Source organism: Chlorocebus sabaeus, chromosome 18 (assembly GCF_047675955.1).
Source record: "Chlorocebus sabaeus isolate Y175 chromosome 18, mChlSab1.0.hap1, whole genome shotgun sequence".
NCBI classification, from domain to species: domain Eukaryota; kingdom Metazoa; phylum Chordata; class Mammalia; order Primates; family Cercopithecidae; genus Chlorocebus; species Chlorocebus sabaeus.
In genome coordinates, this window is record NC_132921.1 from 16,627,907 (window position 1) to 16,699,995 (window position 72,089).

At 38.2% G+C, this 72,089-nt stretch overlaps 1 protein-coding gene across 2 annotated transcripts; it reads right to left on the minus strand.

Annotated features, from left to right (window-relative positions):
• Positions 1–16,632: 16,632 nt before the first annotated feature.
• Positions 16,633–44,646, minus strand: SERPINB7 (serpin family B member 7). Of its 2 annotated transcripts, none has more exons than XM_008013848.3 (8): positions 44,347–44,646; positions 37,521–37,706; positions 29,289–29,339; positions 28,446–28,562; positions 25,652–25,769; positions 23,287–23,429; positions 20,971–21,117; positions 16,633–17,757 (listed from the first exon to the last, which is right to left on the minus strand). In XM_008013848.3, exons 2-8 carry the CDS (start codon positions 37,686–37,688, stop codon positions 17,359–17,361), a joined length of 1,143 nt encoding a protein of 380 aa, XP_008012039.1. In that variant the 5' UTR covers positions 37,689–37,706; positions 44,347–44,646; the 3' UTR covers positions 16,633–17,358. The 2 variants fall into 2 exon arrangements, with proteins under 2 accessions (XP_008012039.1, XP_008012040.1); XM_008013849.3 differs by lacking the exon at positions 44,347–44,646 and adding an exon at positions 42,237–42,303.
• Positions 44,647–72,089: the final 27,443 nt, after the last annotated feature.

Here is a 72,089-nt window from a genome sequence, read left to right on the forward strand (position 1 = left end):
GTTTTGAGAAAACCGAACGCATAAGAGGAAGCAGAAGAGAGGAAGTTAAAAGGGCCTGAATTTTGGGAAGCATTTTGGGCTGCTGACTCATAGCAGGATGGCGCTTGGGAGCTAAGAATGTACAGGAAGGGATGGAGCTGGGGACTCCCAATTTTCCATGCGCCAGATTGGCCTCATTGAGTGTGTCTCCTCCTTCCAGCCTTGGCTATCCCTTCTTCAACTGCTCCACAGAAGAAAGCTGGGGACACTCTTACCTTTTACACCCTTTTTCGAAGGAGGCAATTTCCTAGGAAACTTTAGGTGAGAGTGGACCTTCTCTTGTGTTTACAGAGCCCAGCATCCATAAAATCTCCATACCATGACAACGTTTGAAACTGTAACCTGATTGTCTTCTAGACATGACTGAAAGTGTGTTGCGATGCACCTTCTCCGTGTGAGATACACTGTTGCCTCTGGCTCCAAAGAGCCCCACAGCCAGGAGAGACAGGATAGTCAAGGGACAAAAGAAGAGATTCTCAGTTGTGTGGCCATAACATTTCTTTAAAGACATCAAAGCAGAATTGTGCATTTGCTGCCCTGAAAGAGCCTCTTTCTCTACCTGCATCTGGAATACAAAGGCAAACATCAACAACAACAACAAAAATATAAATCAAAACACTACTATGTAACAGTTTATTTCAAATTAGGGCAAGACTTACTTTTATTTTGTCAACATAAGTGCTCAGAGAGGGACTTTGGGGAAGCAAAAATAATGCAGATTTTATAACCAAATGCATTTCCAACTCTGCCATATTCTAATTTTATGGCCAGTTACCTAAGATCTTTTGGCCTTTATTTCCTTTTCTGGAAAAGTGCTTAAATAACAGCTTCCTTATAGGATTAGTGCAATGATTAAATCATGTGATATTTACGGGGTTCCAGGACAGTGCCTGCAAATGGTGGTCAAGTATGGCCATTTTGTTACTATTGCTGTTGTTATTGTTAGCTTAGTTTATTTCCCTTTGTCAGAGTAGTAACAAAAAAGACAATGTTATAATTTTGATTCCAATAGACACATGACCTCACTGCATCTTGCAGAAGTACACAAAAGGTGCTGAAAGAGAAGGGAAGTATGCACCAGCCAAAGCCAATTCGCATCCCCATTTCCCATTGGAGAAACATCTGAAAGTGCACATCCTTTCACAGTGGGTTGGCAGTGCCATCAACATAAATAAAAGAGTATACTATTTTATCTATATTTTTAAGGTGGGGAAAAATATAACTAAGCATATTATCATCCTATAGAATGAATATTCTACTTTCTTCTTTGGAGTCATCTTCAAATATTTACTGAGAGACAGTTTCCTGGTCTAAGGTTTTTGGAACTGGCGGAGCGCACCTGGGCTTAATGCCTTTCTGAAGTGGTTGCTCACAGCCAAACTAGGGTTTTGGAACTCTGAGTCTCTTCAAAGAGCTAACACAAAGCCATGTGAGAGAATTCCAGGAAGAACATTCCTTCATTCCTGCCTTCCTCCATTCACTGAATCCTTGCTTGCACTGGGCACTGTCTGGAGGAATAAGGCTAGATAACAACTCGGGAAGTTCAACATTGCTGCTGCTGCCTGGCACCTGCACTGAAGTCAGTTGCAGATGGAATCAGGCAATGGGAGCCCACGTACTGTGTTCCGCATCTCCCTTCCTTGCCTGCAGCTGTTGTGTTAAAGAACCATGGTGGGGTCTATGGCCCGTTGGGATTAGTGCTGGGACTAAGATGAGGGGAGACCCTAGGGAGTCCCTGCTATACTGTGTGGACCCTGCCCTTGCAGGGCCCTGAGATGCTGAGAGTGAACTTCTCTTTAAGAATGAGTCACACTTTGTATAACATTTAAGGAGGCACTAACACTCAAGGTCATAGAGTACAGGGCTGGTACCTGAGAGTCAGTGTCTCCTTAAGGTTTGGACCTTAGCAGCCTCCTTTGCCTCACCCTATTCCTGGCCCTGCTTGAGATACCTGGTCAGGTCTTTGGATACAGCAGGGAGCAAGTCTTTTGGTGGCTGTATTTCTGTCTTACGTCACATCACAGCTCCAGTGAGCTCCTAAAGTATCAGTATTAAAGTGTTTCTGCCCTCTGCTGTTGATGCAAATGGAGCACCTCAGTCAAGCAAAGTCAAAAAGTCTGAGGAAAACAGGAAAATGCCTTGTTCATCCTGCAGGTTTTAAAATGGGGAAGACACTCATTATGAAAGATTCCTTTTAAAAAAACGTGAAAAGGAAAACTTGTGGTTGCTGGGTTTGGGTGAGAATATTAATGGGAAAGTCATAATCCTTTCTTCTGAAAGATTTAATTTACGTTGTGTCTTGCCAGCATCCGGAGGCCCTGCAGCAACTCTCTCAGCACAGGGATGTGGTTCCAGTAAAACTGCCTTAAGAATTACTACACAGACAAGAGTCAGCTTAAATACTTTGACTGGCTGGGTGGTTGACATTTCACAGAGACCAGAAATTTTACCACTTGTTTGGAAAGCTAACACTCTGGTCACATCAACACAGAACTAAAAGCCTCTAAGACACCATGTGTCTCTGCTGCCTGGTTGTCCCAGGACTAGAAGGTCACGCAACTGGGAAGAAATGAGAGAGGAGGAAAAGTGGGGGTCAGATAGGGTTCGAGTCACAAAAAAATAGAAATAAAGGTAAAGGCATGGCCATGTTTCTAAGAGCTTGCAAGATACTGACTTATTGGTTTTTCCTCTTCACTCAACTGAGAAGACTGTCCCTTGCTAACTCATATGGATCATTCTAATTAGACCCACAGAATCCCAGAAGCATGTTTGCTCTGCTGTAGAGATAATCAGTTGAAATGCCCAGTCTTGGGTCCTTATAATGGAAAGCTTAAATCAGACAAATTTGAGTTCTACTACAAAATTTGTCTTTTGCTATGTATGCAGCAACTTACTTAACTTTTCTGCACCTGTATACATAAACTAGGGCTAATAGAAGATACCTTATACTTTTACAGTGTTTGTTAAATGTGGCAATGAATAGACAGCCTCCAAAGAGAAAAGTCACTCAATAATGTTATCTTCCTTCGCCCTTCTAAGAAATATAGACTTAACCCAAAGAGGAGTCATGGATTTGAAAAGAAAAGGATCTGCCCCCAAATCCTACAAATGGAGAAACTGAAGGGAGCTTAGGAGGGCTACCTGACTTGCTCAAGTCCACACATCTAGAAAACACCAAATTCAGAATTAAGAGCCAATTTTCCTCTAATTTTCCAGCACCTTTCCCTCTAATTTGACAGATAGAGACAAAATGGCCAGCTAAACACAGCCAGTAAGCATTGCCCCCACGAAGAGAGAACAAAATATTCAGTAAACCGACATACTTTTTGAAGAGATCTCTGGAGTAGCAACACCAACAGTTGATAGAGAAAAGATGCAGACACCAAGCCTGAAGAGGAGGAAGCTAGGAACCCTGCATGGGGTTGCTCAATGCTAGGGCTAATTTCTAGGCCTAAGCAGTTTCTAGGGAAGGGGTGAGTGTAGGGATGGAGGGGCATCCCACTCTTGCCACAGACCTCTGGGATCTTAGCTACAAGAGATCTCATGCCCCTTATAAACATTTGAGCTGGCAGGAGGAGCTCCCTGGAGAGTAGGCAGAGACCCAGCTCCAACCTGGGCAGAATCCAGGGAGTTTTGCACATGTTGCAGCTGCAGCAGCAAGATGTCAGAGGTGCCAATCCCCAAGGGGACCCCATCTCCCTCTGAGTAGCTCTAGCCCCAGCTGACTGCAGGGCCAAGAGAGAGTAGGGCCGGTTTCCCAGCAGGACTGGGGTACTTCTGTTCTGCAGGCTCTCGTGCCTGACAGGCCCTCCCAGGGATGCTGCCTGGCCACTCCCACAGAAGCAGGTGCACGACACAGCCTCCACTACTTAGTAAGAGTGTTTTACCAGTGGCTCCACCTGAGTACTTCCCTGTGGCCAGGGAGCACTTCACATCTGTTGCCTGACTCCAAGGGTCCAGAAGACAGAGCTTCAGGCCAGTCCTGGCACTCCAGGGCTGCAGTGATCTATGGCTAACACTCAGTTGGAGAAGGACACCCACCCCCACTCTCATAATACTGAGAGGGGTGAGACTCATGGGTTTGCAGGCTGGCATGGGAACAGGATGTGCCTCCCTATATAAGACCAGACCAGGAAGAGTGTGGCCTGTCTCCCAGCCATGGCATCTGCCTGAGGGAGCCCCACAGCCCTGTTAACCCAATAAAAAAAACACAGACACAGTACTAGTGTTTGGAGGGGGCTCTCCTGAGGCCCAGGAGTGAACCTAGTGAGGGGGTCATCTCTCTGCATCCCCACCACAGAGCATGGCTACTAACACGTGGAAACACAAAATGGCCATGCAACTGAGTAAGGGCCCGTCTGCTAGCCATCAATCTTAAGCAACATCCACTGGATCACAACCCAAATCACATCAAAAATTATTCTTCCAATAGACATTCCCATGACACTCAGGGCAAGAATCCAACCACAAATAAAGATCTTGTACAGAGACTTAGCCCTCTGAAAGCATCCAGAAATGAAGCCAATTGACTATACTCAACTTATGCCATAGTTAAAGAAACACCAGCCCTTTCAGATGAAAAAGAATCAGCCGAAGATCTCTACAACTCAAAAATGCAAAGTATACCCTTATCTACAAATGATTCCACTAGCTTCCCAGCAGTGGTTCTTAAGCAGATTAAAATGTCTGAAATGACAGACATTGAATTCAGAATATGGCTGGCAAGGCAGTTCATTGAGCTTCAGGAAACAGTTGAAACCCAAACCAAGGAATCCAGAGAACCCAGTAAAACAATCCAAGAGCTGAAAGACAAAAGAGACATTTTAAGAAAGAACCAAACTGAACTTCTAGAACTGGGCAATTCACTACAAGAATTTCATAATATAATTAGAAGTGTTAACAGCAGAGTAGAATAGACCAAGCCAAGAAAAGAACCTCGGAGCTCAAGCACCAGTTCTTTGAATCAATGCAGCCTGACAAAAATAAAGAAAAGTAGTTTTAAAAATGAATCAAACCTCCAAGAAATATGGGATTTTGTAAAGAGATAGAGTTTAAGACTCATTGGCATTCCTGAAAGAGGGACGAGGGTAAGCAACTTGGAAAACATATTTGAACATATAGTCCACAAAAATTTCCCCAATCTTGTTAGGTTGACATACAAATTCAAGAAACACAGAGAACCTTGGTGAGATACTACACAAAACCACAAGACCACCGTCTCTGAGGCACATAGTCATCAGATTCACCAAGGAAAACATGAAAGAAAAAAAATCTTAAAGGCAGTTAGAGAAAAGGGGCAGGTCATGTACAAAAAGAACCCCATCAGGCTAGCAGCAGAACTCTTAGCAGAAACCTTAACAAGTCAGAAAAGATTGGTGGCCTATTTTCAACATGCCTAAAGAAAAGAAATTCCAACCAATAATTTCATATCCCACCAAACTAAACTTCCTAAGTGAAGGAGAAACAGAATCCTTTTCAGACAAGCAAATGCTGAGGGAATTCATTACAACTAGACTAGCCTTACAAGAGGTCCTAAGAGAGTGCTGAACATGGAAATGAAAAAATGACACCTGCTACCATAAAACTACACTTAAACACACAGCCCAGAGACACTATAAAGCTACACAATCAAGCCTACAAAACAACCTGATATAAACACAATAACAAAATAAAACTCTCACAAATCAATATTAACCCAGAATATAAATGGTCTAAATGCTGCACTTAAAAGGCATAGAATGGTAACTGGATAAAAAGGCAATACCAAACTCTCTGTTGTCTTCAAGAAACCCATCTTACATGTAAGGACACCCAATGGCTCAGAGTAAGGGGATGGAGAAAGATCTACCAAACAAACAAAAAACAAAAAAAGGAACAGGAGTTACTGCTCTTATATCAGATAAAACAGATTTTAAATCAACAACATTCAGGAAGGACAAAGAAGGGCATTATATAATGATAAAGGGTTGAAGTCAAAAAGAAGACTTAGCTATCCTAAATATATATTCACCCAACATCGAAGCACCCAGATCCATAACAAGCCCTTCATGACCTATGAAAAGATTTAGACAGTCACACAATAATGCTGGGAGACTTCAACACCCCAGTGACTCTGTTAGACCAATCATTGACACAGAAAACTAACAACGAAATTCTGTATTTGAACTCGACACCCAAGCAATTGGACCTAATAGACATGCACAGAATGCTCCACCAATCAACCACAGACTACACATTCTTCTCATCTGCACATAGAACATATTCTAAGATCAATTACATGCTGGGTCATAAAGCAAGTCTCAATAAATTCAAAAAATTGAAATTATAACAAGAACAATTTCAGACCATAGTGCATTAAAAAAGAAATCAATATCAAGAAGATCTTTCAAACATACACACATACACAAAAATTAAACAACTTGCTTCTGAATAACTCTTTTAAGGCAGAAATAAAAAAATTGCTTGAAAATAATGAAAATAGAGGCATGACTTACCAACATCCTTGGAATGCAGCTAAAGCAGTGTTAATAGGAAATTTTATAGCACTAAAATGCCTACATCAAGAAGTTAGAAAGATCTCAAACTAGCAAACTAAAATTTCACCTAGAGGACAAAGAGAAGAAAAAAAAAAAACCTAAAGCTAGCCAAAGAAAAAAAGTATCTAAAACTATAGAGGAACTGAATGAAATTGAGATGCAAGAATTCATACAGAAGATGAATAAAACCAAGAGTTGGTTTTTTGAAAGAATAAATAAGATTGCTAGACAACTAGCCAGATTAACACAATGAAGACCGAAGTAAGTACAACCAGAAATGACAAAGATGACATTACAATGGATCCTACAGAAATACAAAAGATCCTCAGGGGCTATTGTAGATGAGTCTATGCACACAAATTAGAAAATCTAGAGGAAACCAATAAATTCCTGGAAACACACAAGCTTTCAAGATTGAATCAGGAAGAAAGTGAAAACTTGAACAGGCCAATAACAAGTTCTGAAATTGAATCAGTAATAAAAACTACCCACTAAAAATAGCCCTGGACCAGATAGATTCACAACCAAATTCTACTAGATGTACAAAGAATAACTGGTACCAACTTTACTGAAACTATTTCCAAAAATTGAGGAGGAGGGGCTCCTCCATAACTCATCCTATGAAGATAGCATCACCCTGATAGCAAAACCTGGCAGAGACACAATGAAAAAAGAAAACTTCAGTTTAAAATCTCTGATGAACATAGACACAAAAATCCTCAACGAAACATTAGCAACCCAAATCCAGCAACACATCAAGAAGTTAATACACCACAATCAAGTAGGGATTCCTGGGATGCAAGGCTGGTTCAGCATACACAGATCAATAAATATGATCCATCACATAAACAGAATTACAGAAAAAACAGATAAATCTATTAAAAGTGGGCAAAAGACATGAACAAACAGTTCACAAAAGAAGACAAATGGCCAACAAACACAGGAAAAAAATGTTAATTATCACAAATCATCAGAGAAATGCAAATCAAAATCACAATGAGATACCATCTCACACCAGTCAGAATGGCTATTATTAAAAATAACAGGTGCTGATGAGGCTGCAGAGAAAAGGAAACACTTATACACTGTTGGTGGGAATGTAAATTAGTTCAGCTACTTTAGAAAGCATGTTGGAGATTTCTCAAAGGGCTTAAAACAGAGCTACCATTACACAGCCATCCCATTATTGGATATATACTCAAAGGAAAATAAATTGTTCTACAAAAAAGACATATGCACTCAAATGTCCATCACAGTGCTATTCACAAAAGCAAAGACATGGAACCAACCAAGATGACCAGCAACAGAGGACTGGATAAAGAAAACATGGTACATATACACCATGGAATCCTACACAGCCACAGGCAAAAAAACAAAACAAACAAAAAAAAACATGTCCTTTGCAGCAACATGGACTCAGCTGGAGGCCATTATCCTAAGTAACTTAACCCAGAAACAGAAAAATAAATGCCATATGTTCTCACTTATAAGTGGGCACTAAACGTTGAGTACACATGGACATAGATGGGAACAACAGACATTGGGGACTTCTGGGGGTAGTGGGGATGGGAACAACAGACATTGGGGACTTCTGGGGGTAGTGGGGAGAAAGGGAGAATGAGTTGAGAAACAACCTATTGAGTACTATGCTCACTACCTGAGTGATGGGATCCATACCCCAAACCTCAGCATCATGTAGTATTTCCATGTATGTGTACAAACCTGTACACATACCCTCTGAATCTAAAATAAAACTTGAAGAGATAAAAAAGAGAATCTAAATTTTGGTACTGCATGGCACAATTTCTTCTTTGGGTATTTGTAGGCATTTACAAAACTGCTTATTCAGTCTTAATTCTATCACCCTTTAAATCCTCACCTTAACCTGGAAATGAAGATTGGCAACAGGAACAGCTCTCTACAGTATTGGAAACCATGACATCAACAAGCTCATTCAGTAGCTTGAAAGTGAACTGCACAGCATTCTTATACATTTGTGTCTCCCTCTCCACATCTGTAGCCCCCCACACCAGGTGCCTCACATTGCCCTTTTCTTTTGGTTACAATTTTATTCTGTATAAAATCATCACCAGTTACAAAAATCACCTCAAAGAAAGTACAATTTAGTGTCTACATTTTTACTTCATCTTCACGTTGGCCCAAGTTCTGCTTGGTGAGCCCAGAGTTGAGTCTGAAATACACAGCTACACCAGCACTTAGCTGGCTCCTCCCTTGTCTTCTTAGAATTTGGTTCCACAAGTCTTTTTTCCTTGCATTGTGAAGCAATTTAAAGTATTTATACAACAGGGTAGAGCACGAGCTAGCTGGCGCATACATTGTGAGACACACAGTTTCCCTGGGTCAAAACAGTGGCCCAAAAACGTAGAATATAAATGAAACATCTAATGTCATACATTTTATACAACAAATCAAGTGTTATTTTATAATTATAAAATATATTCGGTGTGAAAAATTAAATGTGATACACACATGCAGACACATACGTATTACATTATGTATAACCTTTGCCTATGACAATAAATTACTGGTGTTTAAAAGCCAGAGAGGAAACACTTTGTCTTGGGAACTGGTAACAAATTTCTTTCCCTGAAATCTTTGTTGCGTAAGGGTTTCAAACATATCTCACAACTAATGTAGGCAGGATTCCCACTTAAAGCAAACTACAAATCAGCTGTAGCCCCAACTCAGAAGCCAATACTGTATCTTAGAATATTAGAACTAAAGGCCTTAGAAAGCATCTCCTCAGGGATTTGGGATTCCAACTAAGAAATTCCAACTGTGATCCAGAATACATATTCAAGTGTTTCACAAAAAAACCTCCGCTAACTACTACTACTAGTGCATTCTGATATTTCCTTTTCAACTGTATTCCTTTATATTTTTAAAACACTGGTGGCAATTCACTAAATTGTTTTTACAACCTACAGATACGTTCCATCCCAACATTACAGAACGCTGATATGGCCCAATTACCTCATGTTTTTTGCTTATTATTATTATTTATTTAAAGATGGTATCTTGCTCTGTCACCCAGGCTGGAGTACAGTGGCATGATCATAGCTCACTGCAGCCTTGAGCTCCCGAAAGCAATCCTCCCTCCTCAGCCTCCTGTGTAGCTGGGACTACAGACATATGCCACCATACTCAGAGTACTTTTAAAATTTTTTTTGTCAAGATGAGGTCTCTCTATGTTTCCCAGACTAGTCTCCAACTCCTGGCCTCAAGCAGTCCTCCTGCTTGGCCTCCCAAAGTGCTGAGATTATAAGCATGAGACACCATGACCAGCCTCATTTTTCAAAAGAAGAATTAAGCACTAGGTAAGTCCTTTAATACAGTGCATAGATAGAAAGGATGGCCTGGTGCGGTGGCTCACACCTGTAATCCCAGCACTTTGAGAGCAGCTGAATCACCTGAGGTCAGGAGTTCAAGACTAGCCTGGCCAGCATGGTGAAACCCCATCTCTAATAAAAATACAAAAATTAGCCAGGTGTGGTGGCACAGGCCTGTAATCCCAGCTGAGGCAGGAGAATCACTTAAACCAGAGAGGCGGAGGTTGCAGTGAGCTGACATAGTGCCACTGCACTCCAGCCTGGATGACAGAGCAAGACTCTGTCTTAATAAAAAACACAAAAAAGAAAAGAAAAGATTAGTCTTCTCAAATTGTTCAGTGCATAGCAGTAACTTCTATAAGGGATAATTTTGTGTGTTTGTGTCCAGTTAACCAACAGAAGATCCTGTCTGTATATTGATATTAGGCATCTTGATTGAGTTGTTTCATTTCATCTGTATTCCTTAAGTATTGTCTTTCATTTGACCCATGCAAATTAAACAACTATATCCTAAATGTATTTTTCTCTAAAACTAAAGAGACATATTTTTGACTTTCTCGTAAAAAAATCCCCAACAAATTATTAGCTAACACTAATTGGGTGTAATTAAAATCAAAGCCAGACACTCAGATTAACTCCTTTTAATCAAATTGTGCATGTATAAACATATATGGAAAGAAAAGCTTCTACTTTTTAAAAAGGGAGTCCAAACTATGGACATCTACAGAGGAAGAAGTGGTTAATTAATGGAATAAAAAGATTCATGGAAGTAAAAAGTAAAGAGAAAAGGCAAGATTTAGATCCTTTGTATTTTCACAAAACGAGCCTGATTTGTATAAATAATGTAAACATAGACATCAAATATAGTTACAAAGGAAACTAACCCAATAGTTTCCTTTATAAAACTTTATGTAACTTGATAGTAAATATTACAAACTTATTGTACACACAAGAGTAAAAGCTTAAGTTATGGTTTTCAGAAAACAGAACTGACAAATACCTTCCCTCTCAGACAATCAAGCGGTGTTTGAATGTACCCTAAGGCCTGGGAAAAAAACGGCACAGAAGCCAGTGGAAAAATGCCTGATGGTTCTGCTTGTTTCTGAAATTTTCAAAAGGGGAAGGGAAAAATATGAAACAACCTAATCATTTATGACGTTAGTGAGAGACATCCAGGATGCATGGTCTATATTCTCAAGAAGACCTAGCTCTTTCAGAGAGCCAACTCACCTCACTCAAAGGAGCCATTTAAAACAGAGACAGGAGACGGGGATCACTCATTGAGGAGCTAAGGACTTGTGTGGAAACACTTGAGTGAGAGAAGGGGACAGTGTTCATCTTGCTCTGGAGACAGCTGAACTGTAAAATGAGTAGTATTAAAACCTTCTCTAGGCTCAAAGAAACACACCTTGAATCAGGTCATCCAGCAGTTTGAAGAACTTGACTTCTCTCATCTACAGTCTTAAGGAGGATTTGGATTCAAGGAGGAAGAGGGAAAAAAAAGGATTCACAGTGAAAGAATAAATGCTATCAACTTCTCAGAGACCCTGATGCATCTGGAGACACTGTTCACTGATAGACCCAAGGAACAGACACTTTTTAAAAAGTTAATATTCACTAAATGTCTAGTCACAGAACCAGAGGTTATTTGCAAAGAGGTGGCTGGGTGTGGTCGATGACATCTATGCTATTATCTTTAATGAAACATTTACAGGTTTCCCTTGCCTATAAATTCTATTATCTATAAAGACTCTAATTAATAGTAAGGAGTGAGGTGGTGCATCTCTTCCTATTGTACAGGATGTTTAAAGGCACAGATCACTGGACATGGTCACCCTAGAGCCCTAGTCACATAGAAACTGCATCTATCTAGTGGTCCATAACTCTTACACTTGGCTTTCTTTGTGCTACAATGGATGGCTCTCATCCGGTATGCCCTAATTTAGGTATAAGTGACAAGGATTTGTGACCTAGGGAATCTGTGAATGGGATTCAGGAACTCTTTGAACTTCTTAAAATTATATACATAAATTCTTTCTGTGTGCATTTTTGGGTATCCCTAAATCTGATTTTCAAAAGGAGTGCTTAGTTCAAAAGTAAATAAGCGTTACAATAACAGCTCCAGTGGCCTTGCGGGATGCCCCTGCCATCCAGCTTCTCCCCTTCTTCTGTCATCCCCTCCCCTCTGCTCTGGCTGGTGATGTTACGGTTGTTTAAAGATTGTGAAGTTGAAACTTGAGAAGTCCTCCTCTTTTACTGCCACATTCATTCAGTCATTCACAAAGTCCTGACCCGTCAGGCTGCCTCCCAAATCTGTCACCTTCATTCACTATGTGCATTCCCAAGACCCATCTTCTGGGTTAAGCCACCATCACTTCTCACCTGGACCATTGTCCAGTTCTTCTTGTCAAGTCTCGTAACACTCTAGCCCCATACCCAGAAATCAGCAAACACATGCCTTCAGAAATTCAAACCAGAGAGGTTCACTCCTCTCCTTAGAGCCCTTCAAGGCCTTTGCAGTCATCTTAGAACCACAGCAAACTCTTCATCCTACTGTCCAAGGCCCTCTGTGGCCTGCTTGCTGCCCCTCCCCAGTCCACCTTTCACTGCACTTATGTCCTCTACATCCTTGCAGAGTCCGAGGAGCCTGTGGTCTCTCACTGTGGACCCTGAATCATGCTGTTGCATCCACTGAAACCCTCTCTCCTTCTCCTCCCGTTCCTCCTACTCCTACTCATTGTTCCACATCTGAGCCACCGCATCCCTTCCTCCAGGAAGTCTTCCCAAACTTCAGGACTGGTGTAGAAACCACTGCTTCACACGTCCATAGCTCATCTGCCCTTACTCATCACATTTATCTCCCTGCTATACCTGTGGAAATTGTGACCGCTCCTTCTAGCCTGAGACTAAGACTCTTAGTCACGCTGAAGAGTATGGTTTGAAGAGGCACAACCACGGGGTGTGAGAATGGTATAATGTAAAATAGATTGCTTTTAAAATGTCTAGAAAGAATTTCTGTTCCATCCACATTTCCCTTTCCATTCTGATCACTTTTTCTTTCTTCTCAAAGAACTAATAATATAGAGTTAGGTTATTTTCTTTGTTTAAATTATACATCATTCATTAGAGTCAAACTATTAGTCACTTTAGTTTCACTAAAGTATTCTTATATTTCAAGGACAATAGTATTCTTGCTTTAGTTCACAATGCTATAGGCAAGGAACAAAGAGTATCAAGGAATGTCCAACTATGCAATTAAGTTTTGTTAGCCAGGCTGTTACCTGTTTTATTAGGTAAGACTTCTGTGGCTTTCTCTTTTGAAGGTGCTGCTGATATCTAAGAGGAGGTTTATGTTTATAAATACTATTCTAGTCATGGGTTTTCACACATTCTAGGATTGTCTGCAGGAATAGAAATAAAACATTAGTGTCAAGAAATTTCCAAATGATTAAAGATACATATACTGCCTTTCCCTGGATAACTAGCATCGATCAGTCAGTGAAGTTGTCTACAATGTGCCAGAGATTACAAAGGCGGCAGAAGCTGTCTCTTCTCTCAGTGAGTTTATACTTAAGAGTTTATTATTTGGAGAGTTTGCAATATTATTCTTGTTATATAACCTCTCAGGAAGATTATTATAAGTAATATCAAGCCAAAGGAAATCACCTAAATGTCTAAACGACCCAAACATAAGAACACATAACCATTATGGACTTGTCCAAGTTTGTAAGAGGTGTGGTGTTCCAGGAAAAGCTGAGGTCATCAGCGATGCTTGATCAGTCAGTAGGAATGCCAGGGAAGAAGTGAGCCATGTGACATCTGGGGCATGAGATGAGAGGACTCGGAGCACAGCTGAGGCACAAGTGAGCATGTTATGATGGAAACAGCACACATGATCCTGGGAAATTGCCTTGCCTCTCTGAACATTATTTTTCTTATGAAATAGGAATAACAATAATAATCATAGTCACTCCGACCTTACACAAGTGTACTGACAATTGAGATGAAGCCTGGGAAAGTGTTTTATAAGTGATAAAGCAGGAATGGCAATGAAGAAAATGATGGTGAAGATGATAACAGTAATGCTTCGCCTGAGCATTGAGAGAGGAAAGAAACACACTTCTTCCTACCCCTCTAATAACCGAAGATCCAGTAGTACTTCTTCTCCCACTTCGGAAATATGGATTATGCCTTCATACGGGCTTTGGCATGTGACTAGCAGGACACAGAAAGTTCTCAGGAGCCTCTGGTGGTGGAGGTGGGAATTAGGGCTGGATACAGTCTGCACTTGTACTCTGATTTTGTTTCTTTCTTAGGACTCTAAGGGAGTTTTTTCATTTAAAATGAGAAAGGGATACCTACCACATGCCATTTTCTGTCCTTAAAGAGTTTATTATCTAGTGAGATACCACCCCACACACATGCACACACATACACATATAAACATGCACACACACAAACAGGACATGGCAAGAAATCTGAACCCAGCTCTCATGCAAGGATGCACAATGTGTTCTTTGAGTCCAGCTGAGTGGAAAGCTATACAGAGAACGTGAACATGGCCAGTTTCTTGAACAACTAAACGAGTCTTATCAAACAAAGATAGAGAGAGCATCCCAGTCAGATGGGACACGCTAAGCAATGTGAGAGTAGTGGATTTGGTTTCCAAATAGTACAAGGTACCTTCAGGTTAGAGTCTTTGGCAGGGAGTGGCAAAAACAAATAGGAAAAGGAAGATGGTGTAACATTGTGGGAAGGCTTTGAATATCGTACTAGGAAGTTTAGACTCTATCCTGAGAGGGTGAAGGGCTGTCAGTGTTTTATAAGAATATGAACTTAATCTGATCTGTGTTTTAGGTAGAAAACTGGCATTTATAGATGAAAACATAGAATATCCTCACAACTTTAAGTTGAAAAGTCAGAGAAAACTAAGAGTCACAAGAGACAGGTAGATCAAATACAAGACCAATCTAGAGAAGAAATGCAGCCTCAACAAGGTCAGTGTTGATGAAAAAGAAGAAAAAGGGATATATTCAAGAGTAGTTTTCATGGTAACACCAATAAACAGTTCCATTGTGAAAAAGAAGGAAGATACAAGCATCATCTTGATGTTTCATTCTTGAGTTTTAGACAATGAACCAAAATGAGCACCAAAGACTGTCTAACAAACTCAAGGAAATGAATATTTCCTCTTAGATATGCTTAGTTTCACTCTAGGATATTCAGGTGGATTTACCAGGAGGCAATTGTGAATCAGGATGAAGTTAAGCATATAGGTAGTTGTCATCAGCAATTATTGAAGCCATGTGACTGTATGGAATTACATGTAGAAGGAATTTTGAAAAAGAGGAGAAGTACCCTGCAAATATTTGTGGTTAATAAACAGATTAAAGAATTATGACGCTGAAAGATGAAAAGTCATATTTGTATAGAAAGGAATCCATTACAAGGTCAGTGACATGGCCTTATACTAAAGTGGTCTTTCCATCTCAAATCATGTTTCTGAAACTAATGAGTATATTTATTCTAAAAATATACTGAGTGCCTACCATATATCAAGTATTGCTCTGGGACTGTGAGGATAATAAACAAGTCAGACATGAATCCTGTCCCAGGAAGCACGAATTTCAATGGTAAGAGAGGAGCTGAACAGATGTTACATTTGCTACCATTGAACCTGATGTTTGACAACATTCAACAGAAAAGGTCGATGATTCCACAGGCACCACAGTTTCAGAAGCTGTTTCAAGCTTATGAAAGTTCCACTTTCATGATCTAAAGCCTAGATCGTGACTACACAATATAGCCATTCTCTGAATAAGTTAGGACCCTTAAACATGAGGTGGACATATGGGCAGGACCAACCAACCAAAATTGCAAGGCAAGTTTGTATTTAGTTTGGTGTGAACGCTATGCTATGGTGTGAATGTTTGTGGTCTCCCCAAGTCCCTGTGTTGATACCCAACCCCCAACACAATATGGCCACCATCTGAATACATGTTCCCATCACCTGTTTCCTAAGGTCATGCTTTGAACGGTAGTAGACAGGAACGGTAATCAGAAAAATCAATTCCTCTCTCAAAACATGCCACTTAAATTCACTCTCCATAAACGTCCCTGAAAGATGTAATAGTTTGGGTGCTGCAGGTTAGTGGTTAAATTATTTTGGTCAAGAGATTTTCTACATATTTCAAGTCATGTCAAATTTACTCATTTATATCATATTTTTAGATTCCACAGTATTTGTTGAAAATTAGGTATCTGCCAGGTCTGGTATTAAGCACTGCAGAGCCATGCAATAGGTTATCATTGATTTATACGGTTCCTATTCAGGTAAAAGTCTTTTTTGATGAAAATATAATTCAGTGGACTCTCATTGTTTACAAATTCATAAGCAAGTTCAGCATGATCCACTGACTCTCTATTTATTTTTCTTCTGTTTATAAAATTACAGATGGTTTATTATAAAAATTCATATATACAAATCATTTTCCCTCATGAATCTAAATCCTACTATTTAAAATTAGTTCATCAATCTATGTATCTGTATAAGCAATTTTATGTGTAATAAATGAGCCACATTGAATCAAATCAAACATATTATAAAAGAATTCTTGCTTGCTTGCTTGCTTGCTTTGCCTAGAAAACAAAGAAAGGCCTCGTTGTCCTACAATTGGTCAGAGGAAAACAATCACACTGTACAGGTATGTTGTATTTCTTTATTCTGATAAATAGAGAAAAAACTTATAAACTACACAGCATATGAAATATGATTCTGTAAATCACAACTGCCAACAGTTAAAAGATCTTTAATATTTGAAAAAACTATGTACATTTTAAGTCTTATCAAAGAAAGGCCAAAATTTGTCAATTGAAAGCATTAATGAAATATTTTGGTTGTCCTCATTCCCAATTCTATATTTTTTACCATCTAGATTATACATTGATTTAAAATCAAACGTATGAAGGTAAACTCTAATATCTTCATAGGTCAACAACAAAAATTTATCCTTCACACTTATTTCTAGAAAGCAGCTGGGATTATTTCCTAGATTGTTTACAATGAAGCTAGAATATCTGCAATAACTGTAGAGTTTCAAAAAGGATCCCTAGGGCTACTTCTACATTCTCCTTCCCAGTTGAGCACTCTCCATAATTTCCAGATGGGTCATGGGGAAGAAACGAGTGTGGGAAGAAAGACAATGAAATTAGAAATGGGCGAGGCACATGGTGGTGGAATGCTAAGAGCAGGGATCAGGACAATCAACCAGGTGTCTAGGAAGGGACAAGTCACCAGTGTCATCTGCTGACCAATGGTAGGAAGAAATAAACTCAAAGGAAACACCACATTTTTCCAATTAAACTCAAATCTATTGACTTGTGGTGGTTCTTTGATGTTGTGGGGACTGCTGTAATAGAAACCAATTGGATTTTCAAGGGCAAGAAACTTTGCCACTGAATAAGATGATGTCATCTTTCCTGATGACAAATAGGAATGGGTGGTCGGCTCTAAACAGCGTGGACTCAGGGAGTTGCTTTTCTACAATATTACTTCCTGTGGCAGCAGTAGCCTCGGTGCCCTCCTCATTGACCTCTATGTAAGATTTGTGCATCAGTCTTGATATATACAGACGACCCCCTGAAGCAATCCCAGAGAGATCTGCTTTGGATTCATCAAAGATATCTTTCAGCCCTAGGGGTCTCAAATATTGTTTCATTTCATAATTCTTCTCTATCTTGAACTGAGGAAAAAATACCTCAACATACTTAGAGGTCATTCGCCTTGGATTGGTCCATTCCATTAGATTCTGAAAGGTCAGTTTGTTTTCAATCTGTAAAAATAATTCAAAGATAATTTAGAATCATATGGTTAAGTGATAGATGAAACAATAGCTACAAAGATACATAGTTTTCTATAATTTATCCCTTCCTGGATATTTGTGTTCAAGTACATGAATGGGTCCTTGAAAGTCTTGAAACAGAATATGATTAAAATGAATAGTTCAAGTACTTTTTAACAAATCCAATGTTTAATTTGCTCTACTAGGAGAAGGCATGATTTATTTACATCTTAGGGCAATTCCACTCTCTGTTCACCCATGAGCAGATACAACTAAAGTGGAGCAAAAGATAGGTGAAGGAACCTGGGAATTTGAGACCATCAGAGGGAGAAAGGAGCCCAGTGGTCATTTAAATTAGTGTTTCCTAGCCATCTCCTCATCGTGAAAGATAGATAAAGTAATGTTTGCAGAGCTTAATGGAGTAAACCAAAGGGACCCCATGTGGCCTGAGGGAAGGAGCCCAGAGCTCCAGCCTCGAAGGTTTGGGTGATCAATATCTCCCAGTACAGTTACCCATACTGTATCAGATCAATTTCTTGTTCTCAACAGATGAGGCAACTGAAGTGCAGGAGGCTGTAGTTCGATATGCCTGAAGGCAAAGCAAGGAACCTTAGTTACGCAGCTAGAAAAGTCCTTATCTCTCTCTCTCCAGCAGCATCGCTGCCTACAAACAATTCACAAAGCCAATTCACCAGCTCTTGAATACTGAGAATTGATCACAAATTCTCAATTTAGAATAAGAAGATTTTTCATACACATTGTTTAGAAATCTTACATAAGGACATTTCTTCTCAAATTCAGGCTCAACTTCAATCTTAAACAACTTTTTACTGATATTAAATTTAACTTGTATTCTTATCAAGGACCTAAATTTATACAATCAAATTTAATCTAATTTGAATTTTTTGTGTTAATTATCCAGTTTTGTGGTTAATCTGTAATATAATTTTACCCGGATGGAATTTTTTTTTCATTTAGTGCACTGAGATCCAACTTCCTCATCATTATCTTCTGGTTATGAAGGATTATGCAGGTATTTAAGATTGTATAGTATGTAGGTTTATAATAGTCAGATTTGAACATTATTAGGTAAATCTATTACAGAAAAGGAAAATTCAGACAGTAAGTGCAAGAACAAAACTATATTGTTAGCTTACTTTGGGCTACTTTTTCTGTTGCAGATTATTTCAAGTTAAACTAATTGCTGTAGGCTAAAATCTGATTATTATGAAGATTATCAAGTGAATGATAAATTTAATATGAGGACCAATATTTTATATGGTCATACTTTAGATTTAATAGTACCAATTTTATGACATTTCTCTTGCTTCTCATGTCAAAACAATTTAGATGAAAATGTGATGAAAGAAAGTTATTGCTAAAATTTAGTAATCTTTGTCTATGTAGAAAGTGTCATTCCAAAGCTTTAAAGTTATGTTTTTAAATCATAGTAATGTCCCTTGGATAGTAGGCATGTCTATTTCTTTATATTCATTCCACTGTCCTGTTAGTCCACAGCAAATATTCATTATTGTCCAAGTCAAAACAAAACAAATACTTTTAAGTGTAGTTGTAACTTTTCAGTGTAGCTGACATACATATATGTGTGTGCACATACATACACACAAATATGCATACCTACACATATGTGTCTATCAGAAAAATTGACTAAATTCTATCAACCTCCCTTCCCTATCTCCCATGCTTGCTGTAAATATCAAACAAGATAATGTAAATGAAGCTCAGAGCACATGGCCTGGGATGTAGTAGGTGCTAAATAAATGGCACCTATTATTCTTTTTTAATGAGAGAATAGAGAAGAGAGATGAGTCCAGGCCTCTGAGATTGCAGATCAAACTCAAAGAGCCAAGTTCAGGAGGAGGAAAAGCAGAAAAAGGACTGAAAAAAGATCAGACTTTGAGATACAGTGGTGGTGTCTGGCTTGCACGGCCCCCACCGTCTTCCCATTGCACTGTGTTGGTCCATTTCTCCTGCTACATCAGTCACAGGGCAGTCCCTAAACTCTGCTTTTCACTTGAGACACAGCAGCATGGAGTGATGAAACTGCCTTTGCAAAATTACAGCAGTAGGAAATCTGACATAGTTGACTCCATCTTGCTGCTAACCTCCAAGCTGTTGTTGGTCATTCTTTGGCATAGGCTAAGCTAACTTTGGAAGAAATTTAGTTTATAGTTTAAATGTAAAGCAAGAATCATAATAGCCCTTCCCAAAACTAAACCACCTTTGTAAAACTAATGAAAGACCACACGGTTATAATTATGAGAGAGGCCTGAATTCCGCCACGATGTAGGCATAGTAAACATTAACCAATCATTGTTATGGAGGCCATAAAATTTATAACTCCACCAATGACTCTTGTAGATAATATCACTATTGTAGAACCTAAGACTGGCCTTTTGAAATGTCTTTTCAGACTTTTACATTTCTGACACTAACTCCACTCGGACTCATGACTCATGACTCAACCGGTCCTGTGGCCCCCACAGAGTCCAGAGGTGGACTCAGTGCAGGAGAACAGTTTTACACACGCTTGTGATTACATCCCCACCCAATCAACAGCACTTATTCCCTAGACCCCTGCCTGCCAAACTATCCTTGAAAACTCCTAACCTCCAAACCTTCAGGGAGATTGATTTGAGTAGTAGTGATCTCATCTCCCAGGTGGCATGGTCGGCTTCGCATCAATTAAACTCTCTTTACTACAATGCTGTGCCCTCAGTGACTTGATTTTTCCTGTGTAATAGGCAGGGAGACCCTCTTGTGCAATTACAGTGAGATCATACATTTTAATTCTCAAAGGCTCAGGTCTCTATCACATCCTACCTGCCTAAAGATGCTCAGTCTAGCAAAATTTCAATAACACATAAAAGACTGTATTCATGACCGAACACCAAAAATACCTAAACTCATGTCTTTTTAATTCCATAGCTGACATTTGAGAGGGTTCCAACTTGATCAGTATTCAACTAAAATTATGCTAAACTGAGTTAAGTCAATCTCAGCAACTATAATGGTGTCTGGCTCGTACTAGGTACTCCTTAAATATTTGTCAAATCAATTAACAAGCAGGTAAGTCTGTAATATCTCAATACCCTGAAATATTGCAGTTTATCAATGAAAACTGAATCAGCAGTATCCCAAAAGTCTTATTTCCCAGTAGTGAAAATGACAGTCGTAACTTACTTCAGAGAGGTCATTCTCAGGCAGCAGAACGTACATGTTTATGCCACCATTGTATCTGAGCTCAAGAACCTTCATTGATGGGTCCTCAATAACAGACAAATTGAACTTCCGCTCCTGGTGCATCATGGCCACTGACTTCCCAGAGCACTGAAAGTCAAGTCACAAAAAATTATTTATAATCCCACTTCATTTTACTTATTAACCAAATACATATAAGAATATTGTACTTGGTCAATAAATGATTGCTCAGTTGATCCTGCAGATTTTTTCCTGGCAAGTTACTAACGGTGGTTGCATTGGTGCAAATCTTAGTGGTAAAGCCACGACTTCAAGTTTGATTCCTTGAGTTTAAAATAACTGTGTGACCTTGGGTGAGTTACTGTGCCTCTCTGTGCCTCCATTTCCTCATTTATTGAATGGGAGTGACTATAATCCCTGCTATACAGGATTGTTGCGAGGATTACGTGAATTAATATGTCTAGCACTTGGAACATTGCCTTGCACTCAGTCTTTTAACTGAAAAGTCTCTGTAATAAGTAATGAAAATGTACTAAATAACATTAAAGTGAAAAATGAATGCTACAGGTTTTTTTTTCTCTTCTCAGAAGTAAAATACAGACTAGTACTAACAAAATTACACAATTTAAGACCAGGTACAGTGGCTCATGCCTGTAATCCCAGCACTTTGGGAGGTCCAGGCAAACTACTTGAGCCTGGGAGCTCAAGACCAGCCTGAGCAACATGGCGAGACCGCATCTCCACTAAAAATCAAAAATAAAAAAAAAATAGCTGGGTGTGGTGGAACATGCCTGTAGTCCCAGCTACTTGGGAAGCTGAGGTGGGAGGATCACCTGAGCCCAAGAAGTCAAGGCTAGAGTGAGCAGTGATTCCACCACTGCACTCCAGCCTGGGCAACAGAGTGAGACCCTGTCTCAAAAAACAAACAACAACAACAACAACAACAACAAAAAACACAATTTAAGCATGAGGTCTTGGAAAAATAAAAATTCCTGCAAGGTATTTGATAATGTCCTTCAAATTCACCAGGGCAAAAAAAAAAAAAAAAAAAAAAAAAAAAAAAAAAGGTAGCTCTTATCTTGAGAATATCATTTATAGATTTAGAGACACCATTGAGGTACAATAAACTTTCTCCTAGTGATGTTATAATCTGCAAACTTGTCAACATTTCTGTAATATCCCCTTTTAGGAAAAAACATCCTACATGAGGAGGACAGATAATTCTCTGTCCTTGAACCAAAGGCCCTTCTCTCTCTGGAAAGGTTGCCTTTTTTGACTTAGAGTCCAATCCTCAGAAAGAACATACATGAAATCTATCTGCTTAGTGAGACAGGTCCGCAGAATTGAGCCTGATACACATGGGGACTGGGATGTGACAGACAGGATGTCTCACGGGGGCAGGGGAAGAATCACATATCTGGGTTATGCTGAAGAGATTATGTTACCAATTTTTAATATGATAGAACTAACATTGACATCAGAGATCCAGATTCCATAGCGTGTTACATTACAAGCTGTCTGTTACAGCTACATTACATAGGGTGTGTGGACCAGCAGGGAGAGTGTTTAAAACAATGTTATTCTATAGTAATGCTTTTTAAAATAAAAAAAAAAAAAATAGGAGAAAAGAATAACACAGGAAACAGGAATGCAGCTTCTGTGAAGCAAGGCAGGAACCCTAACACAATATTCCTGGCTGCAAGAGCTTTGTTGTTTCTGCTGTACAAAGATTACTGTGTACAAACTGGTTTTAAAACCCAAGAATATATGTTTTATAAAGGTTGGTAATAAGATGTTTTAGATCAAAAACAGAACTAAGTGAAGAAATACATATGGCTTATTCTTGGAAATGCATACCTTTACTAAACATAGCTTTTCCCCTTGTAAAAGAAAACACATTTCCTACTGTGACTCGGGAAAATCATTGATAGTAAATGATTTTAAGTGCAGACCCCATGGTTAAAATAATGAAAAATGAAAAATACACTTTTGTCATATGTTTTCTTATAGGTCTCCAATTATAATATCTTAAGACACATTCATGCCACTTCTTTCAATTTTGAATGTATTTTAAAGAATACCAATTTACAAGACACCTTTGGCGATGTTTCATAGCCTGCATGACGGGGAAAATAGAAAGTTTGCTTTGTCAAGCAACTGACCATACAATATTGGTAATGCAAAAGAAGAAATGAGTTAAAAACGGTGAATCCAGAGTTTACTATGTAACTATCACAGTCCTGCAAAGGAATACTATTGAGGAAAAATTCTAAATTAAACAGGAGATTGACAACATACCTTGGGAGATTTGAAACGGCAATTTGTGGTTTCACTCCTGGTGAAGGCTGATTGCCACTTGCCTTTGAAGTACACAGCGTTCACCAGCACCATTACAGCAGATGAGCTGATGCCACCGTCACCAATCACGTTCTTGATTTTGCCTTTTGGAAAAAAAAAAAAATTGAGGGGAGAAAGGTTTATTTTAATATGATTTTTAAAATGATTTAAAAGACCATTAATTGGTATGAAGTTTTTTTCTTATCACATAATAACACCAATAAGAATATTAAGAATAACCTATGAGCAATTAATGTGTCCAGCACTTTCTAAGCCCTTTAGATGCAATCTTTGGTTTAATCCTCACATAATCCCTGTGAGGTAGGCACTATTATTGTTTCCATTTCCTGTTGATGAAGTTAACGCACAAAGAGATTAAGACACACAACAAGAAAATGATAGCAATAGGATTCCAACCCAGGAAGACAACCCCAGAGTCCCTGCTCATAGGTACCAAAATGCCTTTACTGCATTGACTAGGTCACCTTTTGCTACTACAGTACTTCAATCCATTGAAAGGGTAATGCCCTCCTTCATTCCACAGTAACGAGATTTTTGCTGGACGCTATGCACTATTCTGCATATTTGAATTACAAATGTGAAAGACATAGCCTGTGCCATCATTGAGCTCCCAGTCCAGCACAGAAGCGTCAACATCCGAAGAGCAGTTGTAACCCACCAGTAACATCGAGGTCTGATCTCAGTGCACTGTGAGAGCACAGATTAAAGGCACCCAACTTTTTCTGTGGTTATCTGCTTTAGCTGAAGGACAGTGGGGAGCAGGGAGAGCTTCCATAAAGCAGAGACTATTTATTCAAAGGCACAGAAGCCTGGAAGGGCAAGGTGTATCTGTCAGGGAGAATAAGTTAGCAAGATTGGAAGCAAGGGCCTGATAATGAAGAGGCTTGAATGTCTGGTAAGAATTTTGTATTATTTTGAAGGTGATGGAAAATAATTGCTCAGGATTCATTGAAAGACAAGAAAGGTCATGGTCATGATGAATCTGATTTGCCTTTCAAAAGGATGGTTCTGGTATTGTGTAGAGGATGTGGGCTTCAAGACCTGGGTAGGGTTGTTTAGAATACTGGCAACATTTTAAAGGGTTTCCTCAAATAAATGTTGAGTACATACGCTTATGAAAAACTAGAGTAATTATGCATAGATTTGCACGAGAAAGGAGGACAGAGAAATAACTACTCTAAATAGAAAAAGTTGTTAGCAATCTGATACCCTTATATTAAATACTAAATAGAATCCCACCTAGCTTTTAGAAAAGGAATAATTACATAGTTTCTCTTGATTTATAAGTGTTATATTTGAAACATGTAATGGCTAAACATCAAAGTAACCCACTATGAATATAATGAGGAATGAATGAATAAAAAGAAAGTTTATACACTGCATTCTTAGTCCCAGGACTAAGTGTATGCTGCTGAAAGTTTGCATTTAAAGTGCAAGATATATTTAGCTCATGTTTCTGAGGCACAGCTAGGCTCAGTAAATGCAGGTACAATGTTTAGAGTACAAATCAAGGCCAGCCCTTAGGTAATGAAACAACTAGTAGCTTTGGAATTGGTTGATGAACAAAGCAAGGATTAATAAATTTCTTTATTTGCTTTGCACTAAACCAGAACATTAGCTGGAATTCAGTTTTTAGTTGTGACAGAGACTTACCAATAAAGAGCTGTACTTTTTCTGGAAGGTACTACCTTTGTTACATAAATTATTTTGGTAATTAAAGAACATTTTAAAATAAGAGATATACTATACATCCTTGGAAAAAGCAATGTTATGAAAATATATTTCTTTGACGGTAGAATGTTATAACTTGAATAAGATTCGGTCCATAAAGGAATAATAAAGTACGAAAATCCACCCTATCTTTCAAAAATAGGTTGATTATTAAATGAAATGCTATGCTCTGGTCATTGAAAATAGTAATGTGGTCATTGAAAGTAATGTCAATAAAATAATAACTTAGTTTTTGTTCACTAACTAGGGTGAGATATTGAGGTCAATTTATCAAATTAACTCAGCTTGTTATTAATTTATGAAATGGTCACAATAATATGTTTGTCCTGAAGGTTTTACCAATGAAATGAGAAAATGTAAAAGACTGAACTTCTGAAAAGTGCAAAGCATTCAAATTATTCAAATTATTCAAAACCACATTGCAGACAAATACTAAAGCAATTTTAAGTGGCAGCAATCATTACTTTGAACTAGGAGCTCTTCCATGTGTGTACAAAAGACTCCCAGCTTTTGTTCTCAGTATTAACGTATAACTGACAAATCTTGTAGAAAAATAGGGTATTTCAATACTCACCATGTGTTTCACTTTCAACCCACTTATTAATTTTACGTCTAGTGTCTTCTAAATGATTTGTAAAGTCAACTCGCTCCACTTTGGCATCGTATAATTTTTCGGCACAGTCAATGTAGTCCTACAAAGAATACACGTCTTGTATTTACAAATCATCACCAACTAAGTCTATAAGAAATGTATTTTTGAACTTTTTATTTTCACTGCTTTATTCAAAGGTTCAACTCTGCCTCAAAGATAAGTATGTAAATATAGGGATATATGGAAATTGGGCTGGAAGGGGATCTGGTGAATTTGAAGTTGAATTTGTACAGCAAATACTCTGTTTAAACTTAAGTTTATCTGAAATGGATTTGAGGAGGCTAATAGAGAATAGATAACGTCCACCCTTTTACCACTGCTTTCTCGTATTAAATAACTCAATAGCCTCCTAACTAGTCTCCCTTACCTGTGTCATCCCTTCCTACTGCAAATTTTTCAAGGCTACGTTATTGCACTCAAGACAAAGCCCAAGCCCTTGAACCTTGCCGACAAGGCTCTGCTGATCCCCACCCTGCTTACGTCATAGCCACTTTCTCCTTAGTCTGCTCTTCCACCATACCACATTCGTGACAGTTTCTCAAAAATGCCATGTGTCATCTCTTACTAGAGGTGTTTGAACAACGTTCCTTCTGCCTGAAATGGCCCATATACCTCATGATTATGTCTTACCCATTTTCTAGTTCCAAGTATGGCTGTCTGTCCTTGACAGATATCTTCTCTAGATTCCACGTACATTTTCTTTCTTTTTTTTTTTTTTCTTTTTTTGAGATGATGTCTCACTCTCGTCCCCTTGCAGGCTGAAGTGCAATAGCGCGATCTCGGCTCACTGCAACCTCTGCCTCCTGGGTTCAAGCGATTCTCCTGCCTCAGCTTCCCAAGTAGCTGGGATTACAGGTGCCTGCCACCATGTCCGCCTAATTTTTGTATTTTTAGAGGTGGGGTTTCACCATGTTGGTCAAGCTGGTTTTGAATTCCTGACCTCAGGTGATCCGCCCGCCTCAGCCTCCCAAAGTGCTGGGATTATAGGCATGAACTACCGCGCCCGGTCCCACCTACAGTTTCTAACAGTCTGTTTACCTTGATTTTTTTCTTAACAGCTGTTATCATAATACATCCTTTTTACCTTTGAGATTGTCTGAGTCCTTCACAAAACAGCAAATTCTGTAAAGTTAAGACTATATATGCCTTGCTTATGATTTTATTCCTAGTACCTAGCACATTGCCTTGGACATAATAGTTGCCTAAGAAATACTTGCTGTTTTTAATTTTAAAAAAGTCATAATGATCTAATTTATCAATACATTAGTAATTCAACCAATATACACATATATATCTTTGTGGAAAGATGTTCAGAATTAGAAGAAAAAGATGTATTATGAACCAGGTATTGTTAGTGGATTTCCTATTAAAGTTTATAGGATTTTCATCCTAATAATGAAGATTCACTAGTTGTCCTTTGTCTATCCACAGGATAAGACTAGCTCTCTAATGCAAGCTTTGTGTGTGATTTCCTTGGATACAGCTCTTTTCGTCTACTGATTAATTCATTCTTCTATCCACACATCCATTCATCCATCCACTTTGACACAAAGAGTAGTTTTTGACACAAAAAGTAGTCCATGGCCCAGAAAGGTTGATACGTGTAAGAGATTGATACATGCAAGATGTCAGCAAGGAATAAAGATAACAGTTGGAAGGGACAGGATAGTTACATAGATGTTGCTATTCTCTACCACTTCCAAGAAACTCAGACCAGACATAGGGGCTCATGCCTGTAATCCCAGCACTTTGGGTGGCTGATGTGGGCAGATCACCTGAGGTCAAGAGTTCGAGACCAGCCTGGCCAACATGGCAAAACCCTGTCTCTACTAAAAATAAAAAAATAAAAAATAGCAGGACATGGTGGCACATGCCTGTAATCCCAGCTACTTGGGAGGCTGAGGCAGGAGAATTGCTTGAACCCGAGAGGCAGAGGCTGTAGTGAGCCAAGATTGTGCCAATGCACTCCAACCCAGACAACAGTGCCAGACTCTGTCTAAAAGAGAGAAAGAGAGAGAGAGAGAGAAAGAGAGAGAGACTCTACAAGAGCTAGAAGCCACTAAGCATTTATACTTTTTTGAAAAGTCCAACTAGTATGTCATGTTGATCTCCTTCTAAGACTTGTCTATGTTCTTAAAAAATACAAAAAACTTAAGCGACATAAAAAATAAAATTTGGCCAGGCAAGATGGCTCATGCCTGTAGTTCCAGCAATTTGGGAGGCTGAAGCAAAAGGATCACTTGAGCCCAAGAGTTCAAGACCAACCTCAGGAGTTCAAGACCAACCTGGGCAACATAGAGAGAACCTTTCTCAACAACAGAAAATTTAGCTGAGCATAGTAGCATGCACCTGTGGTCGCAGCTACTCAGGAAGCTGAGGTGGGATTACTGCTGGAGCCCAGAATGTGTTTCCTGCCATGGACACCCCTAAATGGGCTGACTGCTCCTCCATTCCATTTACAGCTCGACATCCCTACCAATGGACACATTCTCTTCTGTTTTGAAGCCTGTCAATCTAGTGAACCTGAATATGTAGATTAATTGGGTAAAAAGTTGAACTTTGGAAATGGTGATATTTTCAAGACATCTGAGAACATAATAAGTAGCAACGAGAAACAAAACCATCTTTGTATGACTCAGTAAAAAGACACAAGCCTTTGTTCAGATAATGGATTTAACAAGATTCAGGTCCTTCTAACAGAGGCAGTTTCACCTACCTTATGAAAGCCATACACTTTTTCCGCAAAAAGACCATTCACAATGCTGAGATCATAATCCTTGTGGGATGCATTTATATCAGAAAAAACTCTTTTCAGTTGAGACTGGAGCCCTGGCTGTTATTAAAAAGATGTATAAAAATTTAATTTTGGACTGCAAAGATATGCATAATCTCATTTACACATAAAATAAAACATGCATATTATACCATAAAAGAATTTTTAAAAATACTTTAAAAACAGCAAACAAGGCCACATACATCTATGTCTTACCCTTTCTCAAAATAGTGTCTGTGATCAAATGAAATAATTTACTAAATACTTGGCCTTAAAATAAAATTGTTAACAGAAGATAATGATTTTGCATAATATATATATTAAATAATTAATTTTACCAATGTAAGTTGTCTATGAATATACAAAGAAAAAGGCAAAACATTTAACGTCATCCTTTCTTGCCAAAATATGGCCAATATGTAAATAAAATGTTAGTAAATTAATAAATAACAAGTAAATTATCAAAAATTCTACTTGAAAAATCCACAATCTGGAAATCTGAATAAAGTATGTTTCTTAGCTTTGAAAGGAGAGTTCCACATTCTCCAACCTCCATCTCTTGGGCTCAAGCTAACCTCCCCCCATAACCCCCCAAGTAGCTGGGACTATAAGCTAATTTTTGTATATTTTGCACAGATAGGGTTTTGCCATGTTGCCCAGGCTGGTCTCGAACTCCGGGGCTCCAGTGATCCACCCACCTCAGCCTCCCAAAGTTCTAGTATTACAGGCGTGAGCCCCTGCACCTGGCTCACCATCTCTTTTTCTAAAAGAACGTATTGTCTTTACCTGACTATTAGAAGAGTTTCCATATCCTGAAGCAGTGTTAACGTGAAGCACCTGTAAACAGGGCACAAAGAAAGCAATCATTAGAATCAGAGGTTACGAGAACAGTTTGCAAGAGGTTTTAAAAATAAAAATATTATTTCCCAATAAATGTGTCTAATTGCCATTCCAAGTTCATTAGTGTCTTAAAGCTGATTCTCCCCATGACTCTGAATGCACATCAACAGGCATACTTGGTTTTAATTTTTATTGCATTTTCTTTCTTTACCACAACTTGATTTTCTCTTAGGTTTACCAGGATTTTGGAATCTGTGTCAATTTACATAAATGCTATAGTGACATCGCTTCCGATTAAATCATGCTTGTCCGGTAGTCAGTCCACACACGGATGTTAATGCCTCAGTGCACAGCTCTCCCAGTCTGACACTGAATGAAAAGCATATTTCAGCAGCGGAACTCTACAGTTTTCAATATAGTCAGTGAAGTGTGACCACCATCTTCACTGTACAATGGTGTAACTCAGAATACCTGTGGACTGGCCGGGCGCGGTGACTCACACCTGTAATCTCAGCACTTTGGGAGGCCGAGGGGGGCAGATCATGAGGTTAGGAGATCGAGACTATCCTGGCTAACACTGTGAAACCCCGTCTCTACTAAAAATACAAAAAATGAGCCGGGCGTGGTGCCCCGTGCCTGTTGTCCCAGCTACTCGGGAGGCTGAGGCAGGAGAATGGCGGGAACCCGGGAGGCGGGGCTTGCAGTGAGCCGAGATCGCACCACTGCACTCCAGCCTGGGCCACAGAGCGAGACTCCGTCTCAAAAAAAAAAAAAAAAAAAAAAAAAAAAAAACCTGTGCACTATTTTGTGATTTATGGAATGAATAAGCCTCTTTCTGAAGTGACTGGGCAGCTATAATTTTAACATTTGGGCCAATACAAATTAGGTCATCAATTCATGTGTTAATTTAATATTTATTAAGTTTTACCTACCAGATTTTCCTCTTATTTTTTGTAATTTTGGAATCATGAAACCTATCAACATTTCCTACCAATGATTATTCCTACATTTCTTGAAATGTCATTTTACGTAAAAAAGCACTGTTTTACTTAAATAAGCTCTAAAACTCTATGTCATCATCATTTTTTAAAAAATATTTATTTTTATTATACTTTAAGTTCTGGGGCACATGTGCAGAATGTGAGGTTTTTTACATAGGTATACACGTGCCATGGTGGTTTGCTGCACCCATCAACCCATTATCTACATTAGGTATTTCTCCTAATGCTATCCCTCCCCTAGCTCCCCCAACCCACTGACAGGCCCTGGTGTATGATGTTTCCCTCCCTGTGTCCATGTGTTCTCACTGTTCAACTCCCACTTATGAGTTAGAATATGCAGTGTTTGGTTTTCTCCTCCTGTGTTAGTTTGCTGAGAATGATGGTTTCCAGCTTCATCCATGTCCCTGCAAAGGACGTGAACTCATCCTTTTTTACGGCTGCATAGCATTCCATAGAGTATATGTACCACATTTTCTTTATCCAGTCTATCATTGCTGGGCATTTGGGTTGGTTCCAAGTCTTTGCTACTGTGAATACTGCTGCAATAAACATAGGTGTGCATGTGTCTTTATAGTAGAATGATTTATAATCCTTTGGGTACATATCCAGTAATGGGATTGCTGAGTCAAATCCATATGAACATTTAAAAATCTTTCTTTCTCTCCTTCCCTCCCTACCCCATGTTTTACAGAGTTTTCAACATGTAGAGCTTCCGCTAACTTTCAGCTTATTGAGAGTACAAACTCATAAATAGAATTTGTACTATCTCTAATATTTGATATTATCCCTTATATTTCTGTCTGATTGTTTATAACTACATGTTGTCTCACACAAAGGCCGCACTGTACAAATTTAGTTAAGGTAGTCATTTGTACCGACCAAATTTAAAAACTATATTTTGTGTATCAGGCATAATTTTGACCATATTAGTCTGATAGAGGATTTTCTCACAGCAATGTATATACAGAATAACACTTATTAAATGCTTCCTCCTAAAGCTGATTGTTTTTAATCCCACCATCATTGCGCGCATCAACCTCACCGTGGTAGCTTCTGACAAAAGAAGAGAACTTTTCAGCACTTGCCCCCTCTGTTCCTTTAATTCAAAATTATTTTACCGAGGTTTATAAAATTTAAAATGTGTTGAATTTGGATATTTTTATATTAAGTGGGTTTAAAGAAAAATTTGTTAAATTCATAATATAATAAAACTGGAATGCTTAGTATTTTTCAGTTTAGAAACGTCCACACTTACAATAAAGTTCAAGACGTCATTGCAGTTATTAAGTTGTAGTTTGCATCACCTAATTATTTACAAGTGATTTTTATTTCAATAGTGACTATGCATGGCACGTTTTCACCTATGGAAGAATTCAAAATTCAAAATTTTGAACTAGGACCTCCAGCGACTGTGTAACAGAAACCCTTGAACAATTCCAGTTCAACAGCCCATGGGAACATCAGCATTTGATTTATAGAAGAGCTTTCTTAGTCTTTAGATCTGTAGATTTGATAAACTGTCACTGTGAGCCTATGGTACTGAAGGACCTGTCATACCAGTCTACAAGAACATCTATGCATGTTATGATAAAGAAAAGACGATGAAAACATAAGAAGTCTTTTAATCTTCAACCTTTCACTATATTTTGAGAATCTTGCATCTTTGCAACAACTCTACTTGAAAATAGAATAAGCTCTTGGCCAACGTGGATTTTTAATGACTTTAAAAATATGGCAGTTATCTCTTCCCAATTGAGAGAAAGAATTCAGAGAGAAAGCATGCTGGGTACTTTGTATTCTTAAACAATCCTGCCTCAGTTTTTAAGTCAATTTTATTGTGGCTGCGACTTCATTGGTGAACAGTGGTGACCAGTGGGGTTAGTCACTTGCCACTAGGAAAGGAAGATTCAACAGGGACCTTCCACTCCATGGAATTATTTATTTGGGCTGCTACAAGAAAGGAAATAAAAGCATGTATCTTTATACTTTGGACTATATCATTATAATTGTTTCATCCTATGTCAGAAAATACATGAAGTTTGTCTCTAAGGGCTCCCAGAATGAAAAGTTTCAAATGAAAGTCATCACTGTCCATCATCTCAGTATAAGATGGAGAGAGATAAGCAGTGACCGGCTGGAACTTAGGTGGTCCCTTTGTATCCTTCTTTCCTAAAATGAGGGGTCAGGAGTTGATGGGACCAGCTCGTTAATCTTTGAAACAGTTCAAGGAGGAAAGTTTAACCAGTAAATGCTGAGAACATATTGGAAGTCATATTTGATTATGAGATAATGTCTTAAGCAAAATATACATGGCTATGTAAATTTATATAAATATAAGTTATAAAATATAATTTGACTGATATCTACTCTTCAAAGTTTTAAACCTACTCATTACAATCATGCATCACTTAACTACGCAGATTCTTTCTGAGAAATGTATCATTAGGTGATTTTGTCATTGTGCGAATGTTACAGTGTGTACTCATGCAGACTCAGATGGTATGGCCTACTACACAACTTGGCTACATGGTATGGCCTATTGCTCCCCAAATACAAACCTGTATTGCGTGTTACTGTACTGAATACCATAGGCAGTTGTAACACAATGGTAAATATCTGTGTATGTAAATACATCTAAGAATAGAAAAGGTACAGTAAAAAACTGTATAAAAGATGAAAACTGGCAAAACAGTATAGGCCCTTACCATGAATGGCACTTGCAAGACCGGAAATGGCTCTGGGTGAGTCAGCCAGTGAGTAATGAGTGAATGTGAAGGCCTAGGATGTTACTGTATATCACTATAGACTTCACAAGCACTGGACACTTAGGCTACACTACATTTATGAAGAATAATTTTGTCTTCAATAATAAGTTAACTTTAGCTTACTTTAACTTTTTTAGTTTATAAACTTCTTATTTTTAAAAAACATTTTGATTCTTTTGTAACAGCACTAGGCTTCAAACACAAAGACATCGTACAACTGTACAATTATATTTTTCTTTATATTCTTATCCTATGAGCTGTATTTATTTAATTTTTTAACTTTTTAAGCTTTTTTGTGAATAAGTAAGACATAAACACTTTAGCCTAGGCCTACACAGAGTCAGGATTGTCAATATCACTGTCTTTTTCCTTCACGTCTTGTCCCACTGAAAGGTCTTTGGAGCATTAACACGCATGGCACCATCATCTCCTACGATAACAATGCCTCCTCCTGGAATCACTCCTGAAGGGTCTGTCTGAGGCTGTTTCACAGCTAACTGAAATTTTTGAGCATCAACATGACACAAGTGGAACATTCCACACGTGACCTCATGTGATGTGTCACGGTCAAAATTTTGTTTCATTTAAAAAAAAGATTTAAAATTTGTATAAAATTACCTTCGTGCTATATGTATAGGTTGTATACGAAATATAAATAAATTTCATGTTTATACTTGGGTCCTATCCCATCTCATGTATAAACAAATATGCTGAAATCTAAAAAAAAGAAAAAAAAATTCCCAAAAGGGAAAAATTCCAAAATCCGAAACACTGGGTCCCAGGCATTTTAGATAAGGGATAGTCAACCTGCAGTAAATATGTATGTGTGATAAATATTAGATACAACTTCAAAGGGTTTGTTTATCACAATTCTTCCTCTTCTTACTTTTCTTATCTAATTTTTTGGTGTTTCTATCTGAAATACAAAGTGTGCTATACTTTCATGTTCCCTCATGTGCTTATGTAGGGAAATCAGAATTTTTGTTTCTGATAAGTGGTTAATGAATTCAGATGACGGCAATGAGGAAAATCATGGGTCTATACAGTGTAAGCAATTTCAGGACATTTGGATTAAGGATTTTTACAAAAAAGGATACTATGAATCATCCTTGGGCTTCTACCTGTATATTCATGCCAAATTATAAAATTATTATTTCTTCTTACAGAGTGGTAGAATAAGTAATATATATTAATGATTATTTTTAAATGCTTTTTGTAAAACTCGGTTGCATTTTAGAAAATTCAAATTTATAAACTTTTAAATAAGATTATAATCCAAACATATGACTTCAGAAAAATACATATGTATGTGTGTATATATATTCATAATGTATTTCAATGGAAATATCTTGTGAGAGAGAAGAAAGTCCAAACATATGACTCTCATACATATGTAATCCAAACATGTGTAATCTAAACTATATATAATATATAAAATAATGCGTTTCAATGGAAATGTGTGTGTGTGTATGTATGTATATATATATACACGTATGTGTATAATGAATTTCAATGGAAATGTCTTGTGAGAGAAGAGAGGAGCGAGTAGCTTACGAAATGGGAAAATCACTTTTTAAAACTTTTATATTCAAACATTATAAGAAAGAACAGCATTATTAGAGCTAAAAATGAAAAAAAAAAAAGGGTCAGTCTGAACCCATGACTTGGTCAGTAAATACGCTTTTCCAGCTCTTTCACTCAAATGGTGAGCAGCTTTCATGGCACTTCAACTGCATTGAACCTCAAGCACACTGATTCTTGACTTTAATCGAGTAAACATATATATTTACTCTATAATATATATTCAATAGAGTAAATGAGCCAGAGTTTCATGAGGAATAGCTGAGCTCCTCTTGGAGCCAAGATAACTCAAGATAAGCCCAGAACATCTTGTCAGAAAGCAAAAATATTGTAAAGTTATTGGGAAGGATTGTTTAAAAAGATTGGGTTAAAGAGATATCTACTGGCCCAGCTATGACACTTTGAGCATCAAAAGGAAGAAGAAACACAGATCCATGGGGATGCTTAAAAGAGACACACAGTTGGAAGCCATAAATTGAGTCTGGATTCATCTAAAATAGAAATGTGTGATTCATGGTGACAAGGTTCGAGTGTTGCAGTGAGAAACAAACTGAGGCAGGGGAGAAGCTGAAAATTAATTTCCTAAAAGACATTTACAGAGGATTAAAAGTGTGCACAGATAAATTAGATGAATGCTTTTGTGTCACTAGTTGCCTTTTCTCCTCTTACATATTTTTTCATGCAAGACCATAATAGTAAGAGTTATAAAAAGTCACACATGAGAGTAATTGATGAGGCAGCAAAGAGTACAGAGCAAACTCCAGCAGAACAGTAGCTCTCTCAGTTCCCCATGACTCATGAGCTGTTGACCCTGGCCCACCAGGCATGAGGTGCAGGGCAAGGAGACCTCAGAAGGTATACCAGACAGGATCTGAAAGATTGCCCCTCACATGAAAGCACACAGTAAGTAAAAGCGGTGTCTTCTGTGGCATTAAAATCAAGCTTTAGTCATAGGCATGGTGCCCGCACATCATTGTCTAACACATTGAACAGTGACAACGGTAAGGTTTTTTTCTTTATTTGTTTTATCATCAAATCAACATCCTCTGTGCACAGGTGAGGACCCTAGTGCCCACAGAGATGAAATGATTTTCCCAAGGTAGGAACTTGGACCCAATCTTCGAACTCCCGGACCAAGGCTGTTTCCAAGATACCAAGTCATCTCACTTGGTTCTGAAACATTATGCATTTTTATGAATGAATACATTTTTATCTGTTGAATGTTTTTTAAGGGCTTTATATTTATTTATCAAAATACTGACTTGAAAATACTGAAGCTTCACAATGATGTACTCTGAGCTATAATTTCAGTTTGGTGGCTTCAGAGCAGTTCTCAACTGGAGACTGATTTTGCTTTTGAGAATATTCTTTGGAAATACCTGGAAATGTTTTGGGTCGTCATGCTGGGAGAGGGGTATGCTGCTGGTATTCATTGATGAGAGGCCAGGGATGCTGCCAAACGTTGCATAGGACAGCCCCTCACAACAAAGATGTATCCAGCCCAAAGTGTCAGTAGTGCCAAAGGTGAGAAGACCAGTTGTAGAAGATCGTCCTAAGTTTGAATCTCAGGTCCGCCATCTACCAGCACGCAGTATGGTCACCCCTCCACAAAATCAGGATAATATTCCCACTTCAGTGTGTCAACGTGAATATCAAATAATATCATATTCTTAGGGCTTATCCCGGATCCTAAACACTGATAAAGTTCTCAGCAGACAGTTGTTACTAACATCTCATTGAAGTACAGTATCCTATGTTCTAGGTTGTAAACCACTCTAGTGCTTGAAAAAATGGCAGTCTAAGACTCTGTAGTTGTTCTCTAGCAATTAATATTTACTAAGCTATCCAGATAAAGGAAGGAATTATTCTAGCTTAAATTATCTACACAAATGATTTTCCATACGAACTGAGGTATGACAGGTTACAACAGGTACCAGATTCCTCTGGCAAGCCCTTCTGAACTAAAATAGTGGCAGGAATAGTGCAGCAAGGAGTGGGCACGAGGAGGTGGGGGCAGAAAGGGATGACATCAAGGCCTCTGCATGCAGCCCGGACTTGGCATCTCACCTGCTGTTGAGCTACTGAGTTTCAGTGGCAATTTTCTGAGAAGGGAGGGAAACCTTGACCATTCTACTTCCCTGTAAAGTGCACCCAGAGCTCTGTGCAAGGGTGTGTTAATAAGCACTCCCTGAAGGTGGTGGTGAAGGTGGTGATGATGACAATGCGAGGACTATTCAGGTACACTACTATTATCTGGAATGTACTATGATGTTATTTGTGCCCAGGTAACAAGTCCTGAATCTGGGACGTCATTGGAATCTCCTTCTAACTCTCCTATCTCAACCGTGTCTACGCAGGCAGTGGTTCTCAAACTTTCAGGTGCACCTGGAGAGCTCATTAAAACCCAGAGCGCTGGGACCCACACCCATAGTTTCTGATTCAGTACTTCTGGGGTAAAGCCCAAGCATTTGCATTTCTAACGAGTTCTCCAGGCGGTGCTGATGATCCTGGTCTGGAAAACACACTTTGAGAACCACTGCACTCAGGGAAAACATCAAAGGTGCAGTGCTTGGAATATTTCTGCTACCTCTTGGCTCAAAAACAAGTGCTGCAAGCTGTGTGCTTTCTTCACACCCACAGAGGGCCTCGTGGAGATGTGTGAAGATGTGACACCTTGTGCCCTCATGATGAGACACCTCGTGGAGATGTGTGAAGATGTGACACCTTGTGCCCTCATGATGACCTCCATTAACATGGGGACCACTGCAATGAAATGTTCTTGTGGGAAAAATAATTTGTCCCAATGATGAACTGCAAAAGCTGAGACTGACCTTATCAATCTGAGAGACACAGTCACCTCGAGCACCCAAGCGGACCAGGGCCAGGGCAGCGAAGAGGCTCAGAGAAGAAAAGAACACATTTCCATTTCCTTGATTATCATCCATCTCTCTGAACAGGTTGAAGCAAAACTCTGCATTTGCTGCAGCAAGGGAGGCCATTGTGAAATGGACTGCAGCCTAGAGGACAATGAGAAAACGAAGTTAGTTCCTGGTACATTTTCTAGGAATATCATATTTTTAGATTTATCTATTTTTTATAATGTAAAGCTTCATTTTTTCAGCCTTGGAGGTAATCGTCACATAACTCTAACAAAAAGGGAAAAGTGCCCTTGGCCCAGTATCCTTGTCACTAATACCCTAAAACTCTCTCTTCTCGTTGGTGGACATTTCTATCCTCAGTGGCCTGTGAGTGGCCTGTTTCCAACCCCCAAGCAGACACATTCATGGAGCTCACTATTTCTCAAATCACCCCAGATTTCTGAACTGAAAGAGAGCAAAAGTAAATATTACAATATTACACAGTCTATTTGAGGCACTATAGCCTTTGCTTTCTAAACCCTCTGTAATTCAAAGCAATGTTAAATTTTTGAGGTTTAACACATCATTTTTAATCCATTCTCTCCATATGGCCTCTGTAAATTCTTAGAACAATCATACATTCTACTTTTTTTTTTTTTCAAAACTGTCCTAATTTTAAGTGTTATGCATCATTGGTCCTGTAAGTGTATTAATTTGTTTAAAACCATTTTCTGATTTTTTTGGAATGCAAAATGTGATTATCGGAGTATGGATCAAGAACATGTACAAGACTTTTCAACACATAGGCCTATTTCTTGCCAGAGAACCCAGGGCGCAGTAGCAAATTGGAGATTGTCTTCAAATTCACGATGTTGTTTCTGAAATACAGAGGGCTGCCACCGCCATGGAATTCTTCAGGGATCCACTTGGGTAATTTTTTTTTGCAGAATTTCTCCACAACTCAAATTGATCTCAAAATCACAGTTGGGGTTGTTTCAGACTAAATGAACTTACATGAATTCTCCAAATTATTCCTCATGAATGTCTAATAATATTACATCTGATGGTGTGGCAGGTGCCAGATGTTGCAGATGCCAGGAGTCACAAACCCTTAGGAGACTTCATCCAAGTCTCAACCCTGTTGCTACTGTTGCTAGTAGTTGTGTGAACTGGGTCAAGTCTTTAATTTCTCTGAACTTCTAAGTTTCATCTTGTTCAGTGAGATGATCTATGTACAGGATCTAGCATAGTGATTCTCAACAGAAAATCATACTTCCTTGTACCTTTTGTCCCATAAGAAGAGCACACATAGGCATCTGGGGACTGGCATGCTGTGGGTGAGGAAGGGGGTCACAAGGAGGGAGAGCCATGCAGTCTGAAAGAAGAATATTCTAAAATTGCCATTGTGTTGGCTTTGTGGCAGTCGCAAATACTTAAGGCCTTTTAAATTGTGAATGAAATTATAAAATAAGTTTTTTAACTTTTATTATGTCAAATGGGAGTTTGAGTTAAAAAATAAAAAAAAAAACTTTTCTAGTACAATACGTGATCCAGAGTAGACATTCAATGAATTGAAGCTGCTGCGCTTACTATTTTCTGTAAAGTGGTAATGGCCTGTCCTGAACTAAAAGACAGCAAACGTTTCCAGAAAGAATGTCCCTGAGGGACCCATACTCTGCACTGTGGAATTCCAAGCACAGAGAACACCACCAAGGCATGACACCCTATATGATGCTGTTTTCCAGGGTCAAATTTAGCTATGTAGAATTCGTTATAAGTCATACTCCTCAGTTACACCCAGGCACATAAAGTGAGAAAATCATTCACGCCCCACGTATCTTTAAGAAAGAACACCTACGTTCTTTCAAAAGTCACCCAGAAAAAAAGTGTGTTGATTTTATATCTAATCCAAGTAATCCAGGGTAAAAAGCTGTGGCAATTGTGATTAAAGCTACAGGAGAAACAATGCCAGTTAGGGCTGGGTACACAGGATGGGAGTTGGCAGGAAAAGGACGGCTTTATACAGTGAGTGATACTAGCAGTGCCAAAGGCCCTCAAACTTTTAAGGGATTCAAATCATATTTTACACCTAAAAATAAGTATTCCTTCTAAAACATGAAAAAAAAGATCAAAATTAACAAGTTTACCATTAAATATCTGAAAATGAAATCTATGCTGATTTTTCTATTTAATTTAGTATTCATAAGAATTTCATTAATTTTAGAAGGAAATGGTGTACTGGATTCTCTCCATCCTAAAGGATTTCCAAGGCTTCATGCTGGTTGCTGAAAATCAGACAGTAGGTACATGAAATCAATTGTTCTTAGGAAAGTAACTTCGAAAGCAAAGTCATATTAATCCTTTCAAAGTATTTACAGTGAAAATTATATTTAGTAGAAGATTGAGTATATTGTAATGTTTTGATAAAATGTGAGCTAGAGCTTATAAAATAAGACCTGAAAGATTTTTAAATGACACTGTTCAGAAACGTGCTTGCACGGGCCAATGGGTGTCTGGAAGCTATCATATCCCAAAGTGCAAAAATACACTTTAAGGTACATTTTTCTTTGTTCACGTTCCAATTCTTCTTGTTGTTTTATAAATCATGCCTTACTCTTTTAACCTTTGGGGCAAAAAAACATTTTTATACTTTTGAATAGTATTCTTTAATCACTCTCTAAGGACCAATCACAAATTTTCACATTCTAAACTTTCAGGCATCCTATTTCCATGGTAAATTATTAATGAAACTATAATCTTATTAAAGAAAAGAGAAGCTACACAAACATGTGTTCGTTCAAGATACAGAGGACATAAATGTTTAGCTTAGGTAAGTTTTATGGCAGAGAAATCATACTAGAAAAAAAATCATGACACAGAGACATGAGCCAAGACATTCCTAGATAATTATAAATTCTCAAGTCATAACTCTTAAAATGATAGATGATACTAAATAGTATATACTTTAACATTCTTGTAGAGACATGTTCATGTATGTTTAAAATAAATACCAACAAGTATGTTCCATTTCACATAATTATTTGTATGATCTTTCTCTATGCAGGTGCACTGTTTAAGTTCCAGGAATAAAAGTAAGATTTGTTTCTCCTCATCTGACAGAAAGTCTGATTCTCATTGGCAAATAAACAATTATATTTAAGGCTGAACTGATTGTTTTACACACGAAAGTTTTCATCAGGTGACACATAAATAAAAATTAGCATGAGACCAAAACTGTGATTTTTCCTTTCACCTATAAATACTTTCACAGCAACTTGAATAGATTAAACATTAACAAAAAATAAACTAAGTTCAGGCAAGCCACCAACAGCTACCAATTGACTTGAGTCCCAGTTAAACAACTAAGAAAATCGAAAAGGAAAACAAATTGCATTAAACCTACCTAAGGAAGATGTCAGTATGACACTACCCAGTATTTCATTGTCTGGACATGGCAATGCAGGAAAGTTCTTTTCAAATTATAAAAGAACTTGGCTTTATAGTCTAATTTTGCATTTTGCTAAAAATATATTCCTCTGTGTCTTGCATAAATATTTTAGCTTAACAAACAAGCAAGCGATTAATTTATAATTTTAAAGTTAATATAAATTAGCAAGTACTAATGGATGTTTTTACATCCCAAACTTCAGACTTGAGGGTCTAAAAGTCCATGGCAGCCTGAAGCCTATTTGATTCCTTATGGCCTATTTTAATCTGAGAACGTTTTTATCCCTTTCATCCTGTAGCCAATATATTATTTGTGTCAAAACAACAATAAAAATAGATATTTTCTCACTAAAGTTTCTTTTTAAAGTTTAATTAAAAGCAAATGGTAGTTTTTAAATAATGCATAAGAAAATTCAGGCACAAAACACATTCAGTGAAACATGAAATTATGATACTATTTTATGTATCTAAACTTATTACACCTAACTGATAAATTATGTGCCTTAAATGCTTGATAAAAATATTATCTAGTCTTAGGATACTTTTGCCTGTACATAGAAAATTAATTATAGTTCACGATACATTATTTTTTAAAAAACTTTTACATTTACTGAATTAGGATATATATAGAGGAAAGAAATGAATAATCACTTGAATGTAATTAATTTTTATTCTTATCAATAAGTCAAATACGATGCTACACAGATACTGCTGGGAGAAATATTTTAAAATCTTTGTATTTCTTTTAAAAACATAGTTTCAAATTTTGATAAACCTCTAATCAAATTAGTATATTATGCACTTAAAGAGTTCAATTCTAATCTCAAAATTTAGTATATTCCAACCTATAATGCCTGAAATAAGAACACAGGAAATATAGAATCTAGATTTGCACATAATCCCCACTTATCTCTTCAAAGATGGAACATAAATTTTTCAGCTGTCATCCGATTCCCATGGCATTCTCCCATGACACCACTTAAATCAGTCATAGACAAGCTGTAAGGTGGAGAAGCAGACAAGAGGACCAGTATCCGATCTAGATATTGTTTATGAGTTTAATGTCTCAGACACAAAGTAACCAAGATTTCTCTCTCTCTCTCTCTCTCTCTCTCTCTCTCTCTCTCTCTCTCTCTCTCTGTGTGTGTGTGTATGTGTGTGTGTTTGTGTGTGTGTGTGGGTGTGTGTCTTTTTTCGAAGGATCTGGCCAGACTTTAAATTATGAACTTCAGAAATATTTACCTTACTGTCTTCATAGAGGAAGTTGGCCGCTGGTTGGGTGAGTCTGAAAGAGTTCCTTGCATTACTCTGAAATATAAAGCCTCTGATTCAGACACTCCCTACTTTTTTTTTTTTATGATGGCCATGATAGTTTTAAATAATGTCATTAAAATGAATATGTTCAGGTGCTTTATAGAGCAATTTAAAAGAAGTCTGTAGAATATTAGCTACAGCTCTAATTCAAAGTAGTCAAATATATATTTTTAATGAATCAAATTTTAGCATGAACTGTTATTTCATTTGATATTTAATATCACATAGTATTTTAATGTAGTAAATTTAGATATCCCTACATTAAGGCACAACTGGCACTTCCTACATGTGGAAATTCAATTACTGATTTTTGTTGTTGTTTATTTGATTCCGCCCTGCTCTGATTTTGGTGTTTGATGAACATGACTGAGCCCCACCTGGAATAATTCATATTCTGACATCTATAAATTCAACTATCATAGAGGAGTAGTACTGCAGTCCCAGAAGGTGAAGAAAGCAAAGTGCTATAGAATAGAGTGGGCCTTTTCTCATCCATAAAATAAAAATTCACACCAATTACATTTTCATGAGTACACACACACATATATATGTGTGTGTTGCTATTTATGTGTATAATCACCAGCATGGTATTTATGCTGTATTTGGGAAACATTGTATTTAAGGGAGGTAGGTGAGCTGTCCCTCTCAGGAGAAGTAGGGTTGTGCTTAGTGTTTCTGACTTTATCTTACACATTATTTCCCACAAGTGTTTGCCCATACTGCCTTTATTTTCATTGTATGGTTAATGCTAAAATTGAGTACGCTGACTGTTTGAAGCTCTCTAAGGTGAAGATGCTATCAGAGAGAGAGATGCATTAGATTATATTGAGCACATGGAGAGGGATATCTACCACCAACAGAAAAGAAATACATTAGTGATAGGAACTTAGAAACCAAACAAATATCCAAAAATGAGCAAATTTGATAATTATTAACTCCAGAGAAAGCTTACACTGTGAAAAGTATATCATAGTATACTTTATAGATCAACTGTGGATAAAGTTATCATAGTCATAATGATTTAAACCCCCCCAGTCCTCATTGGACGTCCATTGGGACCCACTTCTTTCCTTTGTCTACCCGAGCTTCTCACAGACCTTGGTTTATCTAGTATACCCAACAATTATGCTTCACACCGGCACATGGTCTTTCAGTTTGCACTATCTTAAGGCACACAAGAAGGTTTCTGAGCACAAAACTCTACCCTCATCTTCTCAAGACTCTCTGAAATCACCATGGCAGTAGCCATCACTTTCCACACCACTGATAGAAGTAAGGTTTAGAAGGCAAATAAATCAGGCACGAAAGAATACACACAGTAAGATGCCCTTCATTAAAAGATCAAACCAGACAAACTGTTCTTTTAAGGATGCTTACGTGGGTGGATAGACTAAGCCAAGGATATAACTGCTTTAGTTACCCCTAGTGGAAGGGGAGGTTTTGTTGGTAAAAGAATGGGGAGGGAGGTTTTAGAGGTTCTGGCAATGTTCCATTATTAAGTTGTATGCATCTATTGAATGCACCTTTATGTAGCCACATTATATTTCATTATTTTAAAACTCAACAACAACAACAGCAAGAACAAAAAACCATGAAGCCAAATGACCAAATGCCTCTGAGATAGAGTCATGACACATTGTGTATAACTGATAATTGATCTATTCCTGATAGCAGGTTTTGATGGACAATGGGATGGGACCCCAAGCCAAGGATACACAGGCGTCAGTGAAATAAAGAATGGGCTGCAAAATAAGTCCAAGACTGACTGACATGGCCCAAGGAAGAGACCAAGTGTCACAGTATTCTCTCCAGCAGAATTCAAACCCAAGCACATTTGTGTATGCTGATACGAGCTGCCCCACCAGAAAAGCATCCCTCCAAGGAGGCGACCTGGAGAGATTTCAGACCTCTGAGCATGATCATTGGCCATTTACATCTTCCTTGAGATTCGTTAGTGAACTTACCTCTCACTTATAACAGAAGATAAGAGCAATAATGCAGATCAAAAATTGGATAAGCAAATCAACAATGTACTCACGCTAGCATCTGATACCCAGAAGCAGTGATGGCAATCTGATCTCCTTTCTCTAGGTGATCGGTTCTCACTCACAAAGAAAATGTTTCCACACTTCTCAAGACTGTTCAGCCCTAGGTGTTTTTCCCCATACACTAAGGAAGGTGGTGAAGGAGAGCTTTGAAGGGAGCCTGTTTTACCACTACCTAATGAACCAAAGTCAGCATTTCTAGACAAAAATGTGTTCTAAAATTCTGAGAATTCAGTTTTAAAGGCTGTCCAAAAGTGCAGCCTGCACCCTGCACAGGCAGCTGCTTATTGATGGGTAGACCTGGCTTCTGGGATGGCTTCCCTATGACTCAGAGCACAGCACTGTCTCTCAAGAATCTTATAAGCATTTAGGTTTTGAACTATGTTTCAAAATAGTATCTGACTAAGGTGGTTGTTATGTGGTTCATTCAGTTTGTATGTGAATCAGATTTGAGGAGGCAATATTCCCATCTCTGTTTCTTATAATGACAATGGTTTTAACATAGCCATAAAAACAAATTTCAGAATCAACAGTATTTGTCAGCCCGGGTCAAAACATACTCTTCTGTGAGAAATGCACAAATAGACTAACTAGACATCAAATCAACTAAGACACAATAGCAGTGACAACAGTGACTTGGTGAGTTTAGGGTGCCATTTTATTGCAACTTGTCACTCATCTTATAGCCTAATTTCTTTCAACCCTATCCTGTGTAAATTTCCCTGGCATAATGATGTAAAATAGAATCTCACACAATGCTTTTTATCATTCTCTAATCTCATATTTTCATCTTGACCTCTAATCTTTTTAGCTGACTTCTCTGTACTGCTTTCCATCCTTCCCCCTTTTTCCCAATTTTCTCTGGCTTGGAATTTTCCAGAGAAACATTTGCCCTGTTAGTTATTGCACCTGGCTTCTCTAAATGCTTACCTGAACTGAGCAGCTTCAGATAGGAGCTGAAACTTGGTGTGTTCATTCATTCTTGTCATCCTGCCAGCCTCTCCTCCACCCTTCTGATCTGGCAATGGGAAGCCACGTCTGTACCACCCAGATCCTTCCTCCTATAATACAGGCTAGAGTTCGTTAAAGTGGGTTTGCGCTTTGAAAATTGGCCAGGTATAGGGAAAGGTATGTTGGGCCCAGTTGGTTGCCTACACCTTTGCCATCAGAACACACCACAGAGGGGCAAAAACACATTTCAGTTTCTGACTCTAGCCTCATGAGGTTGAGCTGTATGTTGCACCTACCTTCACCTACTATGCACGGAAGTGACTGCAAGCCTGGTCCTTCTGCCTGAGTGTTTTCAAAACAGCCAACATTTATCCAAGTAACTGGGTTCTCTGTTGTAAAAAGCTATTGGAATTAGAAGGTACCATCATCTTACACTTGCTCGCCTCTCAATTTTGTGCAGTTTTGCTTCTTTCCCAGGAGGGGGTCCTGTTAGCTTGTCCAAAATCGAATAGAGTAGTTATTGCTCACCTCCATGACTGTTTATGAGTAGTATAATCATAGAGAAAAGTAAAGTTGCAGATAATCCCTGAAATTTAATTTTGATTTAGCAGTTGTGATGAACTTTCTGAAGGAGAAGGTTGTTATTAATATGAAAAAAAAAATAAGCCTACAAATGGATTCCCTGTTCTCCGTATTCTAATTGCTGTGTTCATAGGCTGAATATTTTGAATCCCACATCCTTTCGATTTCTTACCTACTGAGGATATAAAGTACTTTAAAGTGGTGAAATGGTCAATAGGTAAAAAGCAAGTGACCCAAGTGACACACACCCTGGATAATCTTCTTGGAATTACCAAGAGTCATCCATAATTAAGGCTCTACTCACCATTGTTTTCTTCTTCACTTTAACTCAGACATCCCTCCCACTACTGTATTTGCAACAGTTGATTTACAATTAACCAGTCCCAAAGTGACATAAGTCTGAGAAGAAAGCAGTCATGTGGATTGGTGTGTTACATTAATTATTCTCCCTTGCCATACAACGATAATCGAAATTTCCATTGGCCTTGCCAGTTCATGCATATAGATGAGGAAACATGAATTGTAATAACCTACATTTTACTGTCTCTTGTCCTCACTTACCCAGGGCTGAAGCTTGCTAAGAAGTTTAAGGCTTCCCAAGGAAACAGATTTGTTCCTCAGCTGCAGCCACCACATGGGTCTTCTGTGCTTCTCTTCTCCTGCTCTGAGCCCTCATCAATGTTCTCAGTCTTCAGAGAGCACCAGTGTCTCTGCCAAGAATACTATTTCCGCATGCCCTCATAGACACCAAGCCACAGGGTTGGCATCATCACTTGGTCCCATGAAGAACTGAGAAGAAGAGCCCTTCCTCACTCTTTTGATACCAGGCACCTAGCAGGGAGGCTAATTGTCCCTGCATCTTCTATTGCTTGGCATCTCATCAATTCCAGTGGCAGATGCTTATCCTTGGGACCAGTTGAATAACAGAGACTCTTGTGTTTCCTCATTCACCCACCTTATCCATCATTACTCATACATTCTTTTTGTAGGTTCCTTGACTCAATTAAAATGAATGAGTGTAAGGAGACACTTTGTGAGGCTTCCAAACCATCATATCACCCAACTACTTTTCAATCCTTTCTACTATTACCACTAAATACTCTATCTGTAAATTTTTATATGAAGGCTTTGTCCAAAGTATTTCTCCCCTTTTCCCCAAATGAACCACTAGCCATACCTTCTCTCTAAAGGCATAATATAAAATAAATTTAAAATATCCACCTTTCCCATCAAAAGCCTTGAAAGTAAAACAAAGTGGTCTTATCTGGAGCCAAAGTTATTCTCTTCTCCAAAACTTAGGTGTCCTATAAAACTAGGGAGTGATTTTTAAGTAATTAGGGGATGGCCAACCTCAGCAACATAGCCAGACCCCATCTCTCTAAAAATAATAAATAATTATTATAATTAGGGGAAAGCACTGCCTTTTCACAAGTCATTCTCATGCTAAATCTAAAAGAGACATGATAATTTTCCACATAGATTTGATGTCACAACTGCCAATCTCAAAAAGGTTTTATTCATGGTAATTCTCCAGCTACCTAAACAACTTTTACCATTTTTTCAAGATTTGTTTCTTAAATTAACTCAAATTCAATACATGGGTGCCCACAATTATAAGGCTATATTCTAGATGCCAGGAGACACAAACTTCTTCAGTCCAAAAACCAAAACTTATTCCTATTTCTTTCCCATTGTGTATTATAGTGTCTGTTAAGATACTTGGGGCTTAATAAATGTTATTGAATTAATGAAATGTGCTAAGGTAAAACGAAACAAGTGATAGGACAGAAAGGCAAGCAAATGGAAGTGCTCCGGATGAAAGAATTGGAAGTGGGAGTCTTAAGTAAGCCTCACAAATAAGCTAGCATTTGATTTGGATCAGGGAAAATGAAGATGAGAAGCATCCCAGGGGAGAGAGAACAGCATGAGCAAATACCCATGGAATTAGTGTACATGATGTGTTCTGAGAATAGTTAGCAAATACCTAATAATCTGGCGTGGAGTGGTGGGGACACTGTAGGCTTGACTGTCTGATGATGATATCATTAAGAGACAGAGAATTCAGCAGGAGGACGATGAATGATGGGGAAAGAGGAAATAACAAGTTTGGCTTTGAATACATTGAAATTGAAATGCCCATAGAACATCCATTTGGAAAAAGTAGTTGAATATTTAAGCCTGTATATAAAAGAAGTGGCTGGTGATGAAGATGCTTGTTTGGAGTCTCTGACATTTAGATGGCAGCTAAAACCTTTGATGTGACTTCCAGACAGAGTCCAAAGCAAAAAAAGGAAAAACATTGGGAAGATTCCTTGAGAAATTCCCACACTAAAAGGATAGGCATAACAATAATCCAGACTTCCATAGAGACTTGGAAGGGCCAGACAACCAGCTGTGGCCAGAAATTCAATATGTGTAGAGGAGCTAAGTAGCAAGATTATGTAACTTTTCTATAGTCATAATTGAAAGTCCAAGAGCAAGGTAGAGAAAAATCAATGGTTAGGTTGCGAATTATGAATGCAGATGTGGTGGACTAGAATTCAGCATTAATGAGAGTGCAGTTGAAATAGTAGACCATGAAGACGAGCCTGGACAGTGCATAGTAAAGAGGTGGGCATGACCCTCCTCACGATCTTCCAGAGATTGTTTCAAGACCATGGATATCAACACATCAGGTTCCCACCCCCGAACTCTTGTAACTGATGAACATAGTGAGCCTTTATAGGCTGAATATAAAAGAAACTAAGAAGGCTTGCTGGACTTTAAGATTATAGACATCATTACACCGCGAGACAAGGTGTCATTAAGCATGTTTAATGGGAGGGTGGAGTACACAAAGGCTGTGATTGCAGGTAAAGAGCTCAGAATTTCAAAAGTGAACCATTTCCAAAAGATAAAAATGTCCAGGGGTGCCCAACAAAATGGAGTGCTGAACTGGTTAAATGGCTAGAGAGTAGATGGTATCCAGTGTGAACATTCAGGCCAGGGACAAGCTGGAAGAAAAAACTGAGGTACAGATGTCAAAATCCTCGACAATTCTGAAGGAAGAACTTGGAGCTTGGCAGGTAGTCATGACCAAGCTTGGAAAGAAGAAGCAGATGTAGATGTGTAGGGCTTCAAAGGAGGAAGAATAGTAAAAGAAAACGACAGAAAAATGACTTTAAAATGATGGCAAAGAGCCAGAAGAAAAGTCTTTTTCTCTTCTTGGCCTAAATTAAGGTGCACATGAGAAATGAACAGCTTCCACATGAGAGGAGTTTAAGGAAACTACTAGGGATTAATTCAGGATTACATGAGGTGTCAGTAGAGGAGGCTGTGAACTCTGGTTACATAGAGCTCTGTATTTAGGCTGAAGATTTAAGAATTCTTTGGTGACCAAATACTAATGGCAAGGGCATGGTAAGGGGGTGCCAGATTTAGTGTAGTGCCCAGAAAATGGAAATGACCTGGGTATACTTCATGTTCCAAATTAAGGGATATTCTTTGCACATCCTTAAATATAGAAGCCTCTTCCCTGGAAGCTGATGCCATTTGTGTTTTGTTTGTTTGCTTGATATTATTTTTGTTGGTTCCAAATTCCAGACATTGAAATTTTTATATAAACTGTGTTTACCAACTCTAATCTTTCTAATCTATCTGTTTATTTGAATAAAATCTTGTAGTAGCAAGCTCCATGGCTTAATCGCACATTCTATCATGTGAATTCATTCTAAGTGATTGCATGTTAGGTCTATTTTTACTTCTTGATGTATTCTCTGTTGTTTTACTGTGGGGAGGACATAAAGGAATTCAATTACTCTACATCTCTTGTTTACATGTAAATAGTTACCCTCTCTTCTCTTCTTGCTTTAGTTCCTCCACCTTCTTCTGTTTCTCTTTTACTTTTGAAATGAATAATCTCAGCTTTCACTTGGCAATAAATAACATGATATAGTATTCTCCTCATGCATTTAAATGAATGCAGTCAATGGAACTTCCTATAATCTCTCTGATCAGAATTCCAACTGCGAGAGGCCTTGCTGGTTTCCACTTATTTGTGCTACATCATTTCATCACGTTGTCATGGCCCCAAACAACAGAATAATAAACGGTACATTCTTGAAGAATCAAGTCTTGAAGAATCACTATTGTTATCAGTGCTACCTTTTCTATTTGAATTTTTTAGTTCTATAAGATCCATGAACAAACACAGGGAGGTTTCCTAAACAAAATCCAAATCCAATTTTAGAAGCAAATTAAAGTTCACTTTCTACCTCAGGATTTCAACTTCCCAAAGAAATGCAATAATTTGTCCCATTTCATCTCCTAAATTATTTTATCACCACATTTTGAATGTCATTATTTGTTTTGTCATGAAAAAGTAAATGTTCTAAATCTTTAAATTGATTAAGCTTTACCTTGACCAGTTTCAGTGGTCAAGTTCAATATAAACGATGTGTTTAATTTTCCTACAAGCCTCTATTTTCTTATCCTTTAACATTATTGTTCTGTTTGTAAATGGGAGCTTTAAAACCTCTACCTATATTCTTCCATTTGCAGAGTGATGCTTAAGTCCTCACTTTAATTTTAATTAAATATGCAAATTCAGCAGCCTTGAAAGTAAATACATATCCAATTTTTCCTTTATTAATAGATAGTAAGCTAAAGGAAACTTTAGACATTATTTAAGTCAAACCCTCCCATTTTACAACATGAGAAAAGTAGGGTTCAGAAAGCTTGTGTCTTTCTCAAAAAAGAAGCAGTTGATCCTCTCCCTTCTCCCGCCCTCCACCTCAAGTATACGCTTATTACCTGAGAGAGGAAATAATCTCTATACAACGTCCCCGCCAACATGCAGTTTACCTGTATCACAAACCTGCACATGTACTCCTGAACTTAAAATAAAAGTTTAAAAAAAAAGCAGTTGAAAGAGATCCTAGGGTGCCTATGATTTTTTTTTTCTTTTTGAACCATGAAGCCTTCCTGATCATTTCTGGGCTTGCCTCCCACTACATCCTTTTAAACTTATCCTTAGAAGTCAGAAGACAATACGGCTACTATCTTGACTTATTCGTAAATATCCCCACAAAATCTGCTTAAAAAATCACAGTCCATCTGTTCTCATAAAAGTCTATGAGAAACAGAGAATTCCATATATAACCTTATCAAAAACAAAAGTAAACCCTTTCAACTCAGAGTAGTTTCCTTACTATTTTTGGAGTAATAACTTTCCAACTTATGCGAACCCTTAGAAGGATGCCTTTAATTTATGGGCAGAAGTTGCAATAGCATGTATCAATTGTGTCTTTAAGAAAAAAACAATATGTTCTGTGTATGTGAAACACACAAGAACACATGAAATAAGTATAAACTAAAGGGAAGTCTAATAAGATTAGGAAACTATTAAGAGTTTATCTTATTGTGGTCATTTCATTTACAATTCTATCAATTTCATTATAAATAAAACATAAAATAAAAGTAAAACTAAGAATAAAAACTGGGAACCATCAGGATCCAGTCTGTGCAGGAAACCATATTCAAAGAAAACACAAATCCCATGTCATTCACTTAGGCTTCCTTAAGGAGATCTCCCTAAGGACTTCACAAAGCATGCCAACATCAAAAGTACTTCCTATATTCTTTTAAAGTATTTCTTCCCATCCCCAAACTTTCACTCACATCAGCAACTAAATGCCCTTTTATCTCTCCTCAAATGCACTGTTTCCTCACCACAATTATGCCTCCCTTACCCTTTTGTCTCTTACTTTCTTGTACATGTTCACACTATCCCCATTCCTACAGCACCCAGTGACATGTGACCCACCTACCCCACTCCACCACACAAAATGCATGCACATCTTTGGAAGTTCAGTTTTTCTCCCACTCTGGCAACATCTTCTCAGACTATCAGCCCCCTTTGTTCCAATGAAGATGAATAAAATTTTATGGAATCTCTCTGTGTGAGTGTGTGTGTGTGTGTGTGTGTGTGCAGACTAGAAATAAAATAAGGTAAGGTTTGTAAGTTTCTCAGAATAACTATGAGAAAACTCTAAAAGGGGAAGAAAGGAAGGAAGACTGGCTAGGAATCTCAGGACTTGAGGGGCCACCTAGTGTTACATTTGTTGTTGTTGTTGTTGTTTTCCTTTACATTCCAGCCTAGGTGCTATTGCAAATCACACCCTGCTGCTATAATACTAACAGGGGCAGGAAGAAAATCTCTCTAACCAGAGGTCCAGGAAGAAGAAGAGTCCTTTGGATAATAATCACTCCACTACAAGCAGATGCCACAAGAGAAGTAACACCCTCTATCTTCCCCACTGACCTGGTTGCTGTAAAAACTGTAGGGTAGAACCATAATGACAATCCCACTCTACACTAAGTAAACACAAGCAGAAGCAGCAGTGTCCTACCTCCACCCTTTGATGGTGACCGGACACACAGATAACAGAGCCCTTCCCCTTCTACTCACACTGTGTGCACAAAATCGTGAGGTGGGATCCTGTCAACTACCACCTTGAAGAAAGTAGACACTAGCAAAAGTGTAGCACCCCTTCCCCTCCCAGGTAGAGGGTTTGAGGACAATCACAAAGAAGTGGGAGATGGAGAAAAGAATGATTTAAATTTGTATATGAAGTCCTGAGTTCACCACTGTTCCATTAATCTGTGAAAATGAACAGAATCAATAGAGCAAAAGCTTTGTTGACTAAATTATGAGGTAGTTTCAGATTGACTGCTGGGTAGTGCAAAAACAGGGCAGATGAGAATAGTACTATGAAGATTTTGACAATTAAATTGCCATTAAAACCAGAACTCACTGATTGCCATTAAAACCATTGCTGTCTATTTAAAAAGTAGATTTAAACAGGAGTCAGAGTCTCATTATATAATACTCAAAATGTCCAGGACATGATACAAAATACTTGTCAAACCAAAAACCAGGAAAATCTCAATTCATATGGCAAGAGATAATCAGCAGATGTCAACACCAGGATGAGACAGATTTTAGAATTATCTGACAAGGATTTTAAAGCAGCTGTTATAAAAACATTCTAACAAGTGGTTTCAGACACTTCTATAATAAGTGGGAAAATAGAAAATAGATAATAATAGCAAATAGAAACTTTAGAATAAGAAATATAATAATAAAAATCAAAATGTACTAATGAAAACGATGGAAAAAATTAACTTTTAGAGAGATCAACAGAAATTTTTCAATCAATTTTTCTTTTTCATTGAATTTCAAATTTTCTGTTCATCTCTCTTCAAGAGCTTGTGAGACAACAATAAAACATCTAACATGATGTCATTGAAGTCTAACTCCAAGTTATTTACCCAAGAAAAAAGAAAGATTATTTGCACAAAAGTGCTTGTACATAAGTGTTACAGTAACTTCATTCATTCACGATAGCTAAAAACTTGAAACAAACCAAATATTCGTCAACAGGTGGTTAAATAAAATAAAGATAAATTGTGGTATATCCAAACAATGGAATACTAGTCCGTTTTTTAAAAGAGCAAATTATTGATACACTCAAAACCGTGAATGAATCTCAAAATCCTAAAAGAAAACCATAATCTGATCTACAGTAACAAAGAGCTTAGCAGTAGACTGGGGCCAGGCATGGAGGGAGGACAGATGGCAAAGGGACCGGGAGGAGTTTTGAGGGTGTTAGAAGCATTCTATGAACTGATGGTGGCAGTGCTTTCCTGGGTGTGGTAATGGGTTTTTGCATTTGTCAGAGTTCACTGAATTACATTTTAAATCGACACAATGTGTTATACATAACTGTAGTTCAATAAAGCTGACTTTTCAAAACCTTAATAGGAAGAAAGACATGCAAAATGTAACGAAAAGATCTAATTATATTGCAAATGTATGAAACGAACTCACTGAACGGGAAAAGGAGTGAACCTAAGTGATTCTGGAAATGAGTGGAGTTTGTAAGACTAAAGGCAAAAGAAACTGCACGTAAGCACTGTGGCCCGGTCAATAAAGGTGTTTCTCACAGGAGCACAGGTAAATAATTATGATATCATTATACATGTATAGTGGAATGGAAAGATTAAATAAATGGATGAAAGATGGTGCAAGTCAAATTTTCTCACTATTGGAGCGGAAGGTTGTAGAAAAGCAAGAAAAGAAGGGTAGAATGATCTACATAATAAAAAAATGAAGAACAGTCTCAAACCAATAATCTATACTTTCGCTTCAAGAAACTAGAACAAGAGCAAAATAAACCCAAAACACAAAGAAACAAGAAAATCACAAAGAAAAGAGCAGTAATCAATAAAAACAGTACAGAAAATCAATCTAAAAGATAATTTCCTAAATTAATCAGTAAGATTTAACCCCTAACAAGACTGTCAAAAAAAAAAGAAAGAGAACATATAAATTCTCAATATCAGGAAGGAAAGAGACCTACAGACTTCACAGACACCGCAGATATTAAAATTATTTTTTTTAAAAAACACTAAGAATAACTTTATGCACATAAATTTAACAACTTAGAAGGGTTAGACCAAAGCCGTGAAAAACTTCAAACTACCAAAACTCATCCGAGATTAAACAAATAACCTGAATAGTTCTATACCTATTAAAAACTAAATGTGCAGTTTTAAACCTTCCAAAAACAGAAATCTCAAGTCCCAGATGATTTTCTTAGAGAGTTCTACCAAATATTCAGAGAAGAAGTAACACCAATATTACACAATCTCTTCCAGAAAACGAGCGATAACACTTTCCAACTCATTTATGAGGCCAGCATTACCCTAACACTATAATCAGACAGAACACAAATGAAAACTAGAGAAAAATATCCCTGATGAATGCAAAGGAAAAAACCTCAATAAAACATTAGTGAATCAGACCCAGCAATACATAAAAATTGTAACACATCACAACCAAGAAGGAATTATAACACATCACAACCAAGAAGGATTTATGTTAGTAATGCAAGGCCAGTTCAATATTAGAAAGCGTGTTAGTATAATCCATTAACACTCCAAGGAAAAGGCCAGGGAGGAAACACAGTCTTTCTTTTATTTCCCACAGACTCAACTATAAGACCTGGACAGAATGTGTAGATGGATATTTGAAAACTCTAAAAAGTAATTATCAACAGACTGATCTGGGAAGAACAGAATTCTATATACAAACAAGACAACGGTGAGTTTTCCCCTCTATTATTCCCATCCTGAATAAATACATTTATTTATTTAACTCAGCCCACCCCCGAACTTTGAATTGAGTATTGTGAAGCAGACAGAGTGAAATCCAGGATAAGCCCTCTTGTTCTGGCTTCAGTAGCAGAAAAGAGAGCTCTAAAAAGTTCAGTGAATGTGGGGAAAATCTCTGCATAGTTTTTTTCTCTCCATTGCCTCTATTCTTTCACATCACAGTCACCAACTGGACCTGTGTAGGTCCATGGTTATCCAGCAAGAATGGCCTGGAACGAGAGTCTCTACTCTTTTCAGCATAGGACAGGAGAAGGCTAACCATGCTGTGAACAAGATGTAGAAATGGAGATGGAGAAAGTAATGAATTTACACAAAGTTGGAAGTGTATTTAGCAGAACTCGTTGATTGGATGTGGAAGGTAATGAAAGAAGTAGAATAATCACTTCAAGGTTCTTTGGTTTATATAACTAAGTAGATGCTTTGCTTTTTACCAAAATGCAGATGACTAGAGGGAATTGAAAGTTGTTTTGATAATGTTACATTTGAGCAGCCTGTAGATGGTAATGTCAGACAGATAGTTTTATCCAGTTCAGGAAAGAGGTCAGGGCTGGTGTTGGGAAGGTAGCAATCGGCCTATAGATATATCTTTTTAAGTTGGGAGATGATAAGTCATCTTGTTTGCTTTGGGAATCATCTGGTGGAAGAATAATAGATGGTGAAGGAGAAAAAGAAAGATAATTTCAGAACATTCCTGCAAAAGGTGGGCTATAGTATGATCTCCAAGGGCATGAGCAAAAGTTTAGCCTTCAGTGCAAACTGGACCACCTCAACATAGCATCCCTAACCTAGAAAGTCCAGGAAGGGCTATGCCATGATTCTCAGTAAGTTTTATTTGTTCAACGATTTATTGAATGCTTACCCAAATGTAGGCCATGGGTATATACATTTTTGGAAAAAATAAAACCTGATGCCTTCTTTTAAAAGTTAGGAAAAACAGGAATTTGGTAAACAAACATACACACTGTAGCCAAGAATGTTAATACCCAAGATTCATTCCCCCTCTTTTTCTTTTAAAAGAAACCAAATTTTTTTTAGTTGAAAGAAAACTAATGGAAAATGGGAGAAGCCATTGTGCCCAGTTTAAAAACAAACTAAAAAATTCCCTCTTCCCTTGCAGATGGGGAGGAACACGTGTCTAAATTCTGACCAATAGTCATGCAAGTAGAAGCTTCTGTCTGTGACTTCCAGGAAACTTTTCCAAGAGAGGAGTTACACAGTTGTTAGGTGCCCATTTTATCCTATGCTCTTCACTGCTCTTCCCTGGAATGTAGGATGCAGGAGGTAGAGCAGCATCCTTGTGATGGGGGGCAGCGACACTGAAGGAAAGAACAAAGGAATTACAGAGACATCTGTCCTGATAGCCTTGACAGCCACTAACAGCAAGACCACTAACCACTTTTCTAACTCTAAACTTCTAATTACATGAGAAAATGCTGTTTTTCAGCTGCATGAAACCTGTCAAATTAATCCTAATATATTAAACACACGCTATAAATAATAAGTGCTATGAAGGAAAAAAATCAGTTTCTAGAAAGAGAATAATGGGTTGGTAATCACTTATTTAGATTGTAATGTCAATAGAGGTATTTCTAAGGAAATAAATCTAAGTCAGGATCTAAAATATAAGAATGGAGCTGGAGTGTATGAGCAGGAGAGGAAGGGAGAGAGCATTCTAGAAAGAAAGGACAGCAAGAAGAGTGGCATAGGATGAGGAAAGCCAGGGACTGTGTAGAGGCTATAGGCCATCAGAAAGAATTTGAATTTTCTCATAAAAGGGAAGTGAAGCAAGTGAAAGATTTTAAGCAAGAGATGGCTTGTTCTTATTTTACTTTTAAAAAAATAACACTCTAGCTGCTCTAGAAAACAAATCAGAGATGGACAACAGTGGAAACAAAACAAACAAAAGACAGGTTATTTGAATAGACCAGGCCAGAAATAATAGGGACGTGGACCAGGGAGTGCCATCAGAGATGGAGAAAATGTACTCCAGATAAATTTAGGAGGTAGAATCTTCAGGCTACACTGATGGATTTTATAAAGAAAGGGAAGAAAATTTAAAAAAAAAAAAAACAAGATAACATCTGGACTTATGGCTTTGGAAATTAAACAAGAGTTTGTAACATTTTTCTAAGAGATGGAATATTGCAGAGAATGAGATTTGGGGACTTAAGTTTGAGGTGCTTATTGGCTATTCACATATAGTTGAATCTACGGTTGTGGGAGGCAACTATGAAGGAAAGAACAAAGGAATCACAGAGCGGTCAGAAGATTTTATTTGTCATAAATAAGTTGTGCAATTTGTTGATGGCCTTTTACATTTCTGGTGATAATTTTTACATAGATGTAATTTATATGTTTACATAGTGAAAAATATATTGTTTTTTCTGTGATTTATGTTTAGCAACTCCTTTCCTACTTTGTGATCCAATGCCTAATTCCTCACCTCTTCTGGTAGTTTATTTTGTTCTATTTTCTTGCCTTCTGTAATTTTTAGATATGAGGTGATGACATACATATGTAATAATAATAATAGTGGTTAATCAAATATACCGCTGTTATATCTTTAAGTTCTCTTTTCCCAAAAGACGTGTGATACCCATTCTTCACAAGCTGTTGTAACTATCTAACAGTCTATTTCTGAGCTGCACTCTGCTCCATTCATCTATACGTTTATTTTTTTGCCAACTAAAATTGTTTAATAAGAGTATGTTTCAGTGTTTAGTAGGAAAATCCTGTATAATTGCTCATCATTTTCAAAGCATTTTTACCATTTCTACTCATTTAATTTTTCCAAAGGAATTTCAAATTTATTTTTTGAGAGAAATATCTGACTAGAGAATATAGTGAGTATAGTGGAATTATTAATTTCTATGATCTTAAAAACACATGGAGTCACATGTTACTTAAGAATAGCCTTGGTGCTCGGGAACAGCCCCTCCTGAGAGATGAGTGAGAAGTTTCCTCTTGACTCTCCACTCAGCAGCCACATGGATAGGGACAGCCAGAGTTCAAAACCACTTTGTCACTCATATGTTTATTTGAATATGAATTAGTCAGAATACAATTTGTTTTTGAAATCCCCAGACACAGTAATTGGGCTAAGGCCCACAGAACAGTAGAGTGGTAACACCTTCTTAGTTTAGCAAACCAAATACCACTGCTCTCACATCATGTTACCCGAGACATTGGGAACTATTGCTGTAAGTGATTGAGAAAAATTCATCCAAATCTATCAGGTTAATAATCACTCATAAAAATTCAACTCTTGGGAAAATTTGTTTCTTTTACCTAAAGGTTGAGTAAGCTTCACTATAGGGCCTGCCTCTAATTTAGTTCATACCATAGAAATGGCATGCAGAGTTTCTGTTTTCATAACTTGAGAAATACTACACAATTGTATTGTAATGCAATTCTCTACAGTGACCCATTTAGTAACACAGGTCAAACTTGTTCTTTTCTGGGTTCATTGGCCTGAAATGCATTCCCAAGTCATGGAATTCTCAAAGAATAGCATGGTGAAATGTTAGGATTTAAGACATTAGAAATGTCCTTGATTTAGTAAAGTAATTACTGCATGTTCACAGGACACGATCTGTAATAAAGAAAAGTAGCTACAATATTCTTTACCCAATGGCCAATAATTTCTGCCTCATTAAACCCAAGTCAAAGGCATCAATGAAAGCTGCAACTCATTCTTTAGCCCTTAACTTCCTTCTCTGACTTTTTATTATTTAAGGTATTCTTTGTAAGTGCTTCATATTTCTATAACACTTTAACATCAGATACTTAATTTTTGGATTAGTATCATCCTTTAGGTAGCACGTGATGAATTTGACCACTACCAAATTTAGCTTCTGGCTATGACTTCATCAGAATTATTTTAAAAGAAGACAAACTTATTTTTAGATCCTCTCATAAGTGAAAGGTGGATTACTTACCAATTTTTTAATATTATAACATTTAGACCAGCTCCAACATAAAACCATTTTAGATTGAAAATGATTAAATACTTACATAATACCAGCAGAAATTCTAAGAACAGTTTATTCTAGTGACTAAATTACTTTCTGGACGATGTATTAGTTGTTTCCATTAGTTAGCATACTATTTCTTCTTGTTAAAAAAAAATAGTAGCAGGAAAGTTGAAGCACAGAACATGGTAGAGATATAGAATTTTCAACAATTTCCTGTAATACTCAGAAAAATTATGTCAGCATTTTGATTACGAAAAGCAGAGGCTCATATGTTATTAGTAATGGTGCCCAATCTCAGTCCAGAGCAAGATTTTCATCTACCTTGTAGTCTAACCCAAATTCACCCAAATTCCACAGTTAGAGAAATACATTTTACGCCACACTAAGTAGTAAAACTGTATATGTTTTATGTTACATCTACAGTAAAAGGGGGGCTTTTTACTGATGTAATCTAAAAATAGGAACATGACCTAACCTCAAAGCAAATGTCATCTACGTCTTAATCCACAATTTTCTGCTAATATTATGAACATGCAGGTAAATAAATTTAATGTTTACTTTAAAATATTATCTTGTTATATTTATATAACTCCTGTTTTATGACCAAATAGTGGTGGTCGAGAAATAAAAATGAATCCAGAAGACATTGCTGACTCTCATGAAAGATATCATCACATTAAATGACTCTTCTCATAAACATTTGTACATGGAAAGTAAAAGATTAAAAAGTGCTCAAAACCACAGAACAAGTGAGTATCAAATGTGTCGACAAAGATCAGGCCTTCTAACTCTTGTTAGTTTTCTGCTCTCCACTCCCCCAGAGATGGCGGGGAAATAAGGCAAATCAGATCCTTGGCATATGCAGTTCTCCTGACTGTGCCTGGAGCTAGTATCCTCAATACATATAATCTCTTCCCGTTTCCTTTCATCTCGTAAATATATCCAGGAGGCCTCAGTGTCTCCAAGCACCTGATATGCATACCAATGCACATAATCTGTAAATCAGACTCAATAATAGTGGAATGTTCTGGGCAAGTGAGTTCTGAATCAACCTACAAAGACTATCTCTCCAGAGATAAGAGAAAAATATCACAATCTTATTTTAGAGAGCAGCCTGCACATTAAGCCAAAGAAGATAAGTATAGTAGAACTAATTTTAATAAATTTGCCCATTGAAATCTTTCATCCAATGGCCTTTTCCCCCTTCCAATCAATAGATTCATTCATCCACTCATTGACTGAACAGATTTTCATCACAGGCCTGGTGGGTGCTGGGCCTGGCACTGCAGTGCAGGGTTACTGTGGAGCAGAAGACACAGTTCTTGCCCTCCATAGGCCCACAGTCCACTAAGGCAAACAACTCACAAGCAATTACGTGGTGGCATGAAAAGCACCATAAGCGATGATGTTTGGACAACCTGGAAATAGATGTCACTGAGTCCTAGAAGAATTAGGAACTGTTTCCACAGAAAGGTAAACCTGAAAGATAAGTTGGATTGGGTCAGGTCTAGGACACAGAGAGGTGGCCTCAGCAGGACATGCCAGGTGTATTAGTCTGTTTTTGCACTGCTGATAAAGACATACCTGAGACTGGGAAGAAAAAGAAAAAGAGGTGTAATTGAACTTACAGTTCCACATAGCTGGGGAGGACTCATAATCATGGCGGGAGGTGAAAGGCACTTCCTACATGGCGGCAGCAAGAGAAAATGAGGAAGAAGCAAAAGCAGAAACCCCTGATAAACCCATAAGATCTTGTGAGACTTATTCACTACCATGAGAATAGTACAGGAAAGACCAGCCTTCGTGATTCAATTATCTCTCCCTGTGTCCCTCCCACAACATGTGGGAATTCTGGGATATAAAATTCGAGTTGAGATTTGGGTGGGGACACAGCCAAACCATGTCATTCTGCCCCTGGCCCCTCCAAATCTCATGTCCTCACATTTTAAAACCAATCATGCATTCCCAACGGTCCCCTAAAGTCTTAACTCATTTCAGCATTAACCCGAAAGTTCACAGTCCAAAGTCTCACCTGAGACAAGGCAAGTCCCTTCTGTCTATGAGCCTGCAAAATCAAAAATAAGTTAGTTACTTCCTAGATATAATGGGGGCACAGGAATTTGGTAAATACAGCCATTCCAAATTGGGGAAATTGGACAAAACAAAGGGATTACAGGGCCCATGCAAGTCTGAGATTCAGCAACACAGTCAAATTTTAAAGCTCCAAAATAGTCTCCTTTGACTCCAGGTCTCACATCCAGGTCATGCTGATGCAAGAGGTGGGTTTCCATGGTCTTGGACAGCTCTGCCCCTGTGGCTTTGCAGGGTACAGCCTCCCTCCCAGCTGCTTTCATGGCCTGATGTTGAGTGTCTGTGGCTTTTCCAGGTGCACAGTACAAGCTGTCAGTGGATCTACCATTCTGGGGTCTAGAGGATGGTGGCCCTCTTCTCACAGCCACACTAGGCAGTGCCCCAGTAGGGACTTTGTGTGGGGGCTCTGATCCCACATTTCCCTTCTGCACTGCCCTAGCAAAGGTTCTCCATGAGAGGACCACTCCTACAGCAAACTTTTGCCTGGGCATCCAGGAATTTCTATACATCTTCTGAAATCTAGGCAGAGGTTCCCAAACCTCAATTCTTGACTTCTGTGCACCTGCAGGCTCATCACCACATGGAAGCTGCCAAGTCTTGGGTCTTCCACCCTCTGAAGCCACAGCCCGAGCTGTATGTTGGCCCCTTTCAGTCACTGCTGAGCAGCTGGGACACAGGGCACCAAGTCCCTAGGCTGCATACAGCACAAGGACTCTGGGCCCGGCCCACAAAACCACTTTTTCCTCCTGGGCCTCCAGGCCTGCGATGGGAGGGGTTGCCATGAAGGTCTCTGACATGGCCTGGAGACATTTTCCCTGTGATCTTGGGGATTAACATCAGGCTCCTTGCTACTTATGCAAATTTCTGTAGCCAGCTTGAATTTCTCATCAGAAAATGGTGTTTTTTTCTATCACATAGTCAGGTTGCAAGTTTTCCAAGCTTTTATGCTCTGCTTCCCTTATAAAACTGAATGTCTTTAACAATATCCAAGTCACCTCTCGAATGCTTTGCTCCTTGGAAATTTCTTCCACCAGATAACCTAAATCATCATTTTCAAGTTCAAAGTTTCACAAATCTCTAGGGCAGGGGCAAAATGCCACCAGTCTCTTTGCTAAAACATAACAAGAGTCACCTCTGCTCCAGTTCCCAACAAGTTCCTCATCTCCATCTGAGACCACCTCAGGCTGGACTTTATTGTCTATATTGCTATCAGCATTTTGGGCAAAGCCATTCGTCATGTCTCTAGGAAGTTCCAAACTTTTCCACATTTTCCTGTCTTCTGAGCCCTCCAAACTGTTCCAACCTCTGCCTATTACCCCATTCCAAAGTCGCTTCCACATTTTTGGGTATCTTTTCAGTAACACCCCACTCCTAGTATCAATTACTGTATTAGTCTGTTTTCATGCTGCTGATAAAGACATACATGAGACTGGGAAGAAAAAGAGGTTTCATTGGACTTAACAGTTCCACATGGCTGCAGAGGCCTCAGAATCATGGCAGGAGGTGAAAGGCACTTCTTACATGGTGGTGACAAGAGAAAATGAGGAACAAGCAAAAGTGGAAACCCCTGATAAACCCATCAGCTCTCATGAGACTTACTCACTATGACAAGAATAGCACGGGAAAGACCAACTCCCTTGATTCAATTACCTCCCACTGGGTCCTCCCACAGCACATGGGAATTCTGGGAGATACAATTCAAGGTGAGATTTGGGTGGGGACATAGTCAAACCCCAGGTCAGGGGTAAGAGAAAACATGGAAGCCCTTCCAGTTACCAGATGAGTTACTGGTAAAAGGCAGAGAGGGAGAAAATGAATAGAAAGAAAAAAATAATAATGGAAAAAGAAAGCCTGGTACTACAATAAAAAAGAAAAAAGGATTCTTAAAAGTTGGTTTTGGAAGGAAAAAAACCTACATATGCCCAGAGAGGCCTGTGTACTCTCGGTTAAGCTCCTTTGTCACGTTTTTCTGTGAAGGAAAATAGATATTGTTTTCCAATTGTCAATTTTAATTGGAAAATTTTTAAACAATTTTAATTCTTTAAACAACCATGCTCCAGCTAATGGCATTACTGACCCTTGCCTACTCACTTTTTTAAAAATTCAGATTACAAATCACTTGGAGAAACACAATACATTTAGTAGTTAAACACCAGCTTTAAAAAACAAAAATGAGATGAATTAAAATATAAGATAGGATAGGATAGATCAGAAGAATAGAATAGAATAGGATAGATCATGAAGCCTACTCATAGCAGGAGCAAATGTTGTTTTGTTTTGTGTTTATGCACCCATGCATATGATCAAGTAGAAAGTTATTAGGAGGTCATTATCAAAATTACTTGACAGCCGCTCACCAAGAAGTGGGTCCACATCTAGTGATGATTCCACTCAAGGCATGACATCCCTTTAAAATTCTTCTTAAACATTTAAGGCTTAATGTGGAAACTCTTGGACCCCACCATACAGCACAGTTCTTACTCTTCACGTTTTGGTACACTTGGATTCTGTGAGGATGCCTGTGATGAGCTGGGCTTTCTGCCAAAGCAGAGAGTATAACCCTCACAGTGTTCATTCTTCTTGATGGGAGGGTAGAGGGCTAGGAGGAGGTGGGGGCATCGCATGCTGTCACCAAGATTGTCATGAGGATTTCCTTTGTAAGCTTTATAGCAGAAACCCAGATAATATGACCTTCTGGTCACTGGAGGGAGCAGGCCTTAAAGAATTCTTTTCTTATTATAAGAAATATCCCTGAAATATCTTTCTACAGTCAACTGCTACCTCTCCAGGGGCCAGATACAGAGGATTTGAGACCAGCTGACAACAGACACATTATTCTTATTTAGAACCAGTTTCTACACATGGGTAGATTTCCCAGTGCTTCAGAGAATCAGAGCTTCTTTAAGAAAAGGGTTCACGAATTTTTGCTTCACTTTATATTACCTGATCTTTTCTAGACAGTAAAAAATTTGGTCACCATAAAATTGAAGTCCTAAGAGGCAGAAAGTGAACAAGTATCTGAGGAAATAGATATTTGTTCCATTGCTGTTGGTGGTGTCTGCTTCTGGGCATAGTTGCTTGTTGGGATAAGTTATGGTAACAATGCTACTAAATATTTCTGGGGGTTTATATCTTTGAACGTTTTAAGATCACGTTAATCATGCCTTTGTTATCTGCTATATAGGCCAAAGTTGGCAATGACAATGATACAGTATGTGTGTTTGTGCATGCATGCATGTACTTTAGAGAGAGAAAGAGGGAGAGAGGGAGAGATAGACAGAGACACAGAGGGGTACAGAGAAGCTAAGCACCATGAGAATGTGGCAATACGACAGTAACACAAAGTATGAAGAAATGCTTATTCAAATAGAAGGACAACACACTCTTCTGATTCTCCTGATGAAGCTGCTTGTACTTGAGGGAGCAGATTAGCGATCCATAGGCAATCAAGAAAGGAACCCTTGGCAAAATCTAGGAAGGTAAACTAGATTCTGGACTTGAAGGGGTGCTCTGCTATTATTTTGTTTAGCGTAGTGCCAGTGCTTACAGTTAAATGAAAGATTAAGCAATGCATTGTAGAAAGTTACAGAATGTGTTTCATTAGGAACTCCCTAGAGCAGAGAGTGGTCAACTTTTTCTGCAAGGAGCCAAAGAGTAAATGTGTTTGGCTTTGTGGGCCATATATCTATCCATCACAACTCAATTTTTCAGTAGTGGCATTAAAGCAGACGTAAGAAATATGTAAACAAATAGACATGGCTGTGTTTCGATAAAATTTTATTTATGAAATCAGGTGTCCAGCTAGTTTTGGACCAAGGGCCAGAGTTTGCTAACCCCTACCCTAAAGTCCTGGGCAAACGACATGGTTAAATCTTGACAGATCTGTAACTGATTTTACAATTTATTGCACCAGTTAAACCCAGCAACAGATAATAGCAAATTAGTATCTCTCTTGACTTTCACAAGCATTGATATTATTAGTACTATTTCGTTTTTTATTCCCATTTTGCAGCTGAGAATTGAGATTTCAAGCTCTTCAATTGCTTTTCCAAGGCTATACATGTTGTAATGGATGAGAGGGGATTTACACACCATTTTTTGACTTTATACGAATCAGAAAACCTGGAAGCTAAATTTTCATTTTGTGGCTGACTGAATTTCCTAGACAAAGAATGTGAAGCTCAGAGTGGGAGAAAATGTTTGCAATCTACCCATCTGACAAAGGTCTAATATCCAGAATCCACAAGGGACTTTAACAAATTTACAAGAAAAAAAAAACAAACAACTCTATTAAAAAGTGGGCAAGCACATGAACAGATACTTCTCAAAAGAAGACATTCATATACTACTAACTCTTAACATGGAATAGAAACTTTCAAAAATCGTGGTAGCAATTGAAATAGGAAAAGGTATAGAATTGAGTGAAGGAAGGCTTTTAATTCACTTTATTGCCATCTACAAAGAAATTAGAGTCTTTGTAAGCATCTTCATTGCTACTCACAGAACAGACACACACACACATGCACACACACACACACACACACACACAAGCTACCCCAAAACCCTGGAAACAACTGGCAAAATCCAAAATACAGGACAGAAATATGGGAGGAAAACAAAGTGCCATGCCTTCCCATCCTAGAGATCCTACATGTTTATTAATGCCCTCTAATCTCACAGAATCTTCTTCTCGAGCTCCTCAAATTACGCCGAGCATGAAGGAGGGAACCCCACCTATCCTCCACCCTGATCTCTACCAAGATGGAGTGGAGACCTGGGCCCACTCTGTTGGATAAGAGTGAATGGCTGTTTGGCTTTAAAAGATCTTTAATAAGAGACCGGTTTGGGCTTATTACTGCATTGCTGTGTCCTCACTTGATCCCTCTGCTGAGTCCTGCACATGAGTCTGGAACTAAACCACTCACAAACTGGTATTCCGTGTTCCATGGACAGAAAGACAAGTTACTCTGTGATGTGCAGGAAAATCCATTCCAGTTTGCCCAAACATTTCACACACCCACACAGTCTAATGATTTTCTGGTATCTGGTATATGGTAGAGTTTACAATTTGAGATTGAAACAGGTAAAAACATGTGGAAGAAAACATTTCTGGCCTTGGCTTTGTATCTGCTAGGGCATGTTCTTGTTAGTTAACACCTGTGGACATTGAGGAAAAGCACCTACTTTTAAACCTCAAAAGTTCATGTGTAAACACTAAATATATTAAGTATATGAGTGTGTGTGTGTGTAAACCCTATATATAATATTTATATTATATTGTATTATGCTGCAAGTGATGTGTGTGTATATATATATTTATATATCAATGAACATTGTTACTATTTGTTTCCACCTTTCTTAACTCACTATAAAGACCTTATATAAGAACTTTATACTTTTTAGTCATGAAATGATTCATTTAATGTCAATAGTTGAATAGAAGTTTTTGTTTTAGAGACAGGGTCTTGCTCTGTCACCCAGGCTCTGTCACTTCACCCAGGTGCAGTGGCATCATCATAGCTCATGGCTGCCTCAAACTCCTGGGTTCAAGCAATTCTCACACCTCGGCCTTCCAAGTAGCTGGGGCTACAAGTATACACCACCATATCTAGCTATTTTTTAAAATTTTTTGTACAGACAGGGTCTTGCTATGTTGCCCAGGCTGGTCTCCAATTCCTGAGCTCAAGCAATCCTCCCGCCTCAGCCTCCCAAAGTGCTGTGGTTACAGGCGTGAGCCACTGAATCTGGCCTAAATAGGGACTTAAAACTTTCTTCAAATTGCAGATCTGTTAAGCATAGCTTGCTTCACTAATTCATCTTTTTAAATGATACTTTTTCAAGTGAATTTTGCTCAGCTAAACCTCAACCTTCAGTGTCTGGTATGGAAACAAGCTAGTTATGAAACAAGAAGGCCAGTAGAAAGAAACGAAGCTATTCTCATTTTTGTCTTTGACTTTTGTCCCTATTCATGCCTCCTGCAACCCAAAAATTGCTCTTCTCATAAAGAACAATTGAAAACAAGGAGGACATGAAATGAAAAGAATCCATGAAAAATGTATTTTTCATCCATTTCAGAAGAAATAGAAGAAAAAAAAAAAAGTAAAGGCCTCTAACTATAGTTTGAAACACCACCTCAACTTAAGACCTCAGTTTAAACATTGCTGGGCACTAGAAAATTGTTAGGACATTTTCCCTGTCTGTCCTTCCAAAGTCCGTGATCTAGAAATAAATTTGAAAATCAGGCTACAGTGTAGGAACAGTGATGGTGGAAGTATTTGTAAAGTGCTTTGCGGAGGTGGAAGAGCTACAGAAGGCTTGGAGTGGAAATGATGCTGCAACTCCATCTGGCAGAGGAAGGAGACAGACTAGTGAGCCCCCTAACTTGAGTCTCTCTCTGGACCACCGTAATGACTCATGTTACCTCTGACCAGCGTCTTTGCTCCTCTAGGGAACATCCTTAGACTACAGGGCTCGTACCTACTAAATGCCTCTTATGATTATCTCTTTACTGATGTTCTCCTCAGCATTACCTATGGCAACAAGACCAAGTTCAGAAAGGAAAAGATAATCTGATTAGTTCTCCAAGAACAAAGAAGACAATCTGTTTTCATTTTGTAACAAACCCGAACCCAGCCTTTATTCATTCAACATAAATGAAACTACATATTCCCCTGGAGTGAAATTTATTTCTTCCTAATTCTATCCTCTATCAATCTCTAAACCACATTTCAGACAAATGGTAGACTTTATAACTCCTTTAAAAAATCTTCCAGAATAGATTTATTTAAACTCTGTCAAGAAATCAATGCAATTTTATTTATTAACGTAAGTAAACTACTATGCTCATAAATTAGCATTAAAAACCCTGCCAAAGACTTTGGATGAAAATCTTCCAGATACAACTATGATTCAATACAAGATGTCCTGCTGTTACCATTTCTGTTCCAACAGCCACGGATTTTAGGATCCTTTCCCTTCCCATGAGCAGCCCACATTCTAGTTTGTCTATATTGAGAGCAAAAATATTAGCAGAGATGTCAAGGTTGTAAGTCATTGTAGAAGACAGTTGTAAGATGGAGATATTCTAAAGCTCAGCTGTACATGGTTTGGGATTTGTTGGAGAACCTATGATTGTGAATCATTCTCTCAAGTACTAAAAGTGCCTCATATTACTAAAAATTTTTTTGAAATCTCAAACCTCTCAAAAATGTTGCTCAAGTTACCAAATATCATTGATAAAAATAAAAATATAATTGACAAGGAGTGTCCAATACATAGCAGACCTCTTAGGGAATCATCATCATGGTTGTATTGTGATCGACCTGGGAGTTGGCATGTAACTTGTCACCTGGGTTGTGAATCATTTGCTTAACAAAAAAGTAAAACTAACTTATAAATATCAATTCATTCATTCACATATATTTAATCAGTAGGTCTGTGACACCAGAGATAGAAAGCCCAGACACAGGTAGTAGATATAGTTGGTGTGTGAGCTATCTTTTATAAGCTTAGGGGTCTATTCAGCAGTCGGTAGGCATTTCTTCTTTCATAAGGTAAGGAATAAAGCTGAACTTTCTCTGTTAAATATGTTGACCAATGTTTTAGATGCTGCCGTCATTTGTCATTCTAATCCCCAAGATTAGTCTACAACAACCATGTGGAGAACAGAGATTGACTGTGGTTACCCTGGAAAGGGGTATGTGTCTTCCAGAATCCCAGATGCTGGAGGTAAAGCTGTTCCTTTGACAGCAGGTGAATGCTCAGGGCATGCAGCACCTCAGGCACTAGGGGCTGTCCATCCATCCTAGGGAATCTGAGCATACTCAGAAGCCTAGAATAACCCAGTATAAGTAAGAACGCCACTCACCTCCTCTCACTGCAGTCTGCAGCCTTCACAGCTGGGCTTCAGTTCCTCCTGCTTCCTACCTCCTAAGACTTCTCACTCCTCCCAGCACACCTCTACCAAGGTTCAGGGAAAATTCCCCAGACTTCCCTTTGGCTCAACTCCCAAGGGAGAGGTTGATGACAGCAGCAGCAGTGGTGACAGCACTGAATGAAAAGTCCCTCCTTCATCCCAGACTGCACAAAGAGGAAAATCATGGAGGGAACATCAGGAAGGGACTCCACGGGGCTTTCCTGTCCAGCTCAGAAAGGCACTTGGCATCCCCCAACTCTGCAGGAAGCACAGAGGAGTGCCCCAGGGTATCATGTTGCTCATCCTTCCATTGACCAACAAACCAGAGAAGCAAACATTCTAAAGACTTTCCTTTCACATTCCCATTCTAAATGTGTGTGCCTGGACGTAGGGCAAGTTGTAGCCTGGGAGTCAGGAATCAGAGCCAGCAGGTTAGAACCAGGGAAGGACGCAGGAGGGAGCCAGAGCCAGGAGAACAGACTTTGGACAATCCAATCCTCCACCCAGGACCAAGGTTAGATGCCTAGGTTTTATCTATTTCCATGACAGTCATGGACTAGGGTTAAAATGGTCTCCCTGAACGATGAAGTAACTCAAGTCACAGATCTCATGATAAGCTTGCAACATACAATGGTTTTTACCAATATCAAGTGGCAATATACAGCTCTGGAGAAACACTGACAGCCCACAGCAGAGACCAGATATTGTGAGCCAGACTCAAGATATACCTTCCAGAAAGTGTGTTCTTAGATGCAGAATACATGAGGTGGGGTGTCACAGCGAAGGCTTAGAGGCACACAAACCTGGGTTCCATCTATTCTAGACCTGGAATCCATTCTATTCCTGGGTTCCAAATTCTAGCTCCCCATCTTGGACCCATGTGACCTTTAAGAGGCTCTTCAACCTGTCTGTATCTTGCTTCACTTGTTTGAAAAATGGGGAAATTTCTCATAACGTCATAGTTAAGAGGATTATAGGTAACATGTAGAGTACTTAGTACATAGTAAGCACTTGATAAATGTAGCTATTATTATAATAATAGGTTGAGACAGGAAAATCCAGGATGTATGAGTACTCCACCTATCCATATATTGCCTATTACTCAAGGCCACCCAAAGTTCCACCATTTCCATCACCTTCCATATTATTATGAGCCTATATTGAGTTCTTCATTTCTTAATAATATTATTTTATTGTATGATTTTACTAAATATTTACACTGCTGTATAATTTTAGATTGTCACTCATAAGTCACTACTTATGTCACTTATAAGTCACTAAATACAAAATCTTTTCCTAAGCACAGAAACCAAGCCATGCTGTTTTAAAATCTACGTTGTGTTGAACACACTACAAGAAACCTGGTAAGCACTTGGTAAGTAGGTACTTTATTAATTGCATTACAGGTACTATTTTGGTTGGTCATGATGATTAATATCTGTTGTAAACAGCTTAACAGTTCCTGCATTACCTTTCAGAAAAAGACCTTTCAGTTTTTGCACGGCTCCACCATCTGTATGGAGAATACAAATCTTACCTATCTCATTAAAATATTGCCACTTTAACTTTGATATTGAATACAGTCATGGCCCTCTGAGTATGGAGACATAAATATGAATCACTATACTCATATATTCACTAGTAAAACCATTTCAAACCTGTGGGGGAAGATGAGGTTTGGCCACACAAATGTCATTCTCACCCGCCTCACCCTATTCCCGATATAATGTTATTAGAAATGACATAAAATTTGTAATAAGGGAAACTTCCACTACTGTTGATAAGGGAATAATGTCATTACCAGAAAGTTCATGGAAAGATAACCAGAGTTCACTTGCAAATCACCATTACAATGAGCAATGACCTTGAGGGAGCAGGCGATGGAAGCCCTGCCCTCCACACCTGAACATGAAAACAGAAGGGTGGACTTGTGGGGAAGATGGTGCAGGCAGCAAGACCAACCACGAAGAGCTTCGTATGAAATCTCTTTTGCTTATAAAGTGATGGGATTTGAGGGCAGAGTGACAATGGATCCTAGAAATTCAGATGGATATAAGGGCAAAAAGCCCCTGAAGAGGGATTTCCTGAGATGACAAGACATGTCTTTACAGTGGACAAAAGTGGCATTGAAAACCAGATGTCTAAAGAAATTCATCATTGGCAAGGTTTTGGAAGAATGAATTCCCAACGTGGCTTGTTATAAATTAGTGAATAAAGAAGGGTTGTTACAGTCAAAAGTGAACTGGATGCCTGGCTACAGAGGACTCTGCACCTAGATCAAGTGTTTGGAAAACAACCAACACCATAAGAAAAAAGGAAAATAAAACAAAAACAATCAAAACAGTGAAGTGACTGCACAGAAACAAATTCTCCCTACTAGGCTTGCCCATCACCCTGAATCTCTTCTTCTGTCCTGACATTTACAACAGTGAATTAGTAAAGTTTAAGTACTGATGACATTTATAAAGGGATCAAAAAAAAATCAAAGTATGTGAGAGACCAGAAAAGAAATTGAAGAATATAACTAACAGGAAGAAATGAAGGAACATTTAAACAGCAGGATAGATATATCATGTTTATGGAATGGAACACTCAATATTATAAACATGTCAATTCTGCCAAATTTTCCATCACGTTTTTTTGCTATTCCAATCAAAATTTAGCAGGCTTTTTGGTGTATATGTATTTGTAAATTTCCAGGTTGATTCTAAAATTTATATCAAAAGAAAGAAGGCCAAGAATAATGAAGACAATCTTGAAGTTTAAAAATGAAATTGGAGTCTTACATTAGCAGATGCCAACTATAAGGCTACAGTAATTAAGACTATGATATTGGTGCAAAGATAGGCAAATAGAGCAGCAGAATAGAAGAGAGAGGCCAAAAACAGACCAGCCAATTTCATGTTGCTTTCAAACAAAGTCACCATTAAGTAAAGGAAGAGGGACAAAGAGCCTTTTCAGTAAATGGTCTGGATCAACTGGATATCCATACTTTTTTCAAAAAATG

What these genes read in the sequence shown, in the direction of transcription:
- SERPINB7 (XM_008013848.3), bottom strand. Translation starts at nt 37,688, where the DNA reads ATGGCCTCCCTTGCTGCAGCAAATGCAGAGTTTTGCTTCAACCTGTTC. An exon ending in AAGTGTATGGCTTTCATAAG is followed by an intron (nt 25,770 to 28,445) that starts GTAGGTGAAACT and finishes TATTCTTTGTAG; the next exon opens with GACTACATTGACTGTGCCGA. An exon ending in GGTTGAAAGTGAAACACATG is followed by an intron (nt 23,430 to 25,651) that starts GTGAGTATTGAA and finishes TTTTTCCAAAAG; the next exon opens with GCAAAATCAAGAACGTGATT.